Below are 72,089 nucleotides of genomic sequence, written 5' to 3'. Positions count from 1 at the left end.
TATTCCTTTCTAAACCTAATTCAACAAAGTACCGTCATGTTATATCAGAATATTCATTTATATCCACATACCTTCTCTCCTATAGCAACGACTTCCTAGTGGCCTCCACTTCCATTCGAGTATCACCGCTTTACTTCGTATCTTTCACGTTTCTTTTTTATATCTTAAATTAACCAATCCCGTTCCCCGCCGGTCAACTCCTTAATTTTCATAAACTATCCAATCTAAAGCATTTCTCTAATGTGTCATTAACCAATCATATTCCCAACTCGCTAAGCCTTCTATTTACATAGTTTACGATTGATTCCTGCTTGGTCCACGTATTTCTTTAATGAAACAATGATGTTATCTTCTCTCTTTTTAACATCAGCGTGTGAATCCGTTGCCAAAAAAACACTCAGCGGTCTATAATTACAAAAACGCAGAGGCTTTCCCACTATGCTAACTAGTCACAAGTGTTCTTGTCTATTCATTTCGCTAACCAATCAGATTAGTCGTGTTACATATACTTTGCCGTCAACTACATAAATATAATGAGCGTGTATATCTTTGGTTTAAAGCACATTAGTGGTGCATTAAACATGCTTACTCGTAAACCCAGATAGATGCGTATTACGATGCTTTTTCTTCAATGAAACAATGATGTTATTTTCTCTCTTTTTAACATCAGCGTGTGAATCCGTTGCTAAAAAACCCCTCGACGGTCTATAATTATAAAAACGCAGAGGCTTTCCCACTTCGCTAACTAGTCACAAGCGTTCTCGTCTATTCATTCCGCTTACCAATCAGATTAGTTGTGTTACATATACTTTGCCGTCAACGACATAGCGGTTAGCCAATATTGCCCATAAACAGATTCCTCATACAAATCAACACCCAAATATATTTGAGACAAAGTTTAAGTGATTATTATATTCTCCAAATAAAAAACATTGAGAATCCTGAATGGTCCTTATTAATTAAAGTACATTCACATTCTATCTGCATATACCAAGTTTCTATCTCTTCCAAGTTTATAGCATTTATCAGTCCAGATATTATTTTCAAATATCCTATTACTCAAAGATTAATAAAATTTAAATCCGCGAGGACAAAGAATATGTTTATTAGTTTAGTAAATAATATATTCCTCAAAGGATGAAATGAAGTCAGATAACTGATTTAGAAAGAGAAATCAAGGACATGAATTTACCAGAATTGACAGATAAAAATTATGTTATTTTGAAGGATGTCATAAATAGACACCAGTTACAGATCAAGGATAAGAAACTCAGTAAAATACGTAGAGATGAGAGAGATTATAATCAAGGCAGGGTATTCCCTTTTGCCAAAGGTTACGATGAGAATCCTAAATTGAAAGAAACAAGGGGAGTAACAGTTCAGGGTGAAATAAGCTCTGTAAACTGAAGTAGTTTGAGTATTTCTTCTACTGATGACCCCATATCATTGGGAGCAGTGGGTGGTGTCCCTGCGAAAAGTTCTTCTTTTTCTGAAGAAATAATGAGAATAAGAAGAGGAAAGAAAAAAGTTTCTGCAGAACAAGAAGGGGGAGGAAGCATAGGAAATACAAGGATAGGAACCCGCAGTCAGGACAAGGTCAAGAAGTAGGCACTACCCTTGAAGAGGGTATGGTCACTAATGATAATTTGGAGAATGAATTGGAGGTTATCAATCTTTCTAATAGAACTTTGAACTCAGAGGAGTTAAATGTTCTCAAAAGAGGATTATCTCTTTTTCCTGTGAATCGTTGCAACTTGACTTGACTTGTTTAAATTTTCAAGACTATTGAAATTGAAGAGTTTCTTTTCAACATTGGATAAAAATGTAAATGTATGCTCCAATATTAAAAGATCTGACTTGACAATTGCAGAGTTACGTGATATTTAATTACTTATGTCTCTGACTGAGGGCGAGAAATTTGGGGAGGGTGATATTGCCTCATTATTGAATGTGTCAACATATTATAGTTGTACGAGTGATTTGAAGCCTAAATCCAAATTTACACCACAGGGAACTTAATTTGCTGCTATTGACATGTATGTTAAACGAACCATTAAAGAATTTCATAAATTAGAGGATCATGATGAGAAAGATAAATGGCAATTTAAAGTGAAGGACAATTTGACATACGACCAAAGGATAGCCTTAAAAAGCTTGAGATCAGATAACAGTATAGTTATTTGGGAAGCCGATAAAGGCGGAAATATTGTCATCATGGATGGAATGGATTTCAGTAGAGAGCTACGTAGGCAACTGAATGATACTAGTTGTTATGTGAAATTGCATACTAATCCCCTTGAGCAAGCCAACAGATATATTTTGGAAAGACATTTTGTATGGAAGGAAAAGGGTATGATAGATGAGGCAGAATTTAAATATTTATACATAAGAAACCCCACCTTCCTTTTTATTTACACTCTGCCTAAGGTGCATAAATCTAGAACAGATCTGCCAGGAAAACCGATAGTATCGGGTATTGGAAGTATGACTGAACATTTGTCAGAATTTGTGGATTTGTTTTTAAAACCATTGGTGACTAACTTACCATCTCACAAAAGGGACACTATGGATGTTCCAAACAAATTGCAAGACATTAAATGGGAACAAGACATGAGTTTAGTTACATTAGATGTGGTTGGACTCTATACATGTATTGATCATGGGAGAGGTGTGGAGGCACTAAATCATTTCTTAAGTAGTCGCAGTGCGATTTTGAGGGACCACTTTATGATGCTAGTGGAAATGAGTCAATTGATATTAAACTATAACTTTTTCCTATTTAAGTATGAGTGGTTTCATCAGATTAGGGGAACAGCGATGGGTTCCAGGTTTGCTCCCTCTTATGCCAACCTGTTCATGGGTTGGTATGAGATGGAGCATGCCTGGGGTCGTGGTGCTTCGGAATGGATGGATTACATTTTATTTTGGGTCCGCTTGATTGATGATGTTTTAATGATTTGGAGAGGAAATAGAGAGAGATTGAACGAGTATCTGCAATATCTTAATTGTAATAATTTTAAAATTACTTTTACAGTGGGATGCAGTACAGAAAGGATACATTTTTTGAATGTGGAACTATTCATTGATGGAGATACCATCAATAGGAAATTGTTCAGAAAAAGCACTGATACTAATTCTATATTGAGGGCTGAAAGTGCTCACCCAGTTGCAGTGATTGGAGGGATACCTTATGGGGAGATGATAAGGATACGTAGGAATTGCAGTATACAAACTGATTTAATTAAGGAGTTGGATAATCTCCAACAGAGAGGATATCCTAACAATATTCTTAACAAAGCCAGGGACAATATAATGAAGGTTGAGAGAAATATCACCCTGGTACAGAAAGATAGAAGTAGCTCTGTTGAGCGGATATCATTTGTGAAGACCTATTGTTCACAAAAAAATGAAATTTCTAAGGCTATGGGAAGAAATTGGGGTCTTTTGAAAGGCGTACTGGGTTTAATCAATGCAATTGGGGACAAACCTGGGGTGGTATACAAACGCAGTCCTACTATAAGAGAAATGATTACAAGGAATTATATTGAACCAATAGCAAATGTGAATTTAAATTGGTTGCCCAAGCCACCTAATGGTTTCTTTACTTGTGGATCTTGTAATGTGTGTGATTTGGGAATCAATAAGATTAAGAACTTAATGTACAATAACATGAGAAGCTACAATATTAAGGAACTCATTAATTGTAACAGTGCGGGCGTTATTTATGCCATAATATGCGCATGTGGAAAGATCTACATAGAAAAGTACTAAGCGTAGTTTAAAGCTTCGAATACAAGAAGATAGAAGATCTATAATGAATCATGATAACAGATCCCCACTGTATTTACATATTAAGGAGAAACATCCAGGGGAGAATGGTATCAAGTTCCATGGTATGCAGAGAATCTTACCAGGAAAAAGAGGAGGAAACTGGGAACTCAAGATTAGACAAAACAAAGCTAGATGGATAAGTCATTGCAGATCAGTAGAGCTAGGGCTTAACAGTGATACAGAGCTCCATTACTTTTTGGAATGATGAATATTGATAATAATACGCTGTAATGTGGGCCTGTATACACATGACGATTTGGGACACAGTTATTATGAGTCATTCTCATAACCTTGGTGTATATGGTAAGCGTGTAGGATAACCGGTTACTTCATTTCATCCTTTGAGGAATATATTATTTACTAAACTAATAAACATATTCTTTGTCCTCACGGATTTAAATTGTATTAATCTTTGAGTAATAGGATATTTGAAAATAATATCTGGACTGATAAATGATATAAACTTGGAAGAGATAGAAACTTGGGATATGCAGATAGAATGTTGATGTACTTTAATTAATAAGGACCATTCAGGATTCTCAATGTTTTTTATTTGGAGAATATAATAATCGCTTAAACTTTATCTCAAATATATTTGGGTGTTGATTTGTATGAGGAATCTGTTTATGGGCAATATTGGCTAACCGCTATGTCGTTGACGGCAAAGTATATGTAACACAACTAATCTGATTGGTTAGCGGAATGAATAGACGAGAACGCTTGTGACTAGTTAGCGAAGTGGGAAAGCCACTGCGTTTTTTTAATTATATACCGCCGAGGGGATTTTTGGCAACGGATTCACACGCTGATGTTAAAAAGAGAGAAGATAACATCATTGTTTAATTGAAGAAAAAGTATCGTAATACGCCAAATTTGATTGGCCACCGTTACGCGGACCGAGCAAGAAGCAATCGTAAACTATGTAAATAAAAGGCTTAGCGAGTTGGGAATATGATTGGTTAATGACACATAAGGGAAGCACTTTAGATTGGATAGGATACACCAGTTTTTACGTTTGAAGGAGACAAGCTGAATACTGATTTTGATTGGTTGGTAGTTTACGGACCTGATGGGAAACAGTTTATGATAATTAAGGAGTTGACCGGTGGGGAACGGGATTGGTTAATTTAAGATATAAAAAAGAAACGTGAAAGATACGAAGTAAAGTGGTGATACTCAAATGGAAGTGGAGGCCACTAGGAAGTCGTTGCTATAGGAGAGAAGGTACGTGGATATAAATGAATATTATGATATAACATGACGGTACTTTGTTGAATTAGGTTTAGAAAGGAATACTGACTTGGTCCTTTTGTGTCATATTGTTATAGGATTCATTTCGTGGAGGACACTATATAAATGACAGGAACTGATGTAGAATGAGGTGAGGATTAGTGATTGGCTATATGGAATACAAAAGTAAATAGTAATAAGGGAATAATTGATTATCATGTCTTATTATTAAGAAAACTTTTAGTTTTATGAGAAAATAAAAGACCATGATGAAACTGGCACCCCTCCATGACTAATACTTCATACCACTGCGTCATTATTGAGGAGGTATGTGAGAGGTTATTATATAAAATTAATAATCAGTGATAATAAGGATGAAATTAGATAGCCAATTACAACAAAGTTCAGGAATAATGAATAATATGCTTTGTCCTGAGATGGTTAACAGGCGAATTAGTGTCAAGATTATAACATGACAAATTGTGATGTTATTCTTTATCAACACTGTGTGATTATGTTTTTGGGTAAATGCTTTAAATTTGAGATTGTTATATAGGCAGTCTATGGATGTTATATATGTATTAAACAATATATATTTGACTGCTAGCATGATTTTGGGGAACAGAGATGTATGATGTATGTATTAGTGATATTTTCTTTTCTATTCTTGCAGCCCTGATGAGGTCCCAAGGGGGACGAAACGCGTTGGCGGTGTTTATGTATAACTAAGAGTTTGTTTGGACTTCGAAAAATGTGTTGGAGCATCAAATTGAAAATAATGTGAAAGAATAAAGAAATTTATTTGGAAGAAACTCTTGGACAATAAAAATAGTTTTTGGACTACAATAATTTATTGTTTATTAATTACTTACCCACTCCTTCCATTGATTGATACATTATTTGTTTGTGAGTGGTTTTATCGGTGGGCCACTGGAGGTGGAGTGGAACATATACATTTAGCATTATATGTATTAATTTTGTATTCATCAGTGCACACATATTTGACCCTCATCGTTTCGGACAGAGGATTTAAACCCTGCCAATAGAAACCATTCCTTTGCTGATTTTGGGGATGATGCTCATGTTCTTGTTGTTGTTGTGAATGTCATTGTTCTTGCTGATGTTTATGGTTGTGGCTGCTGTGAGCCAACTGCACTGCCCTCACTCTCTGAAGTTGAACTTGAAGGCTGCCCTGCAGCACTTGTTGTGCCCTGCAGGAGTGGGACTCTAATTCGCCGCTGTTCTTTTTCTAACTGACTGGCTTGCACAGCTACCCAAGTGTTTTAGTTGGCAACATCCCGTCTGAAAAAGGAATAAAAGTGTCCAGTAATATTTTGTACCCTGGACCAAGAATTGCCCGCCAAATGTAGTGGTTGGATGACACAATGCCTTTTTTTCACCCTTATATTTTGAGATAAGCAAAGGATTAAGCTCTCCAACAACTCATATGCTTCTTTTTTTTTCCTCCACACCTCCTTTATCTGTTCCTGTAGCATGTGCAACAATGGGATAGCTTGGCACATGGTACAGTCCTCCTTGCTGACTTCACATGTGAATACCTCAAAGGAATCAGCATCTCTGTCAGGCATTTAACTGGGCCCAATTGGTCCATTTCAAGGATGCCTTTCACAGTTCCCTCCCCTCTTTGCACGATATTTTCATTGATTTGTCTGTACTGCTCAAACAGACATGCAAGCATGTAATAAGTTGAGTTCCAACAGGTTGGCACCACCTGGATGAGTGCTTTAACTGGCATTCTATTATCACGTTGAATGATCCTCAGCTGCTTCCGGGCTTTAAGAGAATAGCTGAAATGTGGGTGGATTCTTCTGCAGGTGGTCGGTAAGTTGCTGACTTGGTCTTTTGTTTCAGAAAGTCTTGAACAATGATGTTAAGAAGTGCACGAAACACAGTACCCAGAACAAGCCACCATCAGCCATGGCCTAACTATATTACTGCTATTGTCCGTGGCAACAAAACCAATGTCAATCCCTTTTAGTCACAGTCATTCAAAGACCTTAGTGTCTTCCAAAATATTTGCAGCAGTACAGGATTTCTCCATGGTAAACATGGCTACTGTAGCATGCTTCCGAGCGTCATTGAAAATGTAAGCAGTGTGAACACCAGCAGATGTCTTTTCTCCAACACCCACAAAAGAGATCCAGTGTGCAGTGATGCACATGTAATCAGTTGCTTGGCAACTGATCCACATGTCTGTTGTCAGGTGGATAGTGTGAACAGCACTCTGCTGCAAAGCTTGTCCAAGCAATTCCAGCAAATCGTGATGTAGTGCTAGAACAGCAACTCTGGCAAAATAGGACTGGCTGGGAACCTTCCATTTTGAGCAGATGGCTGCCACAAATAAAAAAAAAAACACCCCTCCCACAAAAGAAAAAGGGAGATGGTCCAGCGCTAACATTTTAGCCAGCTTTGCGTTGTACAAACGTGCCATTGGGTGGTTGCATTCATACTGCCCCTCCGGCCTATACATGTTGAGAATGGTAGCCTGGATTTGTTTCTTTTCTAGACCAACTGATGCAGGTGACTTTTTGAGACCAGATATTGTTAGGCTCAATGCACTTTTTTTGTTGTGGTACTCTCTTGCCTTGGACCCCTTGGTGTCTCGACCTGATTCTTGTGCCATTGCGACACTGATGATGATGATGTGGGCGGTACCACTGCACTGCTGGAGATAAGTCTGCTTTGTGTACCAGATAAAATGTCTCCCTCTTTTTCATGTTCCACCGTGATCGGGTCTTCATCCCCTTCACCCACAACACTTGCAATTTTTTGGCCGCTAAGGTGCACCTCTCACTGGATTAAGTGGTGTTTTCTCATATGGGATGTTTGGTCTCGGGTACCATAGCTTACCCCGACTAACAGCGACTCCACAAATTGAGCGTATGGCAATGTTTACCTCCTTCTGGCTAACCAAGAAGAAGTCCCAAGCTGGAAAGGTAAACTTTCTGATGCTGCTGGTGCCAATTGCAATGTCGGATGAACTGGTAGGTGGGCATGATGTCTGACTCTCTACAGTGCCTACTTCTCCTGAGGCTGATGTGGTGGATGTTGGTCGCTGCCGGGACTTTGTAAATGTGGCAGCTGGAGGTGGTGTTGGTGGTATCTGTGTTGGTGGTATCTGCGGCAGATCCCTCACAGCAATTTAGGATAGGGTGATGTCGGTCTCCACTGGGGAGGGGCTAACGTCCATGATGACTGGCTTGTCATCATCCTCCTCTTCTACACCTACCTCCATAACTCTAAGACTTTCCAGAATCTTCCATTTTCCTCGCCCTGTCTTGTGGGTGTGACATGTCTCACTCTCAGACGGAGGTGGGATCCAAGTGGTGTCAAGATCATCAGAAGGGGTGCTTGGAGAAGAAGTTGATGGACTAACCTTCCTTTTCCTTGCAGGGTATCTGGAAGACAATGGATCCTCTGAAAGAGTGGATTGCTCTTCTTCATCATCAGGAAGCTCAATCTCCTGAACTGCCCCTACTTCGGGATGAACTACTAGTATTGGTGGTGGTTGCGGCTGTTGTTGCCCACATATCTGAGTTTCCTGCATTGATTGGCTACTACTCTGCGATAAGTCAATTTCAACATCGCTGCTTGTGGGCCTTGTCATAATTAGACTGGCTGCCTCTGCAACAGACATGGGCTTCGGCCTAAGTTGGTGGGGTGGGTCCACTGATGTGGGGACTGCTGCTCCCAGCTTTTTCCCTGGAGACAGCTGCTGCAGGCGAAAGTTTTGGTTTCCCAAAAAAGGTACTTGGTGACATATTGGTGGTGGTAAGTGGCAGTGCCTTCTTCTTCATACTGGCAACTTTGACTTTCTTGGTACTGATACCTTTCTTTGGGGCTACTTTGAAGCTGTCAGTTAGCACGCAGCGGCACTTGCTTTAGATTCATAAGTAGAAGGATTTTCTGTGTTCACAAGTCATGTGACTTTGTGCGCAGGGCACACTTCTTATCTCTGGCAGTAAAATGGGTGATGTTATTTCCTCATCTTGTACACATAACAGCAAAGAAGCAAGAAGAACAACAGTAACATGTGACATTGTTGTAGTTCAATAATTACTAGTACCAACAAATAATATAATATATAATTTAGTGTGTGGTCACCCATATTAGTGTTACCTCGGTTATTAAACAAAATTAACAATACAGTGTAATTATTTATGAGACTTTGACACCAACAAGGGTTTTCATAGTTTACTATACAGTCTAGTACACTCAGGAAGGATCGGAAAGAAGAAGAACAAAAAGACAACTGTAATGGTTTGGCATTGTGCATCACGCGACGGGGAATGGATGTGGCACTCAGGGAGCTGCAGCTGACAAATGACAATGGAATGGAACAATCCCCAGACAATAAATACTGTTGTGCACATCATGTTACTTTGAAACTGAAAGTAAAAAAAGAATTGAAAAAGAAATGGAAAAAAATAACAAAAAAGAATTTGAAAAATAAAAAAAATAGTGAATATAACAAAAGAATTTGAAAAATGTAAACATATATAAAGATGCTTATTTCATTGATAACCCATCCATGCAAGTATATAGCAAATGGGCACACTGGCTAAACATACAAAATGGCTGCCAGCCACATGGCCAGGCCGCAACAACAATCAATAGGCCAAGGGGAACAAAGGAAAGACATGCAGGCCTATGGCAAAAGCACACTCACTGCCTTCACAAAAAGGCCACCAGCCACATGGCCAGGCCACCACAACAAGAAGCAATAAGCCAAAAAGGACAAAGGGAAGTGTAGAAGAGTAGGATCTGCTTCACATGGGTACCCCCACTTTTTGCTGGAGTTTCACTGTTTTCCGACCTTAGTCTGGCTGTGGCCCTGATAATCAGGACCCCAGCCTAGCTGCTTCCTCTATAAAATGGCTTCCATATACATTAGGTACATTTCTAATTGGATTCTGGAGTGCCTTATGAGCCCCTAGTATATGGTATACTATGTACCTAGGGCATAGGTACCTCAGAGGCCTACCAGGGGCTGAAGCATGTATTATGCCACCCTGGGAAGCACTCCAAAATGACACCACAGGTCTGCTACTACAGCCTGGGTAAGGTGGTGCTTGCACCCCTTACAGTGGTATAGACAACCTCTATCACTACCATTGCACACACATATAAAACCTATAAGTCACTCCTATGGCAGGCCTTAACAATCCTGAAGGCAGTGTGCTTGGTTTTTATGTGAGAGGGTGCCCCTGCATGAGCAGAGCCCCTCTGCAGCGATCGGAGTACCTCCTCTGATGCTGTTTGTGGTACAGCCTGACCATATACTCTTAAGTGCATTATAACCATGCGGTAAATGCTAACTTTGGACATGCTGCGCGGAAACATGTCGTGTTTGGTGTCAAACGCTTTGGAATACTACCCCCTACCAGTTCTGGTGGCGGAGGTAGCATTCCACCCTTCTAGAGGGAGAGACATGTTCACACTGGTCGAACCCGGTAAAGGCTTTCTAAAGCCCTGGCATCACAAAATGGATGCCACTGCCACAGACACGGGTCTGGCCTCCTGCTGCTGACCGAAACTCCGGCAGGGGAGGCCTAGACAATAGGTTTCCTATCCCATGGAGGTGTAACCACCTCCCCAGACAGGCAGACGTGTATTGGGGCTGGGCGGGAGCACTCTCTGGTGCTTTGAAGTCCTGCACTGGGGGCACACTTGGTGTCCCTGTGCATAGTCCAGTTCAAACCGGTTGCAGGGGCTACCTGCCCCTGCTCTGGTGTGAAACTGGACAAAGTAAATGGGTGTAACCACCCCTATTTCCAAACCCTCCCATAGGTGGGTCCCTAGAGTATGTCCAACCCCCAAACTTAGTATAAGTATGGGAACCCAGTCCTTGCGACTTCAGATTACCCTGGTCGAAACTCTGCAACATATATCCTGGACCTTCGACGTTCTACTTTAACTAGAAGACTGAAGAAATTTCCCTTGGGGTCAAGGAGTGACTCCCCTGCTTGGCAGGCACCAAAGAAGCAACTGTCTGGTCTGCAATTCTGAAGCTCCCGCCAGATGCCGAAGTCTCTGTATCCCCAGAGGTGGATTTTCAGACTTTCCCGAGGCTACCCTGAGTCCACAGCAAAGCAGGGGCCCGTGGCTATCATGGGTGACGTAGAACTGTGACCCCTGGACACGGTGATCTTTTGCTGATCCATCATCTTTCTGGTCTTCCTGGAAGTTGTAATTTGGGCTCTGAGTAGCCCCAGCCTTGAGCACCTCCAGCACCGAAGATTTCTGGCCTCCACTCCATGAGTGACCCGTGGGCCAGTTTCTAGTGTGACTGCTTGAGGCTCCTTTGCGATCGCTAGCCCATTGGCTAGTGGGTCCCCACGAAGTCGACTCCTCTTCTGATTGGGCTTTCCTGGTTGCTCAAGATATGTCCCAACATACCCTTGCTGGGTGAGTCCCCCAGACCTTGCTGATGTGCACCAATGTCCTTTGTCTGTTTCCAAGTGACTTGCTGTTGCCAAGGCTTGTTGGGTCCAATCTGGTTGCCGACACAGCAACACTCGACAGACTTTGTGGGACAGCTCAATTCTAGCTCCTGGTTGTCATCAGCACCTCCTGGACCTCGTGGCTGAAGAGTCAAGACAGAAACAGAGTCAGGTACGGGCATGTCCCGATGTGATTTAATCCAGAGGGGTTAAGGTGGTTACTTGGAATGAAGGAAGGGGGGTGATGGATCATGGAGGGGATGAGGGTGCTGTTAAAAGGGTTACCCGTTTGTGCGAAGAGAGAGTACGCTATCGAAAGGTTTATGGTGGAAGTTCATGGATAACGTTTTGTATAACGAATCGATCGGGAATGGTTTTGTTTGGGGTTGGTTGAAAGATTAAATTAAGGGGTGGGTAAAACCATCCTGATGGTGAGAAGCTTGTTTGGGCATCCTGTTGGAAGCGTGTAGTTACGCTTTAAAGGGAAAACGTCAAGGACCGGGTTTAAAAATTTTTTTTTTTTAAATGAGATACGCATGAAGTGAAGTTTTGATAATGTTTTGCATGTATTATGACCTGAACATACTATCTAAAGTCAATGTTTTTTCAATTTGTAGTGTACCCCTGAGGAAGGGCGGTATCAAAGCCCGAAATGCATTCGGAATTACACTTATCATTGATGAGCACCTGTATACAGTCTTGCTGCAGAAAAAGGCCTGGAGTGGCATATCTGTAGTATTAGATATAACAATACAGAGCATCTCCCATGTGACAGTATAAAAATTGAAGAAGTGGAATAAAATATTGTGAAGGACTATGAATAAAAGTTTGTGAAAGAAGACAAATGTGTTAAAAATTCTGCATGATTTTTGCACTCAGCTGTGCGTCCGGCACTGGAGTCTATCCCAGCCTCTGATCATGTTTCATCACCACGTGGTAATAGGGCAGACCACGATTCTGGGCTGCACGCATAAAGATGAAAATGGATAAAACTTTTGCTGAAAAAGAAAACTTGAAGACTGGTGTGCACTTGGACACCCCCTTTTTTGTGTAATGTATTTCTGGCTGCCCTCTTGCACAAGTTGCACCCATGGATTACTATAATATCTTGAAATAAATTGGATTGTGTCACATGAGAGACGATAGAATCTTTGAAACGGAAAGTTTTGAACTATTCCTAAGAAGAAACATGACGGAAGGTTTGGTTTCGTACATGCAGAGACATTTAAGTTTAGAACTATGCAACTTATGTCAGTTAAGACAAATGGCAGTTATCAAATATGCTTTAAGTGTACTTTATTTGGTAATAACATGTTAAATCTTTGGCTTGACGTGGTAGATGACATCTAAGGGTGGGAGGGGTAATTGTGGGAGTGCCCAAGGAGGCTGCACATGGAAACAGGTTTTTAGATCCAACAGTTAGGGTTGGGGAGTTTGAGTGATCGCAGGGTTTGTAATGGAGGATTATGGGTGATGTAGGCATGATAATGGAAATATAATTGGTTGATTCGAACGGGCGGGTCGTTTTGAATGTTTAAAACGGGTAGTTGAGAGTGGTTTTTAGGTTTTCACACTTGCACGGAAGAAAATCAACACAAGAGTATGAAGCAAACAGAGTCAGGTACGGGCATGTCCCGATGTGATTTAATCCAGAGGGGTTAAGGTGGTTACTTGGAATGAAGGAAGGGGGGTGATGGGTCATGGAGGAGATGAGGGTGCTGTTAAAAGGGTTACCCGATTGTGCGAAGGGAGAGTACGCTATCGAAAGGTTTATGGTGGAAGTTCACTGATAACATTTTGTATAACTAATCGATCGGGAATGGTTTTGTTTGGGGTTGGTTGAAAGATTAAATTAAGGGGTGGGTAAAACCATTCTGATGGTGAGAATCTTGTTTGGGCATCCTGTTGGAAGCGTGTAGTTACGTTTTAAAGGGAAAACGTCAAGGACCGGGTTTTAAAAAACAAAAAAAGACAAAAAAAAATAAAAAATTAGGTACGCATGAAGTGAAGTTTTGATAATGTTTTGCATGTATTATGACCTAAACATACTATCTAAAGTCAATGTTTTTTCAATTTGTAGTGTACCCCTGAGGAAGGGCGGTATCATAGCCCGAAATGCATTGGGAATTACACTTATCATTTATGAACACCTGTATACAGTCTTGCTGCAGAAAAAGGCCTGGAGTGGCATATCTGTAGTATTAGATATAACAATACAGAGCATCTCCCATGTGACAGTGTAAAAATTGAAGAAGTGGAATAAAATATTGTGGAACACTATGAATAAAAGTTTGTGAAAGAAGACAAATGTGTTAAAAATCCTGCATGAAGACTGGTGTGCACTTGGACACCCCCTTTTTTGTGAAGAGTCAAGACACCCATCAACTCATCTGAAGCACCCGACATCTGTGGGCATTGAACTATCGTGCCCTTGGTCACTGACCCAGACTCTGTCCCCTCTGCTTTCAGGTTCCTTCCATCCTAGATCCAGGCCTGGATCTCGCTGGACACTTCACCTCTTCACGTCATCAGCACTTCCTGAGCAGCTTCCATTGAAAACAGCGACGTGACCCGACACCATTTGACACCTATGCACCCGGCTTCCCTGGGTGAGGTAATTCGAGTACTCCGGAGCTCTCGTGGGTGTTGGCCCTAGACACCTCCAAGTCCTAAAGGGTTCGATCGTAGTCATCCTCTAAGTGTCCTTAAACTCTTAATTTCCAACCGCGACTTTCCCCATAGAAGTTAATGGCGATTCGCGGCTGTGTTCTCACACTGCACGCATTCCCCGTGGGTCCCCTGTGTCACTACCTTGGGTGGTTCCTTGTGGTCCAAGCACTTCTACAGGCTCTATGCCTTGTGTCTAGTTCAGTTGTGGTTCTTATACCACTTTATTGGTGTATGGTTTGGTACACCCCTAGGGCCCAAACGTGTATTTGTGCTTTACTGTTGAATACTGAGTTGTAACTTAAGTACTTTAAACTCCAGCCTCATAAAGAGACTAGAGGGGTGTGTTTTATCTTAAATACATATATTTTAAATATATACCTGGTGTGGTTGTCTTTTCATTTGGTCATTCAAGAGATTATAGACTGGTAAAAGCTGTTTTACATTCCTTCAAGACTTAGCCTGAAGGCTGCTCTCCATAGCTACCACTAGGATAACTTTCAATAAAGGTTGTCTTTAACCTATCACCATAAGGGGTTGTTTGGACTGATACAAGGTGCCCACTATACGTAGTGGACAGCATATATCAGGCCAACTTCTCACAGGAAGACATGCAGGCCTATGACAAAAGCACACTGACTGCTTTCACATAATGGCCACCAGCCACTTTGGTAGCATCATAACAACAACAAGCAGGAGGACATGAAATCCATTAACACAAGTAAGCCTAAGGAGGACACAGACTTTACCAAATTTCCCCTGCCACATCACCCTGGTGAACCAAGACAAATGCATTCCTGGCCTACTTGCAAAACTACAACCAGCATGAAAACAAAGCCAACACAAAGAAGGCATGCAGGCCTATGGCAGAAGCACACTGTCTGCCTTCCTTACCACATGGAGAGCCAAGGCAAATGCTGGGGTCTACTATTACAACCACACTCACACACTGGCCAGACAAAGGGGACATGCTAAACAACACATCTCATGAAAAAAGTGAAATACCACAAAAAACACATTTTGTATTTCACTCCAATGCCATCCATGCCCTAAATGGTGTTTTAATTCAACAGACACCACAGAAACAGTTTTTTTATGCACCCATGAGTAGATCTGGGCCTATTGGCTGAGAAAGGCCTATTAGCAGTCTACTGGGCTACATAGTAAATAAAAAAATATTGAAAATACATTTCAAAAGCAAAACATGGAGAAAATGTAGTGAAATGTGCAACATGTTTCCTTTATAAAAGAAGAAAAATTACTTAAAAAGAAACAACTAGGCCCCTACTGAAACTACAGGCCACCCACCACAATAAATTGTAAAAAATCAATGAAAAGTACGGATAAATATAGATGCATGGCCCCAGTCAAACTAACAACACCAGTTTGCCATCTTACTTGTGAAATCTCAAATTCAAAGTCCTCAAATCTAATGATATATTATGCAGCTCTAAATCTGAAAAGTGACCAGGAGATAGACAAAGCACTGGGAGGAGTCTGCTGAACAGGAACAGGAAGTTGGAAGATCTGGGGTGCTTCCTTCCTCTTGAAAAAAAAAGAAAAAAGAAAAAGGAATCCTTGCACAAACAAGTATAGCCAAATGTCAATTTGAGGAGTTTTTTTTTACTCCAAATAGTCATTTGGAGGACGATATGACACTGCTCGGGCAGAGAACCTTCTCCAGATTGCAGTTGCGGTAGATCCTTCGTGTTTGGGATCGCCTTCTTCACAAAACTGCCGCTGGGAGTGTGCTGGTGCGCTCGAATGACGGGTTGGCACCACCATCTCTCGCGGGACCATACTACTGCCTAGCAAATCACATGGGCGCTCGCAAATGGCTCGGTCAGTCACTTCCATATGAAAAAGCATTTTGGGTGTGCCAACACAAACATGAAACAAGCAGTTGCTAAAACTCCGTAAACTCTGCAAGCGGAGCAGAGTTTTATGCCCAGGGTTAATCAGGACTTCGCTTCAGGTGAATAATAATCAACATTAAGTACCTGGGCATACTGATCAACACTGGCCTATTAGAATAGATTGCAGATAATTTGACTAAATGCAACAGATGGATAGCACTTCAACTCTATAAGTAGGATAAAAATCATTAAGATGGCAATAGCCCCTGGATTCACCTACATTTTAAGAATGCTCCATCTCTCTGTGCCCCCCTTAATCGGCCTGGCTATTTAGATCTTTTACATGGAATGGTGACATACCATGTGTGAAATACTCAAAGCTGTACTGACATGCCCAGTTAGGAGAAATCTTCCTATTACATATTGAGACTTATCATAGAGCTCAGCACTTACTACAAATGATTACATCAACAGGAAGGTCCCTCGCTTGGGAAATTATAGATCTCAACATTTCTTAGGAATACTTTGGGCATGACTCCATATACTCTGCCAAACAGACCCTTGCTTTGAAAACTCAACCTTATAACTCATTTCTTAGTCGCTAAATGGAAATGCACAAATATGACTATACATTTGAACCCATTAGTACATTCCTGCCATAATACAGAGATACAGATAAGGTATAACTCAACACAATAGAAGGAGTGAACTGACAAAGAACTCACCACACTAGATCCGCTGGATTAATGCTGAGGCATTTTTCAAATTTGAGCAGTTTAGATAAGAATCCAGTGTTACAACATAAACACACTTCCTATAATAGGGTGGGAACATTTGGACTACCGCCCCATCTCACCTGTCCTCTCCTAAATCTAAGCCTCATACAGGACATTACTACACAAAGATCATTAAACTCCTCCTTTACCCCTCAGGAATTGCATCTTGAACTGTATGTGGCCTCTCTTAAATACACTGAGCAACCGCGTGGGTAAGTTTGTGAGCCGCGACCACGCAGAAAATACCGTGAACGGGCGGAAAAAAAACTTCTGCGTCTTCGCGATATTTCCGCGTGTTTGCGGAGATTTTTAGCACTTTCGCGATAATTTGCAAAAGTGAATTTCACAAATTCTGCCCACCCCTACTCTTGATACATGTTTTTCTGTGATCTAAGACACACTTCAGTCCTACAGCCCACACCCTTTTCAACCCTCAATAATGGTAGCATAATGCTATTGATATCCCAGGGGGAACCTCTCACTCAAAGCACTGTTTGTTGATTTCCTTGATGGTTTCTTTGTTGTGCCTCGTATGCCACTGGAAACTAAGAGTAACACCCATGCAAAGAACGATTAATGGAATTGTGCTGATTGTAGAGTCCAGAATATGGAGGAGTCTTGTGACCACTCAAAAAGGGTCTGCTTATATCCTTTTCTAGTACAAAACTGTGATCCAACCCTGCCCTTATCACCAGATACGAGACCCTTGTCTTTGGCTGAGCTGGTACTTTTGAGGCGATAGAGTGAAAATGGCTCGAACAACCCTAACCCTATCTGATCACTTTGGCACGTACACGATAACCAAGGGTGCAAATTGTCCCTCATCTATTGAGAATAAAATGTAGATTCAACTGTGGATGACCCCTCTCAACCACATCCAAATGTATTTGTTTTAGCATATAACAGGCCACAAAAAAAGGGACATGGGAAATTGTCATAGCGTGAACAGAACTTCTTCTGATATATAAATATGATTTAATCTTCCTTTGTATTATTTTGCAGTACTGTTGAGTAATGAATATATAGGGTTTATATATTCAAAAACATTGAATGAATAATCAGTATAAAAAAGGTAGATTTGCAATTTGTATTCATCGACATGCTAAGGGCTTTCCAATTCCACAGAATCTGTTTCAGTAGAGGATTTAGACAGAGAAAGAAGGTATGTGGGATACTGTGGTTAGATTTGCAATCTACATAAGAGTTTTGAGACAGATAATTGTAATTATCATGAAGCCTATCAATGAGAATGGGAGGAGGGGGCAGAATCTCTGGTCTGATTGCAGTCCATCCAACAGTGGGGATGTGTTTTTTTGGCAACTCATGCCTTGCTCCCAAGAAATGTATATACATAGGTATACAAACCCTCCAGTTTGTGGTAAGTGGCAAACATTATCAGTTTAAAGTGCTGCCATTCAGGGTCACCACCACACCTCGAGTTATTACAAAATGCCTTGAAGTAGAGGCCACGCACCTGCGAATGCCATGTATTACCATACCTGGATGATTGGCTGATAAAGAGTGTACAGCAGTTGTGTTGCGCACACACACAAGCCAGCATACACTTTCTCTACAAACCTGTGAGAAGCAGACGACTTCTAACAACACAATGGGGCCCTGTAGGCTTTGCTGACCAGTGGCCCCATTAACCTGTGTCTGGCCTCCCTTGTGCACCACCATGGATCTGGAAGAGTTAAAATTGCTATTCTGCATAGACTGGCAGTGCAGTGGATCTGACTCTTCTCCAGTACAACCCCGGCATGAAGTCATGAAGCTGTATGGTGCGCCACCCCTAGGCACCGAGGTTGGTTCTTTTTTTTTGTCCTTTTGATGCAGATCCTGAGTTTCTTATCTCGGAACAAGTTCCTCCAAAGTTTGAAAAATGGCAGTGTGCTCAAAGTATTACACACCCCCTCAAAGATTTTAGGGTTTACGTTTATTATTCTTTTAACAAGCAGATGTCAATTTCTGACCACATGATACCGGCCTATAGTGTCTGGGGCCCACAGCTCCTGTTCCTTTGAGAAATGAAGCCTCATGCATGTCAGGACCAACAAGGATCGGAAGCAAAGATTTTATTGACAAGGACCCACTATGAATTCCAAACCCATCACTCCTCCACGTCCCCATATGGTTGGTTGACAAGTCAACCCGCAAGAGAGATTTTTCCAAATATCAATGTGAGTCTTGCTCGAGGAGGGGTCTAAGGTTGGCAGGGTCATGTCCTCAGCCTGCCTTGATGAGAATTCTACTAGCTGCTAAATCAGCTCTGCAGCCCACTCCTCCTTTTCAGACTTTTCTGGCACCTACTGAAAAGCCAGCTATTATGGTGGCCTTCACCCAAGCTCTACTGGCTATCTTCCTTTCGTTTATAGCTCCATCTGGTACGCCTTTGAATGATACTCCGTTGAGGTCTCTAACTGAGCTTCCGTAATCATATTCTGCCCTGGCACCATTCAAACATATTCTGTCTCCTTTTAATGCCATTCCAAGATGAGCAGCTTCTTCACTGCTGAAGGCTTGCCAGTTTCTTCACCTCTGCTGTTCGTGCAAAAATGCATCCTTAAGGCTCCTGGAGCTGATTCTAAATGTGTCAAATTTTCCGACAAGAAAGGCCTTTTTGATTAAATAGACACATAAAGCACAGCAGAAATTTCAGAAAGAATCCTAATTCAAACGTTTGCTTCGTGATGGATATATTGGTCAGCTTGATGAGATCTTTGACTCAGAATCTGGCAGTCTACCTTTGACTCAGAATCTGGCAGGCAACGTTGATGAAAATGACAGAAGTGAAGCAGGCAGTTTTATTGCCCCCTGCTGGGATGAATGTTTCTGTCAAATCAAAACACTCGAAGGGCTGGAGGAGATTTAAAGACCCGCAGGGCTTGGCTCCCCAACTACATGAACTATAACACACAGGGAACCCCTTGGTCTATTAAAGGAAGAGTACTATCAGCAAATTCCTTTTAAAGGATGGTTTCCCTCACCCACCTGAATGTAGCATGCACAATCATGGGGTAACCGCTTCGTAATGTGAACCTAGTCAAAAAGCGGGCTAAAACCCCCTCTCTGAGAGGGAGGAGCTTAGGGATGTTTTGATCGGTAGAGAAAGGGGTGCAGAGCAAAGAACATGTGAATTAAAACTAGCTACTAGGTACTCAAATGGCTTTATTAGGGCACCCCTTGCCAGGATTAAAAACTAAGCCTTAACAGGAAGGAGTTCAACCTGCTATAGTGTGAAAAATAGGTCAACATGCTTCATCCTAATACCCTCAACAGAGGTGTGGTGGCCTTCTTCAGATCCTTATGGAAGCTTCTACAAACAGTGTGAGAATGTTATATATTTAACCAGTGATTGATGTGGACACAATTAAGTCAGGGTTCCACAGGTTGGTTTACCCACAAACATCAGTTAGATTGTTCCACCTTAACCTTGTCACTGTGCAATCCCTGCCTGGGCCATCCTTAAGATAAGGATGCTATGCCTACTCTGAGTTTGCACCAAGGTTAAGCTGTAGCAGTTGCTTTTAATTCTGTAAATGTATGATGAATATATCTGATGAGCAAGATCAATCAAAACACTTTCAGTGCTAATTTAGTAAATATTTAGCTTAGAAATTATTCCAGCAGTGTCATAAATCCTATGACTGTTTCCCTCCATAACTCTGTTATTTTAATCACTTGCTTTTAGGCTTCTTTCTTTTAGTTTTAGGTACTAAAGCACATACCGGACAGGTTCAATTTTAGCTATAGTCTCTATTTTGCGCTAATCCATCCTATGTAAGAGAGTCTGCCATCTTTGACAATGAAGGCTACCATTTTTCCTGATATTATGCAAAATCATCCACATGTCTATCTTTGATGCAGAAGGGCAGGTTCATTGACAGTGGTCTGCGGGAGTATAGGCAGTCTATAGAATTAGCCTAAGGGTACCCCCGGATGCAGCCTGGAGGCTGAAAATGATCAGTGAAGAAGCGTAAAAGTGACTTTACCACCATAGGTGATTTCTCATTAGGCAACCACATTTAGTCTCCGTAATACCGGGGCCTGACCAAGGTTTTCTTTTAACCATCAATATTTCTGAAAAAAGGTCATGGCACCAACTGGCATTACTATGAAGCCTAAAGGTTACTTAATTCTTTAGAGTGTGGAAACCTTCACGTCTTGGGTCAGGAATATTTGGTACATTTATCAAAACCATAACATATGGAGAGGAGTTGGGGGAGAGGAGTTGGCCTAACGGCTAGGGCGCTCGACCTCGGACCTGGGGAACTGGGTTCGAGTCTCGGTAATGACGCAGAACATCCTGTGATTCTGGGCAAATCACTTAATCCCCCCATGCCTAACAAAGAATGAATGTGTGTCCTCATGTAACATAACTGGCGCTCTGATACCTGATTGGATTCTGGTCTAGTTCGTGCTATATAAAACTCTGCAAAAAAAACATAAGGAGTACATTCCGGAAGGAGTTGTGGGAAGGAGCAGGGACCGAGGGTAGCACTATGCTTTATAGGTACATTATTCGGGGTATTCAGGCCATGACCTGGATGGCTAGACCTTGCTTACTTGTGCCCCACCCATAGTATATGCCCTTAAGTTGCTAATAGGGGCATTCAGTGGGGTTTGTTTCCTAACCATGTGAGTTGGAGCCCAAACCGTATGCACAGGCATCTGGATGGGTGGAACGGTTGGCGCAGAAGGCATAGAAGAAGTATAGGCCCCCCGATCCTACAGATTGTAGATCACAGTCAGGTAATAGCCCCACTTGGTGGAAAGGGGGTGATGGGGATGCTAGTGTGCTTTGCTTCAATTACTCTTATATTGGCAGGAATGGGTTCAAACATGCTAGAGATGAGGTCTATCATAACAGACTTGAGTGGAGCGCATTCATTGTGGGTTACAGTGCCTGGTCTCTTAGATTTAGTGATGGGCCTTTTCTTTTTGCAGCCTTTCCCTAGTTCCATCAACTCAAGATGGCCACCGAGCGGAGCTCCTCTTAGTAGCTCCGGGGCTTGGGATCACTTTTTTGTGAAAATACCTGGTTATGCCCCCCATCCACCCTTCCACCCGACATCCACGAGGAAAGAAAAGTGGCTGCAACACTATCATCCCTGATACACCCTGCAAAATAGAGATTTGGAGCAGGAATCTCACCTGAAGATTTTCGCCGTCATCAACACCTTCCCGAGACTACCTCTGACCCAAGAGAAGGTCTGAACCTCCCGATTTCTGGTTGGAGTGGATGTGGAGTCCTGCCGCAGTTTATGCAGGGTGAGTCTCCTCTTGCCTCATATCGATCCTGTTGGGTTCCCGGACTGGATTTCTGGGGCTGGAGAAAATCGATCACCCCACCCCTCCGCAGCAGCAGAGACCCCGGCTATTGCGCTGGCTCAGTTTTCACCGGTGGCGGTGCTGACGATTGCCGCACTGGGGCTTGGAGTGCACGTGCTTCAAGGAGATAAGAGATGAGTCAGTTCCTGATCGGTAATGGCGAGCGACTCTGGTCCGGCGTGGCTGTCTTCGTGGGGCCTTTCTGCCCTGGGAGTGTTTCTTTCTTCTGGCCACACGTTCCTCCTGACAGGAGGCAGAGGAGTCCTGACCAGCTGTGCATGCTAAGGGCAATATGTGTCCCATTCTGGAAGCTGAACAGGACCCTTCTGCCCCCCGCTGATGGTAGGTTGAGGTCTGAGACACGGTCCCTGGATGGACCTACCGGATACCGTTATTTCCCTCTTACCATCTGCGTTCCATTCCTACCGGCCATGTTTAGTTTTATTCCCAGCTGCATCTCCTAAAGTGCACAAAGTTTTTGTGCGGCGGCACCGTAGAGAACAGGCAGACATGGTTGCCTGATCTTTAAATGGCGGCCCACGGGTGTCAGCTGTGAAGGGCCTGAGACGACCAACTTCCTTTTCTGGCACAGCGACTTTGAGGTGCAAGTTTAGATCCATGCCCAGCCTCCCCTCCTAATAGTGCAAGATTTGTTTGAGAGGCGGTACCGTAAAGAACAGCAGACACGGTTGCCTGACCTTAAAATGGCACCATAGAGAACAGGCAGACATGGTTGCCTGACCTTAAAATGGTGGCCCACGGGATTCAGCTGTGAAGGGCTAGAGATGACAAGCTTCCTTTTCTGCCACAGTAACAGCAACTTTGAGGTGCAAGTTTAGATCAATGCCCAGCCTCCTCTCCTAAAGTGCACAATGTGTTTCATAGGCGGCACCGCAGAAAAGAGGCAGACACAGTTGCCTGAACTTAAATGGCGGTCCACGGGAGTCAGCTGTGAAGGGCCGGATTCGACCCCCGTATAATTCTATTTCATATTAGCTTATCATGATTTTTGGGAAATATGCTAGCTGGCCTACGTTCGCAGGTCCTGCGACCTGGCAGCAACTCTTGTGCTGCTCTCCATTTTTGCGTGAGTGACTAGCACACATAGTGGGGGCTGCTGCCAGCTGTGAGTCTGCTCAATCATCAGTGGCACAGACTAATGGAACCTCAAGCCTGTCGTTAATTTAATTGCTCTGAGTTTGGGGCACAAGGACCTACCTGGCACTCAGTGAGGAAACCTTAACTCTCTGCTTAGCCTGGAGAGCCACCTGGTAGCCTCATTAAGATCTGTTGCCACCTTGTAGGATTACTCTTTTACACAAACTTAGAGCCATCGTGTAGCCTCATTAAGATCTGACCCTACCCTGTAGGCTTACTCTTTTCTACACCAACTAACTTCTCCCAAAGATTCATATAGAACCAGAACCTCTCAGTCGTTAACTATGCACCCGCTAAACACCACAAGGACCTCTAAACTCGCATGCTATGAACCCAACTCATGGTCTATAAACTACCCAGAAAATCGGACCAGTAATGCTAAAAAGAACTTCAAGCACAGAACTTTAAAACAGCACCCTGAATCACTTATTTTAGACAACTACCTCACCGCGATTAACTTCATGTTAGAACTGGGGGTCTCTAGTTGGCAATGGTATACACCTTTGACCGAATAGGGAACTTGCTTCTAAGTCAGGGAAAGGGGATTACACTCCTGGATAACCCCTGCTCGCCCCCTTGGTAGCTTCGCACGAGCAGACAGGCTTATCTCAGAGGCAGTGTGTAAAGCATTTGTGAACACATATAGTAATACAGTGAAAACACTACAGATGGACACCACACAAGATTTATAAAAATAAGTATTCTTTATATAGACTTAACTCAAGACCACAAACAACAAAAATCCACAGTACTGTACTCAAAATAGACTTAAAGATGGTAGAAGTAACTTAGTGCAAGTTGATGATAAATGCGACACAGTTCTCACAAAAGTACCTGGATGCATAACGCAAAACAATCCAAAGGTTCGCAAAGATGGAGATGCGTTGGTTCCTTGCTTCAGGGGAGACGATGCGTTGCGCCTCAATGCTTGCGCAGAGTAGAGGATGCGTCGTGGTCCTTACCGGAGAGGAGGTGATGTGTTGATTCTCGTACTGCATTCTGGTTACAATGCGACAAGATGGCGCCTCAATGCGATGTGACAATCCGGTGCGATGCGATAAAATGACGCCCATGATGTGACAATGTGAAGACGATGCATGCACGCCCGGTGGCCGTGAGGCGAACTCTGTAACTTTTGAGCTGCGACAGGCCCTGCAACATGCTTCTCAGGTGATGCAATGGCGACCTCTGCGGCGGCACACTTCTCCGGTGATGCGTCAGGTACCAGCTTTGACGAAGGCACGCTTCCCTGGTGATGCGGCGGCGACCTCTGCAGCGGCAACACGCTTCTCCGGCGATGCAACGGCAACAGCTGTGACTGCGACACACTTCTTCTCGTTGAGTCTCGCTTCCAGCTCCCAGCGACACGCAGGCTTCTGCAGACAGAATTCCCAGCAAGGAAATTCAGAGGGGAGCTGGTGGTGAAGACTTTTGTCCCTGAGACTTCAGCAGGAGGCAAGCACAAGTTCAAGCCCTTGGAGTAATATCCAGCAGGATGATAAAAGTTCTTTGAAAGTTCCTTCTCTCCTTGTCACTGAAGACACCACTGTAGGCCAACCCAACAACACAGCACACCGGCAGGGGGGCAGTCCACCTCCTACAGCTTCAATGGTTCTTCTCCTTGGCAGAGGTTCATCCTGTTGTTCCAGAGGTGATCTCAAGCCTTGGGTTTTGGGTCCCCATATTTATACTACTAAATCCTTCGTCCTCTGAAGGCAGGGGGGCCTCTTCCTAGTCCAAACCAGTTCTGTGCAGTCCTGGAGCACTTTGTTTACAAGACTCCTTGTTTGTGTTTCCTTTGACAGTGTGGGCCAGGGACATCAGACGCACCACAGGAGGGGGAGCCAGCATTATGAAAGGCAGGCACAGCCCGATTCAGACCCAGGTGCTACTCCTCCCACCACTCTACATGCAGATTGGTCTATTTAGCCCTGTGCTGACTCACCCTGTATCTTGGAATCCCCCAGTCCCTGTCACTCAAAAAACCAGACACACAATACACAAGCTAGCAGAGGCAGGCTGGATGGTTGGGGAAGAAAATACCTACTGTCTAAAAGTGGTATTTTCAAACACAGAATGTTAAAACCAACTTCACTAAAAGATGTATGTTATCATTCAGGCATACTAAAATCGAATTTCTACAATGTTCCCTGGGTCAGTTAGGATTATAAGGCGTTATAATCAAACTGACCATTCTGGCCTATGGGGACTGGTAGCATTGCAATAGTGAACAAGCATTTGCAATGCAATAGGTCTCGTATTTACGTGAGTTTAAGCTATTGGCATTAAAAAATGACAATGCCTTTTCTTTGTTTTAGAAACAAAAACAAAAATAAAAGGCATAGTTATTTGCAATGTCAATAGCTCAAAGCTGCGTAAATGCCTGACCTATTGCATTGCAAATGCTTGTTCAATTGTGCCTCTTAGTGCGCATTCTTCACAGGGGGCATATTGGTGTGTGCCATTTCTGATGCACGTATTAGTGGGCACTCTTCCCAGGGTGTGCCTTTCTACTTCACGTTGGTGTGTGCATTTTGCACACTGGTGAGTGTGCACTATTGACACTGCACCTTCCGACCGCACGTTGGTGTGCGTGTTGCACATTGGTGTATGCGTGTTCTAATGTACACGCCAGTGTGCACTCTTGACACAGCGCACCTTCCTACTGCACTTCTGTGTGTTGCACACTGGTGAGTGTGTGTCCTAATGCCCAACACAGTGTGCACTTTGACACGGTACAGTTTCCTATTGCACTTCGGTGTGTGTGTTTCACATTGATGGGTCAGTGTGCACTCTTGACACAGTATATATTACTACTGCACATTAGGTGTAGTTTTGCAATACACATCACGACGCATACTTTTCTACCACGCATCATTACGTGCACTCCAGGATTAGAGCTCCAAAGAGAATCCTACACATTGAACAGTGAGTGTGGGTGCTAGTTAAAGATGGGACACTGCTTCTTTTGGGGAGGCCTGCTGGCGCGGGGTGGGGCGCTGCTATCCAAGTATCTATCACTAATGCACTCTACTCCCCATCTGTACCAATGAAAAGGGTGATGGAGAGATGCAGAGGTCAGAGGGTAAACTCCACGACTGCCGCACGTCATAACAGTGAGCCCACAACAGCCTCGCCCAAAGCAGATCTTGCATACCACAATATCCCAGAGACTGGAAGCCCCCAGCATGGCTGTGAGTGTTAAGTGACTTGAAAAGAAGGGGGCTGTAACCAACACCACCCCCACTCCACCACTACCCAACCCGATGTTTCATGTGCATTGCATTTGTAGGAACTCTAACTGGTTAGAGTAGAGTACACATGCATCTGAGAAAGAGAAAAATAGAGACAGGAAAGGCAAGAGAGAGAGACAGAGAAAGAGTGACTGTGAGAGAAAGAAAGAGAGAGATAGAAAGAGAGAGATAGTGACTGAGAAATAGTGAGGGATGCAAGAGCGCTGCACTGGAAGAATGAAGACTGGAGCTGCCGTCTGCGCCCGTGAGTGACATTCGCCCTGCAGTGGGTTCGGGGCCAAAGAAATGAGGTAGGAAAACGGAGAATGCGCACAACTGGACGAGTTAGTACACGGAGTGCAGTGACATGAAGCAGGCCAGAGGCAGGGCTCGCTGGGAGGGACAGCACTCGGCAAGGGACGGTGGAAGTGCCCACGTGGAGCTCTACATATGTGAGGCAGGTATAGGAGAGTTCACTTCACCAGGGGTCCAGGGAGGTAAAGAAACCGACACAGACCAGAGAGGTAGGACGTAGTGGATTAGAGGTAGGCGAGCCACTGAAAGCTGGAGCTTGAAGCGTGGCTCAGGCCGAGTTTCTGTTTGAACCTCGAGCCCATAACGAGCCAAGCTTTCATGTGGCTTCTGCCTGCCCCACTCACTCTACCCAGGATGTAGCGTTACGGAAAAGCTGCCGATCCGAGTCTCGGCTTCGACTCAACATCCCAGGTTTCTGGGCAAATCACTAAATGTAAACTAAGCACTTCTCGGTGCAGTGCCATAATGTGCTCTATTAATGTCAAAGCTCCACATATTAAGGAAATACACCGTATTAAATTGTGAGGCATTGTGAGACAGCTTTATCACAGTTTACGTCAGGTTTGTTGTAAGATTTTCAGGGTTTGGCTGGTGCACGGCCTCCAAGATCCTGGTCATAACCTTGGATCGGCTCTGGCTCGGCTCTCCCAGTAAATCTGTTCACTCGCCCAGCTCTATGGATTAGAAGGGGGTGGGGAGGGCAGAGGGGAGCGGCGGCAGCCAGGCGGTGTGCGTGAGTTGACAGGTTAATATCACGGGTGAAAGTGTGTTAAAGAAAGTTAGGCCGGAGGCAAAGGACTTCACAGAGGCAGGGCAGTGATATCGTGGAGGCAGGGAACAGGTTAATATCAGAGGGGCAGGGAAAAGTATGCAGAATGAGAGATCACATACACCTGAGAAAGAGAACAAGCCCGGCGGAGCGTGGTGCGCGAGCGCTTGGGGGCGGGGGAGCGGACCCTTTGAAGTGCTCCCAAAAGGCGAAAAAACAAAGGAGCCAAAGCTATAGAGAAGGGAGGGGGGAGTGGGAGCAGCAGTGCACATGCATGTGATCGTGCACTCAAGGTTTAGGCCAGCCAAAAGACTGGGTAGCCCTTTGAAAATCCCACATACAAAATGTCTGTTCGAGCCTTTGGCTCGCGAGACCTAAAAAGCCTTTGTTTGGAAAGGGGAGGCACACCTGCCAACGATCATCACTCGAAAGACGTGTTTTGCACGTAGGTGAAAATAATCAGCGTTTCCGGGAACACTGACCTTGAGTATGAACTTTACTGTGTCCTGTGAAGCAGGGAGTGCTTGGGAGGGGCTTCCTGTTCAAAGGAATACACTTATTTTACAGCATAGTTGTGGGAGGGAAGCTGAGAGAGTCGCTGAAAAAAACAATGAAAAAAGAGAGAAGGGTAGAAAAATGAGTGCAAGAGAGATGAGAAAGTGAAAGATTCTTTTTAAAGGCCTAGAATTAATATGTTGTGCGAGAGACATTATATGCTGCCTTGTAACCAGCGCAAGAAATTAAACAAAAAAACATAAGCACTGTCAAAGGCAATAGGCCTGGCTTGCATTTTGAGGCGTGAATACAAATTAAAAACTCTTCTGCGGTGAAAAAAACAAAGCTTAAAACGATTGCTTTCTGTATACAATGAACCTATTAGATACAGTACTTTATTGGGAGGGTTCTGTGTGCTTTTGAGATGTAAAACAGTCCCTTACACTTTGTAATGCGAACAGTTCGCAGTAGGTGGTATGGTACATCACACAGTCAATAGCAGAAGGTGAAAAATGCTCCAGGGTGCACAGCCAAAGTCCACTCAATGTATATTTTAAAGATTTGTGACCATAGGTCTTCCGCACAGCTGCACAGTCAAGTCAGTGCTATTAAGACCAAAGTGAGCTCTGAAAACGGACATTTCATGTTTCAGCGTCCGAGAACAGGCCGGGCAGGGTGCAGAGTGGACAGCCCATGCGACGGACTGGGTTTCAGGTGAGAAGGTCCCGGTGACAGTGGGGACACTTGGTGTGATCCTGGGCAGCTAGCTAGCTGTTGATCTGTGTTGCCTTTACCTGCCATGTGATAGGAACAGTGCGATTTGAGGGTTTGTTCTGCTGCATTAATCCTGGATTGTCGGATCTGCTGTTGAGTTCTGGAACCGTGGGATAGCTCAGCTGTCGGAGGCCTCCTCGTGTAACTTCTGAGACCCATAGGGTGTCGCTAGGCTATGTGAGCCCTGGACTTGTAGGTTCTGTGTAGAACTAGAGATAGCTGTGCTGTCGGAGGCTTAACCCTGTATGGTCTCGAGGCTAGCTCCATTTTCTTAAGCCAACACCTGCAATCGTTTTGTAACCTGAGAGATAGTTCTCCAGTCTGAAGTCATAGCCCTTGAGCTCTGTTATATATGCGCGATAGGTCTGATGTCTTATGCAGACTCTATTGCTCTGTGCCCTGCAGGGTGGCTCTGCCTTTTTAGGCCTGTGTCTATGGGATAGCTCTGCCATCCGGAACGTGAACTTGTGGTTTCCGTGTCACGGGGGATAGCTTTACTCTGTGAAGACTGGGCCTGTAAACTTTGTCTAACTTAAGCGATAGCTCTGTTGTCTAGGACCTGACTCGTGTTGCTTATAACCCGAGGGATAGTTCTGCTGTGTGAGGCCCGAGCCTTTAACTTCTGTATAACATGAGCGATAGCCTTCTTCTTTAAAGCTAGGCTATTTAAGTTATGTGTAGATCTGTGGAATGGCAGGTGCTGTAAGTTTCGTTTCTAGAGAAATAGCACTGCTGTCTAAAGTTAGAGCCTATGTGCCCCGCTGAACGTTTAGGATGCATCTGTTATCAGGCTTAAGCATGTAAACGCGGTCTCACCCTATCCCATCTGTTCTTTAGATGGCAGGACTCCCTTAATGTTTGTGACGTAAGCAATACAATTCTGTTGCTGGAACAAAAAAGAGCGCACATGCCCCAGCTACAGACCCAGGCCTCGTGTTGCCATTAGAGAGTCCTGGGCAGAGGGCACGGTTTCAAAGATACAGACTCCATGCACTGCACGGGCATCACCGACCCTTCTGGAGGAGGGCACCTTGTCCTCTGCACAGACCTGCAGCCTTTTGTTGGCGTTGCAGAGCCCTGGGCAGAGGGAGACAGCAGTCTGGCTTTGCGCGGACATGAATGACACTGGTACATTCCTAAGAAGAGTTTAAAAAGAACAAAAAACACCCCGTCATGGATGGATATTAGGCAGATCCCTCCGTGCAGCAAACTATGTGAGGGGTAAACTGGGGGGGGGGTGGAGCATGGCGCGCGAGCGCTTGGGGGCGGGGGAGGACCCTTTGAAGTGCTCGGGGGGTGGGGAGGGCAGAGGGGAGCGGCGGCGGCCAGGCGGTGTGCGTGAGTTGACAGGTTAATATCATGGGTGAAAGTGTGTGAAAGAAAGTTAGGCCAGAGGCAAAGGACTTCACAGAGGCAGGGCAGTGATATCGTGGAGGCAGGGAACAGGTTAATATCACGGGTGAAAGTGTGTGAAAGAAAGTTAGGCCGGAGGCAAAGGACTTCACAGAGGCAGGGCAGTGATATCGTGGAGGGCAGGGAAAAGTACGCAGAATGAGAGATCACATACACCTGAGAAAGAGAACAAGCCCGGCGGAGCGTGGCGCGCGAGCGCTTGGGGGCGGGGGAGTGGACCCTTTGAAGTGCTCACAAAAGGCGAAAAAACAAAGGAGCCAAAGCTATAGAGAAGGGAGGGGGGAGTGGGAGCAGCTGTGCACGTGCATGTGATTGTGCACTCAAGGTTTAAGCCAGCCAAAAGACTGGGTAGCACTTTGAAAATCCCACATACAAAATGTCTCTTCGAGCCTTTGGCTCGCGAGACCTAAAAATGAAAACAGCTTTAATTCACTATTTAGGACATGCCACACACACCAAGGCATGTCCTACCTTTTACTAACAATGCACCCTGCCCTTGGGCCTATGTTAGTGGTGTCTGACATGAATAAAATGGAAGGTATAGGGACTGGCAAGTGGGTGTATTTATGAAGTCAGCATGGCAGTACTAGACTGCACACAGGCTCTGCAATGGAAGGGCTGAGACACACTATCCAATATCAAAATATTTCTACTAAGAGCTGCAGTTCAACTGGTCGTTACAAGGTGTCCCTCCCGAGTCAAATGCAAAAGCATTGAAAATATTACATCAAGCTGCAGTTCAACTAGTCGTTGCTAGGTGTCCCTCAAGCCAAATGCTTTTGCATTTGACTCATGAGGGACACCTAGTAACGACTAGTGGAGCTGCAGCTTGATGTAATAATTTCAATGCTTTTGCATTTGACTTGTGAGGGACACCTAGTAACAACTAGTTGAATTGCAGTTCTTTGTAAAATTATTTGGATATTGGATACTATAATATTCACTGCCCACTGCTAATCTCGTCCCATAATGCTCTGCAGGGCCTTTGGTTGGGATTGTATTTTTGCCCATAACTGTGCTTGTGGTGGTCCTAAGAGGATGGGAACACCACCGAATCGTTCAGCAAGATGTGCTCTTTGTTTTCAAGGCATTTGCTTGGTTCACTTCTCTCCCTAGGTTAGGGAGGATCCCAAAATCATCACCTCTCTCACTGCTTATTAAATTTTCATTTTCACTCTTGTGAAAATACTATATGCATTTAAGCATGTAAAGACAGAGATACTTGTTATTTTATCAAAAGTATATGAGGTTTCTGTTTTAATAATTGGGAGTCTGAATGGAACGTTTGTTCAACTTAGTGGAATTCTGCGTAGTAGTACTCCGCCAATTACTTCCACCCTTAGTCACTAATCAATTTACAATAGAGATCATATGCGCTTTAGCACTGATCAGCAGTGGTAAAGTGCCCAGAGTCATAAAACATCCAACAACAGTTCAGAAAAATACAGGAGGAAGGCAAAAATGTTCAGGGGTAACCCTGCGAAAAGGGCCAAGTCCAACACTTCAAGACAAAATCTAACTTCATCTTCTACACTAATCACCCGACAAAGTGGAAAAACTCCTTTCTTCACAATTTTCAAGTCACCAAGTCAGTAATCATTTCCTATGCCGAGAAAATCACCACAAAGGGGAACTTACAATTTCCATCTTCAGAACAGGAAACATTTGCATACAAGCCACTGGCCTGCACCTCACCACTTTTGATCATCACTTCCCAACATTACTCTCCTAATTAACTCAACAGAACCATCAAACCCAATCTCCCCTTTCTCCTTCCACCCTTACAAGAAGCCTGGAACCGATCCAATCCTCCCTGACGACCCACTCTACAACACATGGTCATCCACCATCACCCATTACAATCTCACTACCCCCATCATCACACTCCGCCATCAAACACCCGCTTTAATGGCATCAACTGATCCTTTCAGGACCAGCATACTCACAGTTACTAAACACCATAAGGCTTCTCTTGAGCTAGGCAGATCTGACACAAACTACAGTCTTTCCACTACTGAACTCGCTAAGGACACCTCCCTCTTAACCTCAAGAGACCCGACTCTACCCTCGCAAACTATCCCAAACTCTGATTCTGACCCTATTCCACCTGCCCAAACCATCTCCGTGTCCAACGTCACAAATAATCCATTGGACACTGACCTCCCACAAATAATTGCACATTCTCCCTCCTCAGACCCACGACCACATGCCCAAACCATCTCCACCTCTAATCTCACGGCAAATCCCCTGGACACTGACCTCCTCCGAACCATTGCTCACTCACCTCCCTTGGACCCAAGACCCACAACCCCTCAAACAACTGCACACTCTCCTTCCTCAGACCCACGACCTCATGAACAAACCATCTCCACCTCTAATCTCACGGCAAATCCCAAGGACACTGACTTCCTCCGAACCATTGCTCACTCTCCTCCCATGGACCCAAAACCCAAAACACCTCCTCCTAACCTCAAGACGGAAAACATAAAGGACCCAACTCCTCACATTCAATCTATCCCCACTCCTAATCACAATGACACCGTTCTATCCCATAACCCAATACTCTCTCCTTCCTTAGACCCTAGTCATGCACCGCTCCCGTCGAAGACAAGTAGCTCTTTTTGCTCACTTACCCAGCAACTGACCCGAATGCAGCAGAAAATAGACTCCCTAGCTGCCGATATCCTAATCCTACAACAAGACCTTCCCAACTGGTTGAAGCCTCCTTGCACATACTCACTGGGTAGCTATGCACCTTCCCCCTGCACAGCCTCTTCCATGGCCCCACTTGGCACATCATGGCCCTCCATTCCTTTGGGGAGGCAGGCACATCATCCTAGTCGAGTTCTCCACAAATTTCATCACTGGAAGCAGAAGAGATCATTGAATCTTACCTCGCAATGAGCTGAAATACGGCTCCTTTTGCAATCCCAGTTCGAGTTGGCACTTATAGAATCCCTAGAACTGTCCACTCGCCCAGACCCCCTGCTCAATATACTTCTATACATTTAACACACTCCAACAGTGAGGCTTCCCATCCTCTATCTTGCATGCTCCTCAACTGTAGATCAGCAGTACAACACCATGGATATTGCTGTAGCTATACTCGCTGAAGCAATATACATCGCATTCCTCACAGAATCCTGGCTCAATGACCACTCTACCCCCATTTTAGACCTACTCAGCCCCCCAGGATACCACATCATCAGACACGACAGACCGATCAAGACAGGTGGCGGACTAGCCATCATTTACAAAGAAGGACTACCGCTTACCACATTACAATCTAAAGAATACCGGACTTTTGAGTACCTGGGTGTTGAACATACAGTCAAAGACACCTCGCCCATCAAATTTCACACGATCTACCATCCTCCTGGTGAGCGTGCCGAAGAATTAACCAACTGTTCTGCTTGGGTTGTCGGATCAGATAGAACCCGCTCAACAGAGCCTCTCTAACCCAAATCAGAACGTTACCCCCTCCCTAGGGCCTATTTACACCTAAATAACCACATATATACATGTACCACCTAAGGACAGGGAATTCCTATTATATGGATATATATATATATATATAGCAGCCTCGCGGTCTCAGACAGACCCAGGACTTCCTGCCCAGACGGCAGCCCCAGCCTCGCGGTCTCAAACAGACCCAGGACTTCCTACCCAGACGGCAGCCCCAGCCTCGCGGTCTCAAACAGACCCAGGACTTCCTACCCAGACGGCAGCCCCAGCCTCGCGGTCTCAAACAGACCCAGGACTTCCTACCCAGACGGCAGCCTCAGCCTCGCGGTCTCAAACAGACCCAGGACTTCCTACCCAGACGGCAGCCTCAGCCTCGCGGTCTCAAACAGACCCAGGACTTCCTACCCAGACGGCAGCCTCAGCCTCGCGGTCTCAGACAGACCCAGGACTTCCTACCCAGATGGCAGCCCCAGCCTCGCGGTCTCAAACAGACCCAGGACTTCCTGCCCAGACGGCAGCCTCAGCCTCGCGGTCTCAAACAGACCCAGGACTTCCTACCCAGACGGCAGCCTCAGCCTCGCGGTCTCAGACAGACCCAGGACTTCCTACCCAGACGGCAGCCTCAGCCTCGCGGTCTCAGACAGACCCAGGACTTCCTACCCAGACGGCAGCCTCAGCCTCGCGGTCTCAGACAGACCCAGGACTTCCTACCCAGTCGGCAGCCTTAGCCTCGCGGTCTCAAACAGACCCAGGACTTCCTGCCCAGACGGCAGCCTTAGCACGAGCTCATCCTATTATTACCATAATACACGACAGGGGAATCAGGGTTACCATGTATCAGATCACACAAAGACCACAAGTTGAGCACAACCTGTTCTTCAGTTCGAGGGGCTCCTTCCTCCCTCATTCAGTTACCACTTACCTGATCAGGATTAACATCTGTTCATGTCAAGTCACATCTGACTAGAAGAATAGGCTACCCTCCTATACAAGAACACACAGCACATGTTGACTCACTACAAACTGAATACTTTATTTAGTCACTACATACACGCTCACAGAATACATATCATATACCACCTGCAAAGGAAAGTGAAAGATTAAGTTGTACACTCTAATAAAAAGGGGTTGACATCACCTTGGTCGTATGTAGCCTGCACTCAATGGTCATCTAGGTTTCCTTCCCGTCTGCGCCTCGGCTTCGCCTGGAAGTCACACCTCTGCAGTCACAGATCTACTCCCTTCTCTTTTCTCCGAGTCACTGGGACCTCTTCCTCATTGGCTACTCTCTTCTCTTTGGCTGCTGTGTTAGAAGAATATCTGTCTCTCGGTTTTCCTCCACCTTCAAGTTTATCATCTGTCTTCCCTGGAATAAATGGTAGCTTTACTGCTAACGGCCAGGTGCCGCCTACGGACTAAAAGCAAGTGCCAGTGTCTGCCTCAGACTTTCACTAATATAGATGTGCATTTTCTCATGGAAAATTCCAGCACGTAACCTGCCGCCCACCAAATTCCTGTACCTCCCCGTGCCAAGGACACGTTCCCAGCCGGCCGGCCTGATGTAGTGTCTTCGGCATGAAGAAGAATACAATCCTTCGATAAGGGCCGGCCTGAACCGGTTCTCTCCAAGCGAATAACACCTCCTAACTAAAACACTGCCTATGACCTAGAAGCTTCCCAAGCTGCCAGAGCAGGAGGAAAGATGGAGTCTCTCCCGTTTAAGGCCTACCAGGCCTGAATTCAACACGGCTCCATGAAATACCCTCACTACAGAACAGATTACCCCTAATGCTAACGAATCTATCCCCTAGGATATGTATGCAAACCCTGATCTATGGGGAAGAACACAGGATCATGTCGAAGTGCCTAATAAATAGGCTCTATACACTACTCTAACCCTTAGACTTGAATGGAAAGAGACTGAAGTCACATTAGGCCCCTTTTAACACAGAAAGGCCGGGGAAATCGAGCAATACATTTCACCCTTGACTTCAGTCTATTATACATTCATTAAATAGAACTAACATCGGTGGAAGAATAATATCTCTCCCGTTTAAGGCCTACCAGGCCTGAATTCAGCACGGCTCCATGAAATACCCTCACTACAGAACAGATTACCCCTAATGCTAACGAATCTATCCCCTAAGATATGTATGCAAACTCTGATCTATGGGGAAGAACACAGGATCATGTCGAAGTGCCTAATAACTAGGCTCTATACACTACTCTAACCCCTAGACTTGAATGGAAAGAGACTGAAGTCACATCAATAGCAGTACATTTCACCCTTGACTTCAGTCTATTATACATAACACAGGATCATGTCGAAGTGCCTAATAAATAGGCTCTATACACTACTCTAACCCCTAGACTTGAATGGAAAGAGACTAAAGTCACATCAATCGCTCTACAACACAATAAGGCCGGAGAAATCGAGCAGTACATTTCACCCTTGACTTCAGTCTATTATACATTCATTAAACAGAACTAACATCGGTGGAAGAATAATACGAAACAAAACTAACTGATCTATGTCTAGTACTAAGTGTGCAGAATTGAAGTAGTGAAGGAATACACTGAATAAAGCAACAGATAGAAATTAAAATGCCGGTAATAATCAGAATACCTAACAATCGTGTCCATGTTTAAGCAAAAGATAATAAATGGCCGCTCGATTTTGCAAAATGGTCCTACGTTCACCCTGGGTGTCCAATAGCATGTCAGACAGGACTGTAGAAGTATTATTAATGGATTTCACCATCCAGCAGGCCATTTTCTCAATAGATTTGGCATTATAGACTGCCAAAGCAGGAACACCAAAAATTCTCATCCACACAACTTACAAGCACCACTGTGCACACAGGAAAGTTTGAGTCAAAAGGCAGAATCACATTAGACCACGTCAAAGCCAATAGGTCAAAATCATAATTCACCTAACCCAAATAACATTATACGCTAAATCCCTCAGTATACAACATTGAGCACATGTGTGCACCACCACCCACAAGACTGCACCTCAACATACCATACCTTCTATTCTTGGAAAGACTATTCCACTAAAAGGCAGAACACACTTAAGTCAGTACAGAATGGTGGTGGTTGAGGGTCACCATAGGGTGTCAGACCACAAGTGGCTGATTCACTACATTGCACCCCATGACCCTTGATCATCACCATTCACATATGTCAAAAACAAAATCTAGCAAATAGCAACTGTATTACATAACTGAAAAGCAAAACTATCATTAAAGTACTGCATATCTCAATTGAAAGCAAAACCATTTAAAACCACATGTCTAAATTAAAAGTCACAACTACTAAAAAGCACATGTTGAAACAGCAACCCATGTGTGGAAGTGGCTACACAAAAATACATAATTCAAAACAAATCATGACTAAAAAGCAAAAACTCATCAAAGGTATATGATAATCACTGTAGAGCAAATAAAGGCTGCATTCTCTAAACACATGTAGTAGCCACAACTCAGGTGCATCTAGAAATAGCTCATAGACATCCGGATACATGTTGAATGGATACAGAAAATAAATCAATCAAGCATTTGAATACTCCTAACGCCTCTAATGGTTAAACTGGAAGCTCCACTGCCAAACTCATATATTGTAGCAACAGCTACAAGTTATTACTGGTCACTAACTTAGAAAATATCTACTCTGATCACTGCAAAGCGTCTCTATTGATCTCCATCCCTAAAAAAAAAAAAAAACAGTCCTTCAGTGCGAAAAAACACACAGCCGCCTTCCATCGCATCCGAAACTCACGTTGAGAAAACAGTTCTGGCAAAGCACATCCTGTAATTCCCTCTTTTGTCGTTTGTTTTCACCGTCACACAAGCAGTCACCTTGTGTGAAAGGCACACAGCCTTCATGCCTCACGTGAAGGAAACAGTTCCACACTTTGCCGATCCCATTGTGCTTGGAAAGAAGCAGTCCATCATGCTCTCCGGTATATATCAGCAGCTGTATCTCCTTGATAAGGGAGGACCCCATCCAGTCTGGATAGCCACAGGCATCAGCCGCCACCGTCTCGTCTGGTGATCACTCCAGGCTTGGGGGGGGGAGGGAAGGGAAGGGGGGAGGGGGGGGGAGAGGGAGGGCCCCACTCACACGGGAGAAGGGAGTCCCACTCACACGCGGAGAACTGGGCGAATCTGAAAAAGAAATAAGCATCACTCTTCTTGCAAAGAACATTTTTCAAAAGTACACTTCTTCCATCTTGCATTTCTAAAAATACAATATTTTAATTTCTGTCTACATAGTTCTCCTCCAGCTCTGGGGAATTGTGTAAGAATACTCCTAACCCTTTAGCCTCTGAAGTCGTGATAAAATCCCTCCTTTTCTATACACAGCAAGAAGGGCTGGGGCAGTCTCCTTCTCTCACTTCTCTCAATGTACTCCTCACAGGCGCTGCCCCCCTTCACAAATCTCCGCGGACACTAAATGGCCCCTTGCCAAACATAACAAGCAGAGACTTCTCCGGCTGTCTGTAGCTCACACCTTATCTCCTTCAAGGTCGGAGTGATCTGCACTCCTGCCAAGTTTCTTGGCTCCTCATGGGGGGGGGGCCTGCGCCTGTGCAAGCCTCCCAGACATCTATCTCCATGAAGCTGTCCCTGCCTACGGAGGAGAGGAGCTGAGATGGGATGACCCCTCCCGTAGGAATTCCTTCTCGGACTTCACAGAAAGCCCGAGCTCTGCTCAGCGTTGCTGGATGATCTCACTGCATGTCTGAGAGGAAAAACAGCTTCAACCACTCCTTACCTCCAGCAAGACTTCACATTCCTTAATCTGAAAATGCTCTCCCATTCTGTCCAACCAATTCTAGCAAATTCTTAACTGACATTAGTCTATCACCCCATGAGAAAAAAAACTAAACTGCTCTTGACATATCAAAAAGAAAAAAAGAAAAAAAAAGCATTGGCAATATCAAAAGGCACATATCAAGTCCCATGCTACTTCTGTAACAATATCTGGGACAGCATCAATCAAAGAAGGTATATTTGCACACAGGCTACACAATTAGGGTCACCACTTCAGTCTGTCAAGCCCTTCATGATCTCACTGAGCCCTTCATGCCCATCAGGCATTCTGTACTGTTTCAAATTAATTTCCTTTATAACATAGGGCACCTTCACTGGGAAATCTTGTGTTTCAAACTCCACTTCAGGACTGTCGATCAAATCCTGTGCAAACTATATGTCTGTCTGTACATGCCACTTAATAACCAGTGCAATCTCCCAGAGGCAAACCACACTGACTCTAACTCTGTTCTGTCCAGTATTTGTTGGTGCGCAAAAGCACAACATGTGTCCAGTATCTGAATTTAAAAGTGACCTATTATTTCCCTGCACTTTCCTGTAACTAAAAAGGGCACAGTGCTCTAGAGGTAACTCACCAAATAAATGTCCATGTTAATGAAGTGGCCACATATCAGACTTATCGTACGCAATCCGCTGTTCACATTCAAAATCACATTGTTGCAATTCTCTTTCAAAGCAAAATGTATCATTCACTGGCATGCCTAATGTATGTCCGCAACCGGTGATCGTGAAGCCTAAAACATTAGTCTGTTTACTTTCATGCACATTCCTTTCTGGCTGAGAGAGCTCCTCAGAAGAATTAATGAAAACCGTCTGTGTAGCTCGTAGCCTGCCTGCATTCTCTGTTACACTTATCACACCTGAATCATTCTGGCATGGCAAAGTAAACAACTTCACAGCCTGGTACACGTTTAATTTTGTCTTCAAAGATATATTAGCAAACTGGGCATCAACTAGCTCTGCTTTCAACTCACTACGTTCTTATTGCAAATGCCCACATGTGTAATGCATATTAACCAACACTTGAAAGGGATCCAGCCCTTTCTGCCTCACGTAACAAGCTATTTATAAGCACTTTTTACAAGACACGCTGAAACACACACACATACCAATTCTAAAGCAGCACAATTAGCTCACTTCACGAGCCAGCACATCATACGGTCTGCCCCATGCAAATAAATCAATTGATATCTAACAGTCTGCTTTCAATTTCTCAGCCCACTCACGGGCTAAGGCTTCACAAGGCGTTGAATCCCAGCCGGGAATATCAACGGGCAACTTAAAAGTAGATTTACATTGTCTAGAACACATCGTGAAAAAGAGAGAAGAAGAAAAAGAAAAGAAAGAAGAAGAAAGGCTAGACACACCAGCATATCACAAAGAATATACAAACAAAACCACGCAGACGCCGGCAGCAAACACGATACAACACAACGCACACAGAATACGTAAACGGTTCACGACGCCAAATGTTCTGCTTGGGTTGTCGGATCAGATAGAACCCGCTCAACAGAGCCTCTCTAACCCAAATCAGAACGTTACCCCCTCCCTAGGGCCTATTTACACCTAAATAACCACATATATACATGTACCACCTAAGGACAGGGAATTCCTATTATATGGATATATATATATATATATATATATATATATAGCAGCCTCGCGGTCTCAGACAGACCCAGGACTTCCTGCCCAGACGGCAGCCCCAGCCTCGCGGTCTCAAACAGACCCAGGACTTCCTACCCAGACGGCAGCCCCAGCCTCGCGGTCTCAAACAGACCCAGGACTTCCTACCCAGACGGCAGCCCCAGCCTCGCGGTCTCAAACAGACCCAGGACTTCCTACCCAGACGGCAGCCTCAGCCTCGCGGTCTCAAACAGACCCAGGACTTCCTACCCAGACGGCAGCCTCAGCCTCGCGTTCTCAAACAGACCCAGGACTTCCTACCCAGACGGCAGCCTCAGCCTCGCGGTCTCAGACAGACCCAGGACTTCCTACCCAGACGGCAGCCCCAGCCTCGCGGTCTCAAACAGACCCAGGACTTCCTGCCCAGACGGCAGCCTCAGCCTCGCGGTCTCAAACAGACCCAGGACTTCCTACCCAGACGGCAGCCTCAGCCTCGCGGTCTCAGACAGACCCAGGACTTCCTACCCAGACGGCAGCCTCAGCCTCGCGGTCTCAGACAGACCCAGGACTTCCTACCCAGACGGCAGCCTCAGCATCGCGGTCTCAGACAGACCCAGGACTTCCTACCCAGTCGGCAGCCTTAGCCTCGCGGTCTCAAACAGACTCAGGACTTCCTGCCCAGACGGCAGCCTTAGCACGAGCTCATCCTATTATTACCATAATACACGACAGGGGAATCAGGGTTACCATGTATCAGATCACACAAAGACCACTAGTTGAGCACAACCTGTTCTTCAGTTCGAGGGGCTCCTTCCTCCCTCATTCAGTTACCACTTACCTGATCAGGATTAACATCTGTTCATGTCAAGTCACATCTGACTAGAAGAATAGGCTACCCTCCTATACAAGAACACACAGCACATGTTGACTCACTACAAACTGAATACTTTATTTAGTCACTACATACACGCTCACAGAATACATATCATATACCACCTGCAAAGGAAAGTGAAAGATTAAGTTGTACACTCTAATAAAAAGGGGTTGACATCACCTTGGTCGTATGTAGCCTGCACTCAATGGTCATCTAGGTTTCCTTCCCGTCTGCGCCTCGGCTTCGCCTGGAAGTCACACCTCTGCAGTCACAGATCTACTCCCTTCTCTTTTCTCCGAGTCACTGGGACCTCTTCCTCATTGGCTACTCTCTTCTCTTTGGCTGCTGTGTTAGAAGAATATCTGTCTCTCGGTTTTCCTCCACCTTCAAGTTTATCATCTGTCTTCCCTGGAATAAATGGTAGCTTTACTGCTAACGGCCAGGTGCCGCCTACGGACTAAAAGCAAGTGCCAGTGTCTGCCTCAGACTTTCACTAATATAGATGTGCATTTTCTCATGGAAAATTCCAGCACGTAACCTGCCGCCCACCAAATTCCTGTACCTCCCCGTGCCAAGGACACGTTCCCAGCCGGCCGGCCTGATGTAGTGTCTTCGGCATGAAGAAGAATACAATCCTTCGATAAGGGCCGGCCTGAACCGGTTCTCTCCAAGCGAATAACACCTCCTAACTAAAACACTGCCTATGACCTAGAAGCTTCCCAAGCTGCCAGAGCAGGAGGAAAGATGGAGTCTCTCCCGTTTAAGGCCTACCAGGCCTGAATTCAACACGGCTCCATGAAATACCCTCACTACAGAACAGATTACCCCTAATGCTAACGAATCTATCCCCTAGGATATGTATGCAAACCCTGATCTATGGGGAAGAACACAGGATCATGTCGAAGTGCCTAATAAATAGGCTCTATACACTACTCTAACCCTTAGACTTGAATGGAAAGAGACTGAAGTCACATTAGGCCCCTTTTAACACAGAAAGGCCGGGGAAATCGAGCAATACACCAACCTAATAACATGTTTCTCACTAACAGACACAAAAGACGTGTTCCTGAGTGACTTCAATATCCACTAGAACAACCCAGAAGACACCACAGTCCAGAACTTCTCCAACCTGCTTAAAATAACCAACCTCAATCAACTCTGCAATGAACCAACACACATCAAAGGAGCAACTCTGGATGCGATCATCAACAAAAATGAGCTGGTCTCTCTGAGACCGATTTCTCCCATTGACTGGTCTGACCACCAGCTCATACTGTTTTATATTGACTCATTTGTGAGATACCAACCAATACGATCTGACAAACCTATACACTGGACCAGGAACATCAAAGAAGTCCCTGTAACCAAAATTGAAGCCAGGATTCATGCCCGTCTACAGCTCCAGCCTTCCTCTATGACAGCTGATGACCTCACAACTCACTTTAATTCAACAATGATGAAGGTGTTAGGTCAAGTAGCACCACTCAAACACAAGCATATGAGATCGATCTAATCTAAATCTTGGTTGAATGGGATCTTAATAACGAAAGACGACAACTCAGATATTCGGGAAAGACTTGGAGACTAAACCCTTCGACATTACACATAGCGCAACTTAGATCTGCTCGGTTGGCATATAACAACACATTTTTAGAGAAAAGGCCTCTTTCTCCCGCAGCCAACTGGACCAGGCAAAGAATAGAGCAAGAGAACTCTTCAGCATTGTCAAAAGTCAAACAAATGGCACATCTCACACTAAATAAAAGCCACCAAGGATCAATACGACGAAATCGCCAGCTTCTTCACAGAAAAAGTCACAAAAATTGAACAATCCTTCATCCAAACCTCAAACCTCCTTCCCTCGCATCCTGCCCCCTTTAATCACCCTTAACCAAACAGAACAAATTCATACCAAGGACAACCTGGTCTGCTTACAAATGAAAAAGGATGCCAATTGGTCAGACTTTGAACTTATGTCGGTAAACAAGGTCTTCAATATAATTGCAAGCTTAAAGCCCTCTTCCCACACTGTGGACCCCCTCCCATCCACAGTAGTATAAACACTGAACCACATCATTGCCCCTTTCCAGACAAAATCATCAACTCATCTCTCACATCAGGCTGTGTCCCAGACTCCCTTCAACTAGGACAAATTACACCCATACTCAAGAATACCAGAGGCCGACCCTAACGATCTCAACAACCTCAGACCTATCTCCAACCTCCCGTTCCTAGCAAAACTGGAGAAGACAACAACTTAACAACCACATTGATGATTTCAACCTCCTCAACACCTTTCAATCGAGATTCAGGAAAGGTTGTAGCACCAAAACAGCTTTGCTCAATATTTCAGACCATATCCACAGAGCATTAGACAAACGTGAAGCTTGTCTCCTCATCCTTATTGACCTATCAGCGGCATTCAACACAATAAATCATTAAACTTTACTTGAGACTCTGAAGAAGGACTCTGGCATCAATGGCATAGTACTAAAATAGTTCACTTCCTTCCTTCAGCACCGTTTGCAACAAATTAAAATCAAGTCCTGCCTCACTCTGCCAACACGAGTCACACTGGGGGTCCCCCACGGCTCGATCCTCTCACCATCACTCTCCAACCTCTTCATGGAACCCCTCACAATCATTCTGAAACAAGCATGAGTTAAATAACACCTTTATGCAGACGACACTCAAATCTACGACAAAATCAAATCACCCAGTGTCATTCAACACCTCAATGGCTCACTTACCAAGATCCAAACTTGGTTTAGTGCTAACCACCTAAAGCTGAACCCGGACAAAACTGAATTAATGCTGTTCTCTCCGAAAAGTAACCATTGACCTATCCAAGACTGGCTCAAGAATCTTGATGTCCTAAGCGCGCAACCAAGATGGGCGCGTAGGCACAGGGCTCCCGAGGGCCTCCACAACTTCCCACGTCTATCCTGAATTCATTCTGATTCTATCGACGGGCTTCTACGGGCGAACCTACGTGGAGGAGATACCTGTTGTCCAAATTCGAATCGGACATCGGGAACCGGAATAGCATCGATTTCAAGTTGGCGGCCTACTTCGGACCTTGCCCTGGACTCGAGTTGGCATGGTGCCCGGGCAGAAAGTGAACAACAACGGCATGCGGGACTTGGACCGGTGCGCACCCCCTACTTTCACTTTCGGTTTCGGGTCTCCTCGCTGAAACTGAGGGGCCTTGGATTGTCAGCACAGATTTATAGTGGGACGACTGGGTGTCCTGCCTGCTCTTGGACACTAGCCTGGACTACCTTTCGGGATCACCGAGGCTCCCTAGATTGGCTCTCCGGGGATTGCTCATCGTGTTGGTGGCCGACACCCTTGGCGACCATCAGACAATGGCGGCTAGATTGGACGGAGATAAGCAAAAATCCAAGACGACTAGGCGGGGAGCTCATACTCAAGCTAACAACATGGATCGCTATACCCAGTCGAGAGGTTCTGGTGGCCCGCATAAGTCACCGGAGAGACTCAAGGATGGCCCGGGATCGTCAACGGAGTTAACATTGCAGGACGTCATGGGTGCCATCGATGAGATGAAAGCGGCGGTCGGCCAGCAATTCGATACATTGGCCCATAAATTGGACGCGGTTTTGATCGACGTTAAACTAGTCAGAGCGGACCTTTCACAAACAAATGAAAAGGTCAAATCCTTGGGTCTGACGACGTCGAGTCTGGTAACGGACGTGTCTGACCTGCAAGCCGAGGTCCGTAATCTGCGGACGTCCACTGCTTTGTCTGTCCGTCGACTGGAGGATTTTGAAAGTAGGGCTCGGCGGAATAATGTGCGAATAATCGGGGTGCCGGAGAAATCGGAGGTCCCTGCGGCTGACCTCTTTGTGGAAGACCTTGTGATCAACCATCTCACAACCAAAGGCTTGAGTAAATTCTTTGCGGTTGAGCGGGCCCATAGAGTTCTGGGTGGTAAGCCCAAACCGGGCGCTCCCCCACGGCCCATCATCGCCAGAATTTTTCATTTCAGGGACAGGGATGCTATACAACAGGCCTCGAGGGTGAGTGGGCCGACGAAGTTCGAGAACACTCATATCAGTTCCTACCCGGACTTCACACAATTGGTCCAAAAGCAGCGACAGGAGTTCATGGGTGTCAAACGGAGGCTGAGAGACATGGACCTGAAATATGCGATGCTCTTTCCGGCCAGGTTGCGTGTTGAGTTTGAGGATCGGACGCACTTCTTTGATCGGCTGGAGGAGGTTGGAGATTGGCTTGATACCCTGCCTCAGCAACGACGTCGAGAGGGACAGACCGAAGGGAACGGAGTGGGCTTGGATGGACAGGAATAGACTTTTGGTTCCCGGTGACTGACTATTGTGATGACACTTCCATATTTTGGTTTGGTGTTTCTACTCAATGCCCGGGGGTTGTGGGGTGCTCAGTGAGGCTCTTTCCTCCTCTGGGGTCTCTTTTTGTAGCGTAGGTAATGTTAGGGCGACAGGCACACTGCAAGTTGGGGGGCTACATGGGCTCACGCAGGGGTGCAGGGTGGGGGGAGTTGTAACGGGAAGGTTGGGGGGGAGGGGGGGAGTTGGGGAATGTTTGAATGTTCTACAAGGCAACGTCACGCCATACGATTGGTGGTCGGGATCGTGTTCTCTGGGGGGGGGTTGTGCGCTGGGATGGGATGGGGGGTAGGGGATTGAGAGTACTCTCATGGAATGTGAATGGCTTGGGGGATAGGATTAAACGTGGAGTAGTGCTGCAGTTTTTGAAACGGCTGTCGCCAGATATTGTCTTTCTGCAGGAAACGCATCTAATTGGGAATTCTTGCCATGCTATGAATAGGAGGGGATATCGTCTCGTTGTGCACTCTGGTTTCACTTCTGGCTCACGCGGGGTGGGCATCCTGATTGGAGCCTCTCTCCCGTTGGAGGTGGACGATGTGATCCATGATGATAGAGGGCGGTATGTTGCACTTGTAGGCCGATGGGAGGGCAGAACCATCTCGCTCGTTTCTGTTTATGTCCCACCAGGATTACAGACCGTAACTTTCGCTGATTTGGGGCGAATGGTCCTGGGACTCCCGGGGGGGGTTCTGGTGGTGGGGGCGATTTTAACTCTGTCGTATCTGGCGGGGCGGATCGTCACCCTCCCAGGGATCTCCCGGGGGCACAGGCCTGGCTGAGTGAGTTTATAGATACCCTCGGACTGATAGACTGCCGGAGACTAATGCACCCGGGGCAGGCGCAATACACTTTTCACTCAGGAGCTCATGGGAGTTTGTCGAGACTTGATTATGTTCTTATGCCGGCGGCCCAAGCTGTGATGATTAGAGAAGTAAGACATCTGGCCCGGGGTATTTCCGATCACTCCCCACTACTGTTGCACATTGAGGTCACCCACGGGGCTGAGGGGAGGGTGGCACCGATAAACCCCTGGTACCTGCGTGATCCTAAAATCCGGGCGGACCTGGTCAAGTCTATTGAGTGCTATTTCACTGAAAACGTGGGGTCAGTGTCCTCTGCTGTCTCGTTATGGGAAGCCTTCAAAACAGTGCTCCGTGGGCAGGCTCTTTCTCTCATTTTCCACTCCAAGAAAAGCAAGACTGAAGAGGTGGTTCGCCTCGAAAACGACATAGCCAAGTTGGAGGGGGACCTGGAGCTTGGTGTTATGAAAGATACGTTGCATGTTCTCAGTCTTAAGCAGCTTGACTATAGAGCGTTGGTTACTGACGCTGCCAAAGTGAGGAGTAGAGAGCAACAGGGGCGCTTATACGATGTGGGGGACAAGGCTGGTAAATTGATTGCATGGTTGGACAAGAAGGAGAGAGCGAGTCGAGTGGTGCCGGTTATTGAGAGAGCGGATGGCGTGCGTGTGACTGACCCTGTGGAAATTGTTGAATGTTTCGCGACTTATTTCCGTGACGTATATTCTCCAGTCTCGAGTGGCCTTGAGGATGACTCTCATCTGTTGCTGAGAGATATAGTGTTGCCGTCTTTGTCAGAGGCGGATAGGGCACTGATGGATGCGACGTTGTTGCCTGATGAGATTGCTTTGGCCATTCGCTCGATCGCTTCTGGCAAGGCCATGGGTCCCAATGGCCTTCCCATTGAACTGTATAAACTGCGCCCGGACAAGATGGCGCCTCATCTCCGCGGCATGTTTCTTGAGGCACGTGACGTGGGCTCCCTCCCCTATGATCAGCGTCTCGCTACCATAGTCGTGATTCACAAGGAGGGGAAGCCGCGGGATCGGTGTATTTCCTACAGGCCCATCTCCTTATTAAATGCTGAGCCTAAAATTCTTGCTAAGGTTTTAGCTAACCGTCTGGTTGGGGTCGTCGGCGACTTGATCCATCCGGACCAGTCCGGTTTCATACCTCACCGTAATACGGCCCTGAACCTGAGGCGTCTTCATGGAGTGCTCGCCAGAGCGAAGTACATACGTGAACCGGCCGTTTTGGCGTCCTTGGATGCCACTATGGCGTTCGATACCCTAGAATGGCCATATCTTTGGGCGGCGCTTGCGAAATTTGGTTTTGGCCCCGGGTTTATCGGTTGGGTGAGGTTGCTGTACAAGGAACCGTTGGCTCAGGTAGTTGTGAATGGCAGAGTGTCGGCGCCCTTCGGGTTGGGAAGAGGCAAAGCGGCAGGGTTGCCCGCTGTCACCCCTCCTTTTTACACTTGCCTTGGAACCTCTGGCTGCCTGGTTACGATGGGAGCCCTCATTGCGCGGCATTAGGTGGACGCCTGAATTTGAGGACCGCATTTCTCTTTATGCGGATGACATTCTCCTGTACCTCACATCTCCCCGGCAGTCTTTGATAGTACTGGTCGATGTTCTGAACTCATTTGGTCGCAACTCCGGCTTGGTCATTAACTGGGCCAAGTCATGCGTCTATGTTCTCTCTGGGGACGCTCCTCTCCTTCCGCGTGGCTGCCCTATCCAGATTGCGCTGTCAGGGTTTAAATACCTGGGAGTGTTCATAACTTTGGACCCTGTAGCCCGTTATGAGCGGAACCTACTCCCCCCACTCCAAAGACTGAGGGCCGACGTCTCGAGGTGGCGACGGCTTCAGCTTTCGCCGCTCGGGCGCGCAGCGTTGTTAAAAATGATGTCGCTGCCACGATTCGTGTATGCACTGCAAAATACACTCAACGTCATACCGGCCCGTTATTTCCGTGAGGTGGAGAGCCTGCAGAGGCGGTTGTTCTGGGACGGACGACCCCGAATCGCTCTCACAAAATTGACACTCCCTTGGTATGATGGAGGTATTGCACTCCCCGATATCAAGCGATATTATTGGGCGTCCCAATTGGCGGCGGTGAACCACGGGATGTACGGGCCGGCCCTGAACCCGGCGTTCGAGATGGATAAAATGCTATTGCCTTGGGGGGAATATAATAGAGCACTCTATTCGAAGTCTCCTGGTGTGCAGTTGACAGGCCCAACAAAGATAGCTGTACGGGTGTGGCATGCTGCTAATGCTGCGATGGGCTGGAAGGACCGCCTGACTCGAGCGACTCCACTGTCTGCTTCGGAAAGGCTGGGCTGTTTGTGGAAAACCAAAGGGTTTGAGAAATGGGATATCGAGAGGGACAGTCCGGAAATGGACTGGGGTGTGGGGTCCGTGGAACGCTTATCGCGGAGACATCTGTGCCCCTCCACTGGCTGTTCGTCCCCCTAGCCGAGCATTCCTCGTCTGTTAAGTTACGAGTGTGTTACAGTTTGCTTTTTCCTCTGCTCCCGTGCCCCCCTCCCTTCTCTGCCGCTGATCATTGATTCCCTACCCCGGGGAGCGCGTCCTGTTATTTACAATGTCTATTGCCTTGTTTGTGTGTAATGTTTCTTAATTTCAAATTGAAAACTGAAACCGTATCTAATATTATCACTCAACTGTTGCTTCGGCCTTCATTGGGTGCGATGATGGACTGACGGGCTCCCCGGATTGACCAATCTGTATAACGGTGAATGCTACGTCTCATGCTACTTAGCGGCCGGCCCAAAGGGTTGTAGGCCCATGTTTGTAACTCCTTGAAGTCCAATAAAGGTTTCTTTAAAAAAAAAAAAAAAAAAAAAAAGAATCTTGATGTCCTAAACTGCTCACTCGTCCTATCCGACTCGGTAAAGTCACTAGGCATTACCCTGGACAAGAACCTATCAATGAAGAACCACATCAAAAACTCTGCAAAAGGTGCGCTTTGCACTAAAACCCCCCAAGAAAATTAAACCTTTCATTCTCCAAGATGACTTCAAGACTATAGTGCAATCCCAAGTCATCTTTAAACTGGACTATGGGAACGCCATCCTAACAGGGACACCAAAATCAGTCCTTAACATGGCAGCTTGACTCATAACTGGTGTAAAAAGATTTGAACACATCACACCAACCCTCAACTCCCTCAACTGGCTTCCCATGGAAGGTAGATGTATTTACAAATTGGCCTGCATCATGCACAAAACCCTTCACTCACATTCCCTCAACTACCTAAACAGCAAACTGGTCAAAGCAGGAAAATCCAGAACTCTGAGAAGCTCCAACTCACTTCTCCTCATCGCTCCTAAACTGAAAACAAAGACAACCCAGTGCTGCTCCTTTTCTGGTAAAGTACCCAGGATGTGGAACACACTCTTTAGAGACATCAGATGCAACCCCTCCTTCCCTGGCTTCAAAAGGGACCTAAAGCTCCTTCTCCTCAACAAATACTTTACCGACTAAGTCAACTACCCTTGACTTCAATAACCTAGATGACTCCCCTCTCACACTCCCCTTAAGAATAGGTGGTTATCCGACAGTTTAAACCACCTGTATTCTTCTACCTCCCCTGCACTGTATGCTTAATGATTATGTTTTTGCTTTATTTTTTTTGCATCCTTATGTTCTGCTATGCAATGCATTTTTTCTTTGTATATGTAAAGCCCTCTAATACCCACGGGTCAAGCTAGCGCTAAATAAAACTTTTGAATAAATATATAAATAGTTGTGTTGGGTGTCTCTTTTGTGGGTGGGGCTGGTAGGGTCTAATTTTAGTTTATAACTTGTGTCCAGTTAGATTGATGTGGAACCAGATGGGCCGATCCATTTTCTATGATGTTGGGACGACACAAGCCTGTTGAAGGTGGTGGAGGACCTATTTGAATATTTGTGGGGGATAAACAGAGTTCTGACAGCTCAGTTTCTTTTGAAATGACCACAACTGCCCATTTTGAAAACCCATCGAAGGTAATTCCTGCATTTCCCGAGAAGCAGAGGTGTTCTTTTTTTTCCTTGTTAATTAAAAATGGTAATTAAACCAGATGTGTCCCTTCACACCAAGGCAGGCTCCCACTCCACCAGTAATTTCCTAGGCACAAAAACTTTGAAAAGATACAGACAAGAATGTCTCCTTATGGCCCGGTAGGAGTAACAATGCTTACCCGAAGCCTGATAACTTTCTGCAAGGGCTATAGGGGGTGGCTCTGCGCAGCCTCTTTCTGTCACTGAAAGGCACAGGATAAGCCTGCCCTTGGCCCAGGCTTTTTCCGGGTGTGGCCTGCGTGCATCTCATGGGAGCACTGGCACACTGTTACATGCTATGCAGCAGGCGGGCAGGGCCGGGACAGCGGTGGTGCCTCTCCTGGTGCAAGCGATGCTGGGAGTAGTAGTCTTCCACTGGCAGTTCCGGAAATGCTGCAGGGCCAAAGGCCTTCCTGAACCGTGGGCGGACTGGTGCGATTTTAGGTGCTATGCGGCAGGCCAGGAGGGGCAGAAACAGCGGTGGTGCCTCTCCTGGTGCAAGGAATGCTCAGAGTAGTAGTCGCCCACAGGCAAGGCCCAGAACTCAGCAGGGCTAATGACTGAGCTCAGTCAAAAGAAGACGTTTCCACAGAAACTAGGGATCAAACACAGTGACTAGATCATAAACAAAGCATTTAAACTTGGAGCCCCCTAGAGTTTGTGCCTTAGGTTGCAGATTTCCAAGGTGAAGTATGCAATGCACCGGAATATGTTGCAAAACCTGTTGACGAGGTAGGCAGCATTCAGCTGCTGCCACCAATCGAGCACGCTTTGTGCCGGCATGCTCTGACGTCAGGAATTCCCGTCTTAGTATTTCAGCACAGCTCACCCATCTGACTCCAAGACTGCAGAGAAGTGTGCATATGGGAGCATGTGAACGACCCATTGTGGGATGAGATACCTATAATTTCATTCATACAATGTGAGCATTTGACTAAGGTTTGTCACGTTTCCCTCCCAGGAATTACTTTGTGACTCAACCACATTTTATACAGTGCCCTTCTTCACCGCCCGTACTGATTCACTGATTTTGGGCTTTTCTCAATTACAAAGGTAAGCGTTCAAGCTGAGACGATATGAAATCAGACTGCTGCCTATCTCTTTAATTTTGGCCTCATGATTGATATTCATTCATTTCAGATTACGTGACATTGGCTAACCGACTTGCAGTGCATAACCTGAGCTTTCCTGATCTTTTAGGTAAGACTCGCTGTCTGCATGTTGCGCACCCCTTTCCCAGTACCCCTTAGATACATGAGGTACTTACCTTCTAATCCATATTCATTGTAGGTCCTTGGCCACCTTCATTGAGAGAGGGATGCCTAAGGGAGCCTACCCCTATGCTGGGTGAGTAATGGGTGTACCCACACCCTTCCCTCTCCCTGTTTTTCGTTAGTTTGGAACACCTTTTAATTATTCCACTCTCATTTTCAGGCTGTCACCTTTCTTTGTCCTGAAGAAGACCCTTTATTACATTATAACTAAGAGTTGTCTGGGTCGAAACATCGACAGCTATTTTTCGGTTCAGCTTCAACAAATCTCCTCGTCTAAATCACTTAGCAAATACGCTAGCTACCAGAGATATTGTGTTTCCTCCTACCCGTTTTTTAAATATATTGTTTCACTTTGTATATATTTGCTGCACCACGATCACTGAGCACCTAATGTCACTAAACCCCTTGTCACTGCAAGTTTCTTTTATCTGGCTTTGACAGCCTTGTAAATGTTTGTAAATATCCATGGGAACTTCAATTCTTTTGAATCCAATACTGCTACACGCATCTACTAATGAGTGCTGTGTATTATTATTATCTTGGTGTTCCTACATTCTGAATTGGTATGCTGTAGTTAATCTAAATGATTGCCACATTCATGTTATGTACTAAGCAGCCGAATTCGAATAATTCTGCATGGTAAATATAATTTTGCTTACACAGATGGAAACACTGTAGCTTTTTCAACTAAAGTTGACAACGCCTCCATGAAAAATTGTGAGGCCCCATTTCACCAGCTGCAATCCTACGCCGTCTTCCTCCTATAACTTCCTGCTCCTTTACAGACCTCCACCTAGCAAGGCAACATTCCCCGTGAACTTCTAGACACGATTTCAAACCTGATAAAACTACACTCCAACCTATGCGTTCTGGGTGATCTCAACATTTGGTTTGACAAACAAAATATGCCCCATCCAAAAACAATCCTTGCTGGCCTTAAGGAACTGAATCTGCATCAGATGTTCCACAAACCCCCACACATCACTGGACGCATCCTATATGTCATTTTTGCAAATACAGAACTAGTTACCTTTCAAACGATGACTCCGGGCACATGGTCAGACCACCATTTTCTTGCCTTCCAACATAAAACAATACTAAGCGTAGCGCCTAAAACCACCTAACATGCATTCACCTTTCGGCCCTGGAACAAACTCAATTTGGAACACTTAGAAACACAACTAACATCCAGTAGAGATCTAGAAACAATACATTTTGTTCAAAAACTATATGAGTGGATACAGGAAGCTATTGCTATCCTGATACCACTAAAGACCACAAACAGAACAGTACGAAAGAAAACAAGTGCCTTGGAGAAATACAGAGCTAAAAGACATTAAACATCAAATTAGAAAGCTACAACGTGCCTGGATCAAAACAATTTCCAACCAAGACAAACTTTACTTACAGAAAATTAACAAATTATACAAGTCAGCTATCAAAAAAGTGAAGATAAAATACTAAACAGACTTCAAAATGCTAACTGTGCAAATAAAGAATTCTATAAAATTCTCAATGATTTTCGTAAACCAAATTGACTAGAATCATTACTCAAGAGTTCACAGACAAACTGGCAAATCATTACACGGAAAAAAGCAGACACATTGGACTCAAACTTAAAACAGAGACAAAGCATCAGCACTAACCCTTTTAGAAAGCTACACTGCAAGAAGGCTCTAACCCAGCCTTTCCGTTCCTTCCAACACATTTCACACAATGAATTTATGGACCTGGTCAAAGCAAGCAGGCCTGCCAGCAGCCCTTCTGACACATGTCCATAGCAAACCTTCAAGATAATTCTTCTAACAAGCTCTGCAGCCACTCCAGTAAGGAGAGTCATCAACAACTCCTCAAAAAGCCATATAAAAGCCCATTACTGAAGAAAACAAACTTGGATCCGCTGAACCATGACAACTACAGACTGATTTCAAATGGACCTTTCCTGGGCAAAGTAATAGAAAGAGCAGCGTTTGCCCAGATGTCACAATTCATTGAAAATATTACCATACCTTCAGACTTCAAAACAGGATTCCGTCAAGGAAGAGCCACAGAATATGCCCTCCTTGCAACCTGGGATGACATGTAGAACACAGCTGACTGCAACTGGGTTGCTGCGCTACTTCTCTTGGACCTCTCGGATGTCTTTGACACAGTTGACCATGACAATCTGATACAAAGTCTCTTTGTAGCTGGCATTGAGGGGACTGCTCTAGAATGGATTGTGTTTTACCTTAGCAACATAAATAATGTCATCCATAACCTACCTTTCTCATCCAATCATACTTCACAAAAGCAGGTTTCCCTCAAGGGTCTATTATCTCACCAATGCTTTTCAACATCTACATGAAGTTGTGAAGTCATTACCGGCACTGATCAATCAATTTCACATCAAGTACTATAACTATGCAGATGAAATGCAAATACATTAGATAACGTGAAGCCATCTAAAATGTAATGCTTCCGAAAGGGAAATACTCGTGTGGCAATTGGAAACATTAGGACCTGCTCCCCGCATAGCCTGATGATCTAGGAACAGAGCCTAAAATATCAAATGAAGTAAGAAACCTCAGAATGACTATGAACTTCAAGCTATTGATGAATGCCGAAGTAGACAAACTAACAAGATCAAGCTTTAGCACTATAAAAACTGTGCGACAAATCTTTCCCCATTTGGGATTTCCACACAAGGTCCAGGATACCATATCCCTTGTTTTGTTCAAACTCGAATACACCAAAAGCCTCTTCCACAGATCTCCTTTAACAACCATAGAAATACTACATGGGATTCAGAACTCGGCTGCCAGACTACTCTTACATATGAAACATGCAAGGCCACATCTACCCTGCCTTGAAAGCTCTGCATTGGTTACCGGCCGCCAGAAGATCCACATTCAAGCTGCTTTGTATCACCCAGAAAACAATACATGGAACAGGACAGCTATTAATGAGGAACAAACTCACCAAACACATTCAACAAAGAACCCTCCCCTCTGGAGTATCACCTCGCCTCAAAATCCTAAGATACAAGAAAAAACAATGGCTGGCACATCGTTCTCTGTTCAAGCTGTAAAACTATGCAACTCTTTAGCACCCAGCATAAGATCCATGGAAAACCACCTTATCTTCAGAAAACTACTCAAGAAGTGGATCTTCCCCACATAACCACCATAAGCAAACTGATAGAAATATACAGCATATCTCTCTGTATATTTATTTATTTGTACTATGGATATGTACCTATATATGTGTATTGCTTTGTATAAATGTGTAGAATAATTATGTTTTAAATACATTGTTATATTTAGATACTCATTAGTTCCGCTGAACAAATCTACATATTACTGATAATTGCATTATTATATGTTTTTAGCATGTCTATAAGTGACTGCATTTATATATTCTTTATTGTTTAGTTAAAAAACCATTACAACTTAAAACTTGATCAGTTCATCGTAAAAAGGACCACCGAGTAGAAACTCACTAGAGCTTTGTCAATAAATGATGGTCAAAATGTAAAAAAAAAAATTTTTTTTAAATAGAATGCAGAAGTTAAAAGTTATTTAAAACCTTCGAGTGCATTGTGGGCAGATTATCTTCGCCTGGAGGACCGGGAACAGTACGGCTGATGTTAGCAGTTTGAGGTTCTGTTGTTAATCCGGCAGGCAGGCTGCCGCCCTGTTGCAGTGGGGGAGATTTGGTGGCGCTCATTTCTTCCAGCTGCTTTGACCCTTTGTGGACTAATTTAGTGAGCCCAATGTTCAGCTTGGTGTTTTCAGGATTTAGGGCTGCTATTATGGCCTGACAGCAGGTTCGAGCTCCTAGCCTGATCCATTCGCCTCGCAGTAGTACCCGTCTATCTGTAAGCATAGCAGGACATGCACAAACTATGTGCTCCATTGCTTCAGAGTGATAGCCACAGATCCTGCATTCGATGTTGTTATCTGGGCGACGCCAATCGGGCAGGTTCTTTAAAAATGGCCAGTTACCCATCCTTAGAGCTAAGAACTTTTGTTTCAAGTAAAATGAAAAAGTGCTGGATAAGTGAGGCGACTCAGCTTCTGGTTTGAAGTTGGAGATTACTGCCCAGGCATGTTTCCTTTTTGACAGAATTGCCCTGTCTGAATGACATCACCACAGTCGGACGCTCTTCTTAATAACAGCCTTATACGCCTGCTGGGAAGGGTTTGTTTCCCAGAGTTCTTTGACTCCTAGTAGTTTTAAGCTGTGATCCAGGTGTTGCCGATGATTCAGGCTGGACTGATATTTCGCTATTTCTCGCCAAAGTTTAACCTCCAGGGAGCCCTCCCTTGAATGGCGCAGTCTATTGCAGAACTTTATAAATGCGCCGGCCTCAACGCTGTGATGATCCAATAGGCCCAGTTCAAGATGGACCTGCGATGGTGAACTTGATTTTGGTAGGCGGAAGGCACGTTTAAAGATTTTGGTTGTTAATTTGTTTAGTAATGAGCTAGTTGTGCCCTTCATGATCGCTTGCCCATACGACAGAGAGTTGGTTATCCTCGCCTTCATCACTTTCAGCATGGGAGTTAGACTTGGGCCAAGTAGTTGTTTTGATAATTTCACGGCCGTTGCCTCTAATGACAGGGCTTTGGTCCTTAGCGTTTCTTTTTGTTTGACGAAAGAACATCTGCGGTCCCAAATAATACCCCAAAATTTATAGTGAGATGTTGGTTCGATGTATGTTTTGTTAAAGAACCACCCGCCATGTGACCTTTTTTGCTTCCCGAAAGATATTGTTTAAGTTTTGGACAGGTTCAATTCCAAAGAGTTTCTTATGGTGTAGGGAAGCAGTTCGTCAAGAAGCCTTTGTAGGCCCACTTTGGTATCACTTAGTAACACCAAGTCGTCGGCATAGAGCAGGTTGGTGATGCGGGATCCATCTAGTTGAGGGGGATGGCAGTTGACACTGTCTAGTGACGGAGATAGATCTGATATGAACAAGTTAAAAAGAAGTGGAGCCAGCACACAGCCTTGTTTTATGCCGGAATTGGTTCTGATTTTTCTGGACACGTGGGAGCCTTCGCCCAGCTTAATTCTGATCCATGTTTCCGAATGGAGTTGGAGGATTGCGTTGAACAGGGTCGGGGGTATGCCCCAGGACTCTAATTTTTGCCACTGTAGGGCCCGGGGTATGCAGTCAAAAGCCGCTTTAAAATCAACAAAACAGCAGTGCAGCTGGGTTTGTTGGGTTGCTGCTTTCTCCGTCAGAACTGTCAAGGTGAATAAGTTGGTTGTTGTGCCAGAGTTAGCTACAAATCTGGGTATGGTTAAAAGGGAGGCGCTTTGTTAAATTGTCCCAGGCCCGCAAATCTTTTAGCAAAATTCTGGCGTAATGTTTGGACTCAACATCTAGGAGTGCTATCATTCGGTAATTGTTGGGGTCATTTCTCTACCCGCCTTTGTGGATTGGATGAATGATAGCACCTCGCCAAGACTCAGGGACAATGTTGTTTAGCCAGCAATGGATAAACAGGGGGGTCAGATAATCTGACCATAAGTCCACGTCGAATTTGAACATGGCCTGGGGAAGACCGTTTGGCCCTGGAGCTCCTTCGGTCCTGGCTTTCCTTATGGAACATGAAATCCTGTTTTTTAACTCATCCGATGTCCCGATGGACTCCGACGGAAAGTAAGTGAGTAACTGCGCTCAAGTCGTCTTGGACTCCTTGGTTCTAAATGTAAAATTGACAAGTTGGCTGGGCTGGCCGGGCTGGCTGGGCTGGCTGGGCTATGGGCTTCAGAATGGTCATCCTTTATGTTCTGAACTTTAAAGTGCGTTGATAAAAATTGGCTCCAATCGTCTGCGGAAGATTGCGTTACCGACTCCGCTTCTGCCTCGTAGCCCCCGGTTTACAAAAGACCAGAATTGTTTTGAGTTTGGGTTCTTGCTTTCATGGATGAGCTTCAGCCAAAATTGATCCGAGGCTGCTTGTTTTTCCCTGCGTAGTGCGACCTTGAAGGCTGCCTGGGCTTGCTTGTAGGTTAAAAATGTGGTTTTGTCACCTGGGCTCTACCTCGATTGGCGTAGTGCACGATTTCTTTGGGATTTTAATTGCTTTGTTGCGGGGGAGATGCGGAATTGAAATGCTTTTTGCCTTTTACTCCGCGTTGGTGGAGAGTCTTCAAATAGTTGGTTTATGAAGCTAGCCCAGCTGATAATAACCGGAGTGTCTGCCTCCTGTGATAGGTGTAAAAGAGCTCTACATTTTTCCATCAAGGGGAGAGCCGTGGCATCTGTCCATTTTATTCGCTTTAAGTTTTCTCTTTGACAATCTGAGTGGGTGTGGGCGAGTCCATGGTATCATGGGGTGGTAGCTGATAGTGTTATGATTTGTGGTCGGTGGTCGCTCTCGGCTTGTGGTGCGATGTAGTAACTCTTGATCAAGGGAAGTACCTCTATGCTCCCTACAGTAAAGTCCAGAAAGGAATGTGTTCGACCGTCTGATCGGGTCCATGCAGGGGGAATGTCCATATGAAGACGCCCATTCAACACGGTGAATCCAACACTACTCAGCTGTATAACCTCATACTCCCCCAGTTTCGATGGTCTGTTTCTAGTGGGAATCGACTATGGAGCAAAATGTGTGGGAACCGCTGGAGGATCGATCCCTATGTCCACTAAAGAGTTGTAATGGAGATTGGTGTTTAAGTCTCCTGATATTAAATTGGTATGCTGCCATGCTTACTTAGAAGATTGCAAACTGTGTTGGTTAGATTGTCCATTTTGAATTTTTTGTCGTCGGTAGATGGAGAAATATAGACATTAAGGAGAAGCAGCTGCCGATCAATGGGTGAACTTCCTAACACTATGCCGGAGAACCAGTTTTCCTCAAGTTGCACCTATGTGATGCGTTGGGATAGTTTGGTCGATACATATATCGAAAGGCCACCACTCGGCCGGCCGAACTTTGATTGTCTTGAGGCGAATGACGTGAATTCCAGGTAGCCTTCTTTGGGGAAGTTCTCTACTGCCCAGGTTTCCTGTAAGAGGATGATGTCGTATTCCTTTAGGAAACCCGGGGTGGCGGGGGATTGGTTTTTCAGCCCAACTCCGTTAATGTTCTAGGAGCATATTATTCCGCCCTGGTGGATAATGTTTCAATTGTTCCGTGGTTTTGATAAAGCACCTGGCAACCATGACCAGTCCACCCAGTCGATGTTTTGCTGGTTGAATGTGCGCTCTGGAGTTGCTTTTGGCAAATGACTTCTTGCTGCCTTTAAAACTGAGACCGGGACCGGGGTTGTGCTGAGGGGGTTAGCCCAGTTGTTTTCTAATATTGACGGATAGAGAGAGACACTAGGCTTTGTGATTTTTATACCCCAGTTTTTAAATTGTTCGCTTTTTGACTGAACTAATTCTTGAATTGCTGGGGAAGCTAGTGTGAGTTGGGTTATTTCACCCATGTTGAGTTGTGTGGAGGGTAAAAATTCAATCGCAACTATGTTTTTTGTGACTGCATTAATATGTAAATCTTTTTATCATAACTCTTTATCTACAATTCCTTCACTATCGATCTACAAAAAATATATATATATAAATAAATAAATACAAATAAGTTAAAGTACAACAGCACTTGAAAGCCAGATTTAATTCAATGCATCTTTAATCTACATATACTACCTTCCTTTATGCATCGATATACCTTCCATGTACTAATGGATCTATATCTATTGTCTTTATTACTTTTGGGGCTACATATTTATTACTTTTACTTAATTATTACTTTTCCTTGAATTCAGCATATCCAATGCACTACCCATGCTTCACCATATACCTTTCTCAATTTATCCTCTACCTGAGCTATCTGACTCATCTCAAACCTCTTTCTACTACTATTTCTAAACCCTAATTCTCAGCCTATAGCCCTATCAATATATCCCTTATCTCCACTTTCTCATCCATCCCAAACCCCATACCACTACTTTGATTCCCAAAATAACCCTTTCAAGACTCATCCCTACTCCACCCCTTCTTGTATCATCTCATACCTCTTTTTACTATTCAGGTCCCCCAAAACAAGCCTTTCAAACCCTCCCTCTGACTCTTAACCCTCCACTTCCCTTTACTCATCCCAAGCCTCCTTGGGATGAGTAAAGCTCCAAAACAAACAAAACAATTCTAAATCCTTCCATTCTATCCCTCTACAATCCTTTTCAATCCAAATAACAGACTAACATGTCCACCACTCAAAATAATTCCATATTTCACTATACTAATTCACAACTAATCCTCTATGGGTTCCGGAGTAGTGTGCTACTCGCTGATAAAGCACTTCCCCACCTCATCAGGGTTAGCAAGCACTATATTAATGGAAACTTTTTTACCTCTTCTTCCCCTTTGCTAATCTTCTCTATCCAAATAGCTGACTAACATATCCACCACTCGTTACTTTCATATTTCACTATACTAATTCACCCATAACATTGTATGCATTCCAGAGCAGTGGGCTACTCGCCAAAGGAGCACTTCCGCACCTCATCAGGGGTAGCAAGCACTATTGAAATGCACACCTTTTTTCCTCTTCTATTCCTCCCTCTTCCTTCTCAATCCAAATAACTGACTAACATATCCACCACTCACATTACTTTCATATTTTCACTATACTAATTCACCACTTATCCTTTATGGTTTCTGGAATATCATGCTACTCCCCCAAAAAGCGCTTTGACTTTGGGGGTAGTAAGCGCTATATAAATGCAATTACAATACAATACAATACAATTATTAGCAACCTGAAGGCCCGTGACAGCCCCAAGGCTACCCCAGAACTGGAAAGATCATTGTCTTAGACCGATCACAAATCATGAATTACAGATACATCTGTTTGTCATTTGCATAATGAGAGATGCTGTACTCTAGATCAGGTGACCAGACAAAGCCCTGAGGCTGGGTATTGACCCTAAGGCATTTTGACAATGATTCTATGGCTAAGACAAACAAAAGGGGGAATAGATATGCTCTATAACAAATGTACCAGGCAAATAGCAGCCATTTTGAAAGTGTTCCTTTGACATTTACCCTGGTCATGATCTGTGTATACAAAATACTAATCCTTCATAGGAAGTTGGGACCAAAAGTAATTTTTTGAGGACGGCAAATGGGAAGTTCGTAACAATTTTGTTAAATGCCTTCTCAAAATCTAGATCAGCTGGCCTTTGGCCTATCCAGCTACTTCGATAGGGTTCAAGTTCTTGTGTAGCCATCAAATTAAACAGCTTTAAACTGCACTAATTCACGAGTATGAGAAGGCCAACCATCTGGATAAAACAATTGACTAGGGCGTAGACCAATGTCTTAACCTTAAAATAAATAAAGTGAATCAGAGAAATGGGCTGAAAAAAGCCCAAGCTCCTCAAGCCCATTTCTCTCAGTCCCTGCAAGAAATGTCATTGAAATGCCCATTTCTTTGAGGTCATACAAGATATCCCATAAATTTAGTCAAGTCATCTTCAGTTAGTGGCTTGCCCACAGAGTACAATTCTCAAAAGAAATTTGCAAAAGCTTCTGTGATAGCACAGCAGTCAGCCAGTTCTCTCCCATCCTCAGATACAAATTACCAAATTGCCCAACAACCCTTATGGGGTTTTCTCATTTTGTAAGAGGGTGTTTAGTGGCCTTTTTCTACCATTGGCAACTCCTACTTTGTGAGGCCAGTCATGCAGTTGTGGTCTCTTTCAGAAGGGACAGCCTGAGTAGTCATATATGACATGTGATCATCCTAAAGATGTTGGTAACCCACTGGGTTATATACCAAGCCTTCAAAATAATAAGGATGGTCCACAGACATGCCTGATGCTTCCAGCAATATGCCTAATTATCCTTCCTCTAATGGATACTTAGAAGCTTCACAGAGTATTAATGAAGATGCCACTAAGCCATGGCCTCTTCAAATTCTATGCCTGCCTATTTCTCCATTTGAGACACAAAGTCACCATCAGTGAGCTATTACGCCCCAAGGCACAATCTCACCCGGCCCCTCCCCACACTGCTCAATTAAAAAACTACAGGGGAAGGATCAGAGAGTTTGGGGCAGAAAGTGTGTGTCTCAGACTCAGGGCTGGTCAGTCAGACTTGAAAAAATTGTCAGTTCTAGAGAAGGACCTTTGTTCATCTGTATGAAGGATCAATTCTCTCCCATTGGGGTAGAAATGGTACCATAAGTTCCGCATGGCAATCAATTTCAAGTCCATACGATGGGTAGTATTTTGGTTGACATTAGGCACCTGGTTGCTATTAAGCACCCCTCCATCGCACTATTTAGATGTGCGCCCCGTTCAAATATGCATTTTAGAGAGTATATTAGGAAGGACCAACTCAGTTGGAAAGAAGTTGTTATCAAGGTTGAGGCATTAATGTTGATCAGAGCCAGGTGTGTGATGTAGAAAAGTCCTGAGGAGATGATGTACCTGTCCAGTTGGCCATGTTATAACCCAGGCAACTGGAAGGGCAGACCAAACTTGAAGAAGATAAGTGTCCATCAAAGGCCTCCTGTGAGTCCTGTAGGTAGCAATGTAAGGAACCCATAGCATTCCAGGAAACTCTTTTTGGCTTCCATGAGGCACGATTCCTGTAGGAAGAGAATAACAGGAGCAAATCATTTGGCCATCCTTATAATTCCCCCTTCTTTATCAAGAACAGTGCAGGGGCAGTTTGTTTATGCACTTGGGGACACCTATGATTCCCCCTACATTTCCCTGCACCATGCGGCAGGCACTGCGTGGTGCCTGCCACGAAGTGCTGTGAAAAGCTAAACCTGCCTTTTTTCCATTGCGGCAGGTGCTAATGTAAATGCTAAATTAACTTAAAAGTATTGTAGTAAAAACTAATTTGCAGTAGCATTCAGCATAAAAATATTTTGCTAACCCTTTACACTAATAATATTTTTTTTCTACTTTTTCCCAAACTTTACTATTTATAGATTTCCAGCCCAACTGTTATGACTCCCTGTGTTGTCGAGGGGTTTGGACAGGGACAAGCACCCATCTACAACAGAGGAATAGAAGCTGCACTTCTATGGTTACTATAAATGAAAAGGACCAAAAAACTGCCATAAATGTGCTCCAACTCAGAGCTGGAGTAGCCCAGCACCCCACATTGACATCCATTGGTACTGTAACAGCCTTCCTTAGAAAAAAAACTGGGGGGAAGGGACCTAATATAAAATCCCGTAGTAAATAATGTTAAATTATATAAAATAGTAAAGATTATAAATACATTGAATTTAATGTTACATCTGACAACAATCCTAATACCTTTTTAATTTAAAACTAAATACTTTGAATTAATTTCATATATCACCTTTAATATTGCTAGTAATTAAATAATAAAACATGACATAGCCTGGCTGATGGCAGAAGATACTTATGGAAGCCTGAAAACTGATGATTTGAAGGTCCTGAAGCCAGAAACAGCTGTGAACAGATGAATGGTGCATCAGGATGATTTGGATTTGTAGAACCAGATTTGCAGACTGGATCTGAATTGGATGTTGGTTTATCATTTTTGAGGTACCTAACCTGCAATGACTACCATATAAGATGGGATTCTGATTCAAAATACCTCCTGTTAAACCCCTGGTCTCAGGAAGAGAGCTTCACCTTGCTGAAGTTTGCTGCCACTGAAGATTGTGTTAACTCAGCCTATCAACATTTTAGATCTTTTCTTATTGAGCGTCACATTGTAGTTCAAGGTTCTGTACATGCAACCTTTTTGGCTTCATCAACCTTTATGCTTCAGCTCTTTTCAAATATAAGTTTGATATGTTTAAGACAGGGGTAAAACCCAAGGGCCTGATTATAGGTCAGACAAAGAGTTCTTCTGAATTGGATATCACTCTGCCCAATCATGAGTGGTCTGTGGCACCAGTGATTATCAGGTGATGCAACAGTGGCCTTGATTTTACCAGTGTAAAATCATGGGCTGATCAAGCAGAGGCTGAGGGCACAAGCAAAGCTTAGTTCTGCTCAGCTTCTACCTATTTGACATGAGTGCTTGGATCCATTTCCCCAGTCAGCCCACATTCGGCCCTGACACCCTCTCACCACCCAAACCACCCCCTTGCAATCTGCATCTGGCCCCTTCCATTATTTTCCAACTGCTCCGAGCAGGAATTAAAAAGAAGCAGCACTGACCCAGAAGCACAGAAAAAAATGTAGTTTTGGACCAAGGAATTATGGATTGGCATGGCTATTCCCTATTTCAGCTACAGAAACTCCTACCTGCATGGTGCAGGTATGCAATTACTAGCCACATTTGTGGACCTAATATGTGGATACTCTTGCACTTTGCAATTCACCATTTTGTGCAGCCAGTGTGTTTTACTTTTCCCATAGGCCTGAATATGTTCTTTCTTGTCCTTGCATTTGCACTTAGTGACCATGTGGCAGGGCAGCCATTTTGTGTAGCCAGTGCGTTTTGCTTTTGCTGTAGACCTGCATGAGTTCTTTGTTGTCCATGAGTACTTCCTTGGTGACCATGTAGCAGGACAGCCATTTTGTGTTGCCAGTGTCCTCTCCCTTTGCCAGAGGCCTGCATCTATTATTTGTTGTTCATGTCTTCTTGCTTGTGTGTTGTAAACATGTAGCATTTTGTCTGCCCATTGTGTACTGAAAATCATTTTCTTCCACTTTCCAAGGCCATTTTATGGGGAAATTGATAGCAGAGAATGTTTAGGTCTCGCCTGAGCCAGTGTATGCGCTGAAAGACAATTGCGATTCTCCTATTACCATGACTAGAGAATCTAGATTTCATTAAAGACACGGAGGCTAACATTATGCATATTACTTTTAATGCGTCACCAAGCAGCCGCTACATCACAAAGAACGAAGGTTCCAGAATGGAACAACAAGAAAACATTGGTCGTGAGGACATAACAATCTGCCTCTTTTAAAATGCGGAATGAAGAAAGATGAGTCCCAAAAAACTATAGATTCCATGTTGGTTCTTCAGGTAGTCTAGAAGATGTCAAACGAAGAGAGGACACCAGAAGGGAAGAAGTAACTTCTCCAAAAGACGAAAAACGAGATGTTTATGAAGGATTATCTGCAAAGAAAGGACAAAAAATAAGAAATAGTATAATACTTTGAAAGAGAAAAAACTTGCGAACAGCAGAAATAAATAATGCAAATAGACAATGAGCATTGTATAAATTAGATACAATAGAATAACAATATAAATTCATTATGAAATCAACCACCAGGGAAGGGTGGGAGGGATAATGTTAGCCTCCGTGTCTTTAATGAAATCTAGATTCTCTAGTCATGGTAATAGGAGAATCGCAATTTCATTACAAGACCGGAGGCTACCATTATGCATGTTGGTAGTTATTAAGAACAACATCAGACATATGAGAGATTGGTTTACAATAATGCTTAGCAAAAGTAGTAGAATTAGACCAATCAGCAGCTTTAAGAATATCAATCAACTTACCACCTGAGTAAAAGGATTTGCTGGCCATCGCGCCTCTGATAGAGTGAGGTTTAAAAATATTTAGATCAATACCTGCTAGATTCATAACGGTTTTAACCCATCTGGCAATAGAAGCAGAGCTAATACCTAAATGAGGTTTAACGAAAGAAATGAGTAATTGATTCTCACCAGAAGGACGGAGAGAACTCATTCTAAAATCATATTCCTTCATACAGTTAACAACACAAAGTTTAGGGTGAGCGTCAAATTTGGGATAAAAGATAGAGTCAGACATAGTTTTAGTTCTCCTGTACAAATCAAAATTGACTCCAAACATGTCATAGGATCTATATGAAATATCGAGAGCCTTAACATCAGAGACTCTACGGCAAGAAACCAAACAAAGTAGAGTGGCTAGTTTGATTGAGAGGTTCTTTCTACTCAAAAGGTTATTGTCTGGCCAACTAGAGAAGAGGTCAAGAATAGTATTGACATCCCAAAGGGATTGGTATCTAGGTTTAGGAGGTCTTCTAAGTCTGATACTTTTGAGGACTCGACAAACAATGTTGTTTTTGCCTATTGTTTTACCATTAATGAGAGCATGGCCTGCGGAGATAGCTGATCTATAGCAATTAATAGATCTATAACTAAGGCCTCTTTCGAATTGAACGACTAGGAAATTAACTATGTGAACGATAGGAGCCTCCACGGGATCCAGGTTCCTTTCCAAGCACCAACGTAACCAAACCTTCCATATGTTGTTATACCGGTAGTGTGTACCGGGAGCCCAAGACTCGCGGAGGAGAGTCGAAGCTGTTGATGAAAGTCCCGAGAGATGGTTGGATCTCCTGACACTCTCCAAGCAAGAAGGTTCAAACTCCCTGATAGGACTAGAGGGTGAATGTGACCGTCCACGTCTGAGAGGAGATCTGCGTGGGGGGGAATTAGGAAGGGAATGTCGCAAGAGAGTTCCAGAGTAGTTGGGAACCAAGCTTGAGATGGCCAGAAGGGAGTCACAAGGACGATTGAAGCTTGTTGAAGCCTGACCTTCTGGAGCACTCTCTGAATCATTGCGAAGGGGGGAAAGGCATAGGCGTTGACCCCATTCCAGCATTGGAGAAATGCATTCACTGCTAGAGCACCCGGGTCGGGCATCCAGCTGTAGTAATTCAATACTTGGAAAGATAGTCTGCTCGCAAAGAGATCTATTTGGAAAGGACCCCAGAAATTGTTGAGAGAATTGAAAACAGAGGTGTTGAGCTTCCAGTCGCTGTGATCTAGGAGGAACCTTGAGTTCCAATCGGCATAAAGATTCGATTTCCCTGGGAGATATTCTGCTCTTAGGGAGATCTTGTGTTCTAGACAGAACATCCAAAGTTCCTTCGCTAGGTTTGACAGGTCTGAGGATTTTGTACCACCAAGACGGTTTATGTAGGCGACAGCAGATATGTTGTCCATCTTTAGGACAACAGATCTTCCATGCAGGAATTTCCTGAAGCTCATAAGAGCATAGAGACCGGCAGTAAGCTCTAGAAAGTTTATATGGCGGGAGGATTCTATTTGAGACCACACTCCACCTGTGTTCTGATCTAGGAAACATGCACCCCATCCGTGAAGACTGGCATCTGATTCTAGGACAAAATCTGGGGTTGACCCAAAGATCGCCCGACCATTCCAAGCGTCCAGGTTGTCTAACCACCAATTGAGTTCCAGAATGGAATCTTGGTCGAGAGAGATTCGATCTCCGTACCATAGACCTGCTCTTAGAGCCTTCCCTTTTATCCTTTGGAGGGCTCGATAGTTTAGTGGGCCCGGGAAGATCGCCTGAATGGAAGAGGAGAGGAGGCCGAGAAGTCTGGCTAGTTCCCTTAAGGATAAATCCTTTTGATTGAGAACGTGTCTTATAACTTTCCTTATTTTTGCAATTTTCTTGGAGGGAAGGAGTAGCAGACAATTCGTAGTGTCGACGGTTAAACCCAGAAATTCTAACTCTTTTGATGGAATAAGAATTGACTTTTCTCTGTTTATTATAAAACCCAGAGTTTCTAGGAGGTTTATTACAAAATTCATGTCTTGGATAATTTGAGACTGATCTTGAGACAGGATGAGGATATCGTCCAGGTATATGATAAGGCGGATGCCATTTTCCCTTATACATGAGGCGACTGCCCTCATCACCTTGGTGAAACACCAAGGGGCAGAGGAGAGGCCGAAGGGAAGGGCTTGAAACTGGAAAAGATGATTCTTCCATATAAACTGGAGAAAGGGTTGATGGCATTTGGCCACCGGGATTGTAAAATAAGCATCTTTCAGATCTAATTTGATTAGTTAATCTCCTTCTAGAAGAAGGTCTCTCAAGAGATGGATTCCTTCCATCTTGAAGTGTCTGTACACAAGGAATTTGTTGAGTTCCCTTAAATTTATAACGGGTCTCCAACCCTTGTCTTTTTTCTCTACTAAGAAAAGTGTGCTCACAAAAGTCATAAAATGGGAGGGAACCTCTATTATCGCTCCTTTTAGAAGCATCGAAGAGATCTCTTCTTCTATAATTTTTTCCTGATCTATGGATAAGGGAATGCTTTTCGGTAGAGAAGACTGAATCGGGGTATCTAAGAAGTCTATCATAAACCCACTCACCGTACTCAGAACCCAAGGGTCTTGGGTAATTAGTTTCCAATTGTGAGCAAACAGTTTTAGTCTGCCTCCTACTTTTGGAGAGGGGGAAGGGGAATTGGTAGGAAAAATAGTACTCACTTTGAGGGTTGAAGTCGTTGGATGTACCTCTTCCTCTGAAGTTTCTCGTGCGAAATCCCCTCCCTCTTGGGGGGTAGAATTGGGGAGTATTTGAGGGTTGGTAACCTCTTCCTCCGTAGCCCCTGGACCTGGAATATGGCCTTCGGTTGAAACGGCCGGAAGATTGGCCTCTTCTTCCGGCCCTGCCAAAAAGGTTGTAGTTGTTGAAAACTCTTTTCATGTTTTGGTTAGCTTTGTCAAGAGCGGTAAAGGTAGAGACGTATTTACTCAAGGTCTTGATTAAATCTTCGCCAAATAATAGCCCTTTAGGGTTGTTAGTGCTTTCCTTATCCGCTAGGTCGCTCAATTTCGGACTAATTTTCATGAGAACAATTCTCCTTCTCTCCGAAATAATGCTGGCATTAGCATTGCCCAAGAAAACCAGTGCCCTTTGGCTCCAACCTCGTATTAGCTCAGTATTTAAAGAGGAGCCATTGAGGTGGCTATCTTCTGCGGCGTCTATGATTTTAGCCAGAGGACCGAGTACGTCTAGTAAACGATCCTGGCAGATTTTAAAGGATCTTTCCATGCCTTTTCTTGGATCTCTGCCGAGTTTAAAAAGGTACTTGATTAGTTCAGGGTCGAGATTTGGTGTTTGGCAAACCTTATGTTCGATAAAGGGTCTAGAGCATTCAGATCTTAGTAAGTTACGTGTGTCCCTTTCTAGAGAGGTTCTTAACCATTTAGTTATGAATTTACCAACGTGTTCCTGTGGGAACCACTCGTTGCTTCTTGGATGCATAATATTAAGGGGGGAAAACATCTCCCCGCCTAAAGGATCAAGGATGGTATCTTTTGAAGAGGAGGGCAGGTCATCATCTAAGGGTAGAGAATTAAAATCCTCTTCTTCCTCATCTAGATCCAGGATATATTCGTCTGGGAAATCAGAGGCATCGTCATCATTAAAATCGTCGTCATCATCTTGGTCAAGATGTGTATCAATTAAGTGAGCACTTTGATAATTTGTGCCGCTAGGGACACCCGTGTATTTTGTGCCGCAAGGGACACCTTTAAGAGTTGTGCCGAAGGGGACAGCTTTAAGAGTTGTGCCCCAAGGGACACCTGAAGTATTTGAGGTGCGAAGACCTCCCGAAAATTTTGAGGTGCTGAGACCTCCCATCGTGCTCCTGGGGATAGGCTCAATATTTTTAGTCTTTTTAGACCTTTTTCCCCGTATCTCAATGAGATCATCATCAGCAAAGGAATGTTGAATTTCGTTCTCCTCTGTGGGGAGTGATCTTTTTGAAGACATAACTTTTGAAAAAGTAGACAACATACAGGATCTCATTTGATCGTGAACCATACTTTTGATTGCCTCATTATCAAAATTAGGGATGGGGGCGGTAGCCTCATCCGAGTCTATATCAGACATGTTAAAAAGGGGTAGAGCACAAATTAAGGAATATCAGATCCTTGAGGATCACTATTTTATATCTATTCTAATCTTACCTTTTTTTTTTTTTATATTTTTTATATAACAGAGTAAATAAAATTAGGCTCTCCTTTTTTTTTATTTTTTTTTTTATAATAAATAAGGGAAGTAGAGAAGGGATTGTCTTCCTGAAAGGAATAAATCAATTTCCCATAAACAGAATATTGCTGTAATATTGAAATTTCCTATGCGCAAGGATTCCCTTAAACAAGGAGTTAATCCAATAAATATAGGGCTATTGCCAAAAGGAAATCGTTTGAAAGATGAGGAGAGTTGTGTGCGACGTTATAAAGCAACGAGCAATACAGAGTTCTGCTCGCGCTCGTTGTGAAGCACTTGAGAAGGAATTAAAGGAAAGTTCCTTGGCAACACGCGGACGTTGCGCGTGTGCTGCCAAGGCAGTTTCCTCGCTTTAATGAAATATGCGAGTCTCGCACGGAGAATAATAAACTCAAGGCTTACACGAGAACAAGCATTTCCAGCGCATACATCGGATCGCTAGTCGGGATTCAATTAACCCGATACCAAACAATTACGAACGCGTTTGGAGGAGAATGCGAAAGTAAGGTAAAAATAAATAATGTCGGGAAGGAAACACGAGAGTGAGGGAAGCTTGATAAGGGGTAGGAAGGGACCAAGGACCACAGTCGGAACTTGGTAAACCGGCAGGAAGGGAAGGGGAAGGGAGGAGTCCCTAAAAAACAAATGAAGATTACCCCATTGTGGGTATGTAAAGTCGACAGTTGAATAATAAAAACATTGAATAAAAATAGGTATGTAAAAGTCAATCAAACATTGTAGTCAATCAAACAATATTAAACAACAAAAGAAGAGAAGTAGTAAAGATAGACTTATCTGCTTGGAGCCGCATTTAAAAGAGGCAGATTGTTATGTCCTCACGACCAATGTTTTCTTGTTGTTCCATTCTGGAACCTTCGTTCTTTGTGATGTAGCGGCTGCTTGGTGACGCATTAAAAGTAATATGCATAATGGTAGCCTCCGGTCTTGTAATGAAATTAGTAGGTGGGTTTCCAAAGGGCTGCCACAGGCTTTTGGTGGCCTAAAGCTTGCGTGCACGTGAGCGTGCACGCGCACAGCCGCCATCTGTGTTTCCTTCGTTGATCGCGATCACTTTCACTTTCGCGGGCCGCGCGGCCTTGTCACTTTCACAGCCGCGCGGCCAATGCTTGTTTTTTATGCAGTTGAAATCATATTCAGTTTGCGTATTTGACATTAAGTGCAAGTTGTAAATGCTTTTTATGTTTGGAGAGTTTCTGGTTTTTCGCATTCTTTGCACACAAGAGACAGACTCGAGAAGAAAAAATCTTATAGGGTACTTTAGAACTGCAGTCGAGGGGCAATTTCTGCTTCACCCAGTTTAACGCATGTTTCGTGCCTGACTTGCACGAGAGGTAGACTTTCACGGTCAATTAACACGCAATGTACCTGCCAAGTACGTTTTGCATTAAACACATACATTCATGTAATTTTTGCGAAAATATTTTATATTTTGTAGAAAAAATTTAAATGTTGTCCATCTCCAGCCAGTCATGACAGTACAAACACTTAGCAAGGAGAGACCGAAGGCACTCTTTCCATTACAGTTCAGGAAAAAAATGTCTGGACCCTCTCACAATAATCAGCTGGAAGTAGCCACCAATGTTAAAAGGAGTACCACATTTGGTCGGACCAAACAGGGTTTTTAGTTCTTTGCATGCCAAAATCATCAGGAACACTTACTTATCAAGAGAGTTGCCGCGGAAGCCTCCAGCAAAAAGCTATTTGCTAAAACGATAAAATGAGAAGCGGGTGGTGGTCACGTGGGCAGTTCACTAGGGGACCTTTACCCTGCAATCCTTTTATCCATAACAGAACAGTAGATCCATTGAAATGGGCACTGTTTAGGCTTGTATGCGTACAACCAAGCATGAAAACCTGCATTCAAACCCCCCTCATTTTAGATAGGCTTAGATTAATATATGTTTATACGGGAGCTTGTATGGCACAGCACATTTGTGGAATGCGGCGGTAGGTTTTTAATATTATAGTAAATAAATTGACTATAACACGAGCGGTTGGGTGAAACAGTATATTATCCCCATAATATGTACCATTGATGTGTCGCCACCGTGCATATTAATTGCCTGTGAGCTCATATCAATGTATATAGGGGCTGCATGTACACAAAGATACCACAGAGTTCTCGCTGCTGAGAAATGTCTGTAGCAATGCTTCGTCCGAACCAGCATTTAAAGCATGTTCTCATAAGGAAAAAACGTGGGAAATTGATTGGTTTAATTAAATATCTGGGGGAAACATTGTGCGAGCTAATGAAAGCGTGGCTTGCAGAGCACAAGAAAGTGATCCGCTGTGACCAACAGTATTTGGTATAATAACTAAATGACCCGGAATGCTGCCATCTGGGGCGCTTGCATGAAACGTGGGGCTCTTTTCTTGTAGACAATGCATTTAGAAAGTGACTTATTGGAGGACGTAACGTTAGCGTTGAGTGACAAACTCACGTTTTATTTAGTGTTGGTTGATAAAGAAAACAAGCATTGGCATAGCCAATACGCCTCACCTTTGGGACCTTATAAGTGTTTAACCATGCAACAGTTCATGTTGTTGCACCAAGGATAATGTGCTGCAAAACTAAATTCCTATAAGGTCCCAAAAGCGAGACCTATTGGCTATGCCAATGCTTGTTGTCTTTTGTTATTTATTTTCCCTGATATGAGTTTAACATGCTTCTGGAACATTATAGTACAGTTTTTTAATGCA

The sequence above is a fragment of the Triturus cristatus genome, chromosome 4_1 (assembly GCF_964204655.1).
Source record: "Triturus cristatus chromosome 4_1, aTriCri1.1, whole genome shotgun sequence".
In the NCBI taxonomy this organism is placed as follows: domain Eukaryota; kingdom Metazoa; phylum Chordata; class Amphibia; order Caudata; family Salamandridae; genus Triturus; species Triturus cristatus.
This window is presented reverse-complemented; position numbering follows the sequence as displayed.